The 72089-nt window shown below is 40.0% G+C and overlaps 1 protein-coding gene and 1 pseudogene across 2 annotated transcripts; one reads left to right on the plus strand and one right to left on the minus strand.

The window, feature by feature from the left end:
- Positions 1 to 8702: 8702 nt before the first annotated feature.
- Positions 8703 to 59757, minus strand: ZNF81 (zinc finger protein 81). Its single transcript, XM_081042517.1, has 5 exons — positions 59622 to 59757; positions 54254 to 54501; positions 24870 to 24996; positions 21147 to 21242; positions 8703 to 11569 (listed from the first exon to the last, which is right to left on the minus strand). The coding sequence occupies exons 2-5, from the start codon at positions 54326 to 54328 to the stop codon at positions 9873 to 9875; spliced, it is 1995 nt and encodes a 664-aa protein (XP_080898643.1). The 5' UTR covers positions 54329 to 54501; positions 59622 to 59757; the 3' UTR covers positions 8703 to 9872.
- LOC308494661 (polypyrimidine tract-binding protein 1-like) lies at positions 27464 to 29059 on the plus strand (annotated as a pseudogene). The gene has a single exon. The product of its transcript is annotated as a polypyrimidine tract-binding protein 1-like (transcript).
- Positions 59758 to 72089: the final 12332 nt, after the last annotated feature.

Raw genomic sequence — 72089 nt, forward strand, 5'->3', positions numbered from 1 at the left:
GGGATGTGGGGAGTGAAGGGCGCTCTGTGGTAATGGGGATCCATGGAGTTGGTCTGTAGGGTCTCAGAGGTGCAGAATCTCATGTTGGTGATGAGCTGGTGAGGACTAAGTGAGTGGAGGAGACGGGAGATGGCCACTGGGGTTTATGCACGAAGAGGAGCTGCCCCCAAGAACTCACAGTGACACAGGATGGGAACAGCCTACACTCGGGAGACAGCGTTTAATGTCCCTCTGTGTTCCATTTTCTTCTTGTTTATTTTTAAATTGTTTATTTCAGTCTTGATGTAGCTGATTTATATCCTTAGTTATGAAACTTCTGTTCACTAGGCTTCAGATGGTTCTTCAGGTTGATTGTTCCACAATTCAGTTGTAATTTTCAGGTAATCACTGGAGGAGGCAAGCCCAGTGTTTATCTACTCCACCATCTTGGATCCTCCTCCATTTTCTTGTTATTTATATACACTTGGAGAGGTCCCACCACAAGCGTATCCCTGATACCTCCCCCAAATAAGCTCTGTTTTGCCTATAGGCCTGCCCTGATTCCTGTCCACATTATTTATGCCAGTGATTTAATTTGTCTTATTGCTTTAATTAAAACCTCTAAAATGAGCTTCATTATGATCCGTCTTCAGCCTGTTCCCTAGGATCCTCAAGACTATCCTGGGATCCCTAACATCAGCCCTGTGACCCTTGACTGGCGCTATAACCACCCAGATCAGTACAAAGCCCCCAGTATTTTAAGATAATAGTATGAAATAATCAGTTATTGCTATAGGAAAACTCTCCAAACTATGAATTATGATCCTGTCTCACCTCTGGAACTTGTTAATATGAGAAATTCACTTGATACAGTGATGGACTCCAACATACTACAAGACAAGTTATCCCAGAGGTCTCAGAATACAAAGGCTTAGCAAAATAAAATGCTCAAGTCATATGGCTTATTAAGTCAATTTAAAAAGAAAATATATTTTTAAAATACATCAAGTAAGAGATGGGGTAATATAACACACTTAGGATAGGGTACAAACAGGGAGAAGGACCACATTTCGTGAATCCTTTGATATGTAATGTTCATACACCTCCCCCTCTTCCTTTCCCATCAGCCTCATTGGTTATGAGTACCAGAGTTGACATTTGAACAAGGTTCCCAATCAGATCGAAGGTGCCCAGGGCCAAAGACATATGCCATTCATCTCAGTTATAGCTCACCAGTTAGCCTCCTGCACAGTCATGGGTTTTGTCTGTGTTCAGTGGAACGATACTGAGTGTCACAAATTGGTGGCTGATTTAAGTCAAATGTAACTGTTGGCTCAGGTGGTAAGACATCTTATGACTTGGTCTTTGAATTCCTTCTATCTTTAAGTAACACTCTTATTTGTTCTATCATATATTCCACTTATTCTGTTTATCTTTAGTGCATTTAATACATCATACACATTCTGCCTATGTCTCAAAAGCTGCTTCCTTACCTTATTATCTATACTTTACATATGAGTTTGTTCATATCTCAAGCTCCTAGTTTACTTACTATCTATGCTTACTACTTCTTATGAGTTTCCTCCATCACATTTGTTTCCATGTCCTCTGGAGGACAAGCAATAGGGAACATCCAAGGAAGTTCTTTGAAAAGATTAACAAACACCAGAAACCCTAAACTGATCAAGAAACAGTTTAGGTAAAGGTAAACTGTTTAAAAGGTAAAGCCCAAATTTTCAAACCAGGAATGATGTAATGGACTTCACCACAGATTCTATAAACCTTAAAAGGACAATAAGGGAATTATGAAAAGAAACTTTATGCTGACATCAGAAAAATGATGATGTGAGGAGTTCCCCTTGAAGTATCAAGTTGAACAGCTATAATTCAACAAAGGATTCCCTGTGCAACAGACAAACACATCTGAGATATCCACACATCGAAACACCTGAAGGTGGGTGAATTGGGGCAAACGGAAGGAGGGAAGGGAGAAGTGCAGAGACGGGGGCCGTGGATGCAGGTCTGAACTCACTATGGCCCGGAAAAGGGGAGGAGTGAGATCGCAGATGAACTTTCTGTGTCACAAGCATTCCTGCCTGAGTGATCAGCATGTAATATGGCTGAACCCAGTGACTGGGGCAGAGACCTTGCGGGGAAACGCTGAATACAGAAGTGCGAGAGCTGTGGTCTAACAGCCCTCACTGGCAGGCAGAAAACAGAGGCAGGCCACCCACCCTCCCAGAGCTGGCCTCCCCTGAACCATCCCAGTGCTAACAGCAGGTCCCAGAAGAAACTGTAGCAGTGTCAGATTAAAGGGCAGAATATCTACAGCCCAGAGAACTGGAAAGAATTCCTGAGCAGCAGATGCATACTGTGGCTAATTCCAGGGGCAAGGGAGGAGCTATAGGGGCGAGGTAGCTGTGGTGTGGGAGTCGCCATTACTCAGAGGAGAACAAAGACACAAACACACCACAGCCTTTCCCAGCCCACCCCACCCCACCTCCACTTTTTGCAGCTGATCCCAGCGGGGATACCCAGGGCTGCTGAGGTGCAAAGCTCTGCATCTGGCTACAGGGGCAGCACTGGGATTTCAGTGGCTTGGAACCCCATGGCCCAGCACATCCTCCCATGGGGTGGTGCCCTGAGACCAAGGTGACCTGGACACAGAGGAGATGCCCATGTCCGCAGGAAATTCTCTACCATGAGAAGCCAGAACAGGGCAAGAATAATAAAATGTTCCAGTGCTAACTACCAGAAAACAAAAGAAAGACTTGTAACAACCTGCTGCAGAATGCATTCCTGTGCATGCCTAGGAAGAGAATTACCATGAATCACCATCAATTACCATGAATCACCAAGGCAACATGGCAGCTCAGAAAGGCAATGAAAAGTCTCCAGAAAATGAACTAAAAGACATGGAAATATGTGCCTTAATGACAGAGAATTCAAGACTGTAGTTCTGAAAAAAACTCAACAAACTGCAAGAAAACTCAGGCAGTTTAATGAATTCGGAAACAAAATCAATGAACAAAATGAATAATTTCACAAAGAGATTGAAATTTTAAAATAGGACCTAATAGAAATTCTGCAGCTTAAGAACTCAATAAACGAGATAAAGAATGAAATAGCAAGCTTAGGAAATTAAACTGACCAGATGGAGGAAAGAATTAGTCATAGTGAAAAGAGAAATCTGGAAATGACACAGATGGAAGAGAGAGACTTGAGAGTTAAAAGCAATGAAAGAACTCTACAACAACTATCTGACTCCATCAAAAAAATCAATATAGGAATAAAGGGTATACCAGAAGAAGACAAGGAGAAGGGCACAGAGAGCCTATCCAAACAAATAGTTGGTGAGAATGTCCCAAACTTATTGAAAGAACTGGATCCTCATCCAAGAAGCAAAAAGAACACCTACCCGCTGTGGGCCTTGTTTTTCCAGGGGAAGCAGACTATTGGGACTGAGGAGTATTTATGGGGTGAGCAACTGAGTTCTTAGTAGTTCACCAGGAGCTATTGAGCCCAAAGGATCTACCTTATTCCCTTACCAGAGAAGAACTGAGGTGATTGTGTGCTGGTCAGGAAACAGGTATGGGGGAAGAAAAGGTAGGCAGATTGCTCAAGTTTACTAGATTTATCAGTTTATCTGCTGAAGTTCCCATGGTTTGTATGATGGAGGGTTTGGCCAAGAATTGAGCCTAAAAAACTTCCAGGGGGGGCAGAAATGGATCAGGGGTTCACAGATTTAAGATTTCCTCATTTCAAAATCTCCAGAAGACAGAGAAACACCCCCCCAGGCTCCTCTCACCAGTCATTCAAGAGTTCTATGTAGAAAAGTTTATAGAATCTACAATAAAGGTACTAGAACTAATAAGTGAACCTAGCAAGGTAATGGGATACAAGATTAATATACAAAAGTCAATTATATTTCTATATATTAGCAAATAACTATTGGAAATTAAAATGTTTAAATAATACTATTTAAAATAATGTAGACGTGCAAAATATTTAGGGATAAGTTTGGCAAAATATGTGTACAATGTGTACACTAGAAGACCATAAAAAACACTTTTGAGATAAATTAAAGAAGATCTAAATACATGGAAAGAAGTACCCTGTTCATGGATCTGAAAACTCAATATTGTTAAAATGTCAATGCTTTCTAAATAGACCTACAGATTCAATTCAATCCCAATCAAAACACAAGCAGGCTTTTTACAGTAACCAACAAGCTAATTCTAAAATTCATATGGAAATTCAAAAGACCTAGAATAGACAAAACAGCTGTGGAAATTAGTTCAGTTGGAGGACTTACACTATCTGACTTCAAGACTTACGAAGTTACAGTAATCAGTAATAATGCAGAAGCTATAGCTTCTGGCTTTAAGGTACTGGCATTAAGATAGAAAAACAGAAAAGTAAAACTGAAGTACTTCCAGAAATAACTCAACCAACCGATTTTTTACAGAGATGACAAGGCAATTAAATGAAGAAAGTATAATCTTTTTCAACAAATGGTTCTGGAACAATTGGAAAGCCACATGCGAACCACAATGAACCTAAACCCTTTCCTAAGGCCATATACAAAATTAAATCAAAACGGATCACAGAAATAAATGTAAGAGCCAATATTATAAAACATCTAGAAGAAGGCATGGGATAAAATCTTAGTGACCTTGAGTTTTACAAAAATTTCTTAACCATGACTCAAAAAGCATGAACTATAGAAGAAAGTATAAATGAATTGGACTTATTAAAATTAAAAACTTTTGCTCCTCTGTTATTCAAATGAAAAGGCAAATCTGGGAGAAAATGTTTACAAACTATATATCCAACAAAGGACTTATATCTAGAATACATACAAAACTCTTACAACTCAAATATAAGACAAATAGGCCAGTTTAAAAATATTCAAAATATTTGAAAAGATACATCAACCAAGATGATATACAGATGACAGATAAGCACAAGATGCCCTACAGTATTAGTTATTAGAAAAGGGTAAATTAAAACCACAGTGGGATACCACTTCACTCCCGCTAAAATGGCTGAACTTAAAAGGGCAAAGATATGAAGCAACATTGATTACTGCTGGTGGGAATGTAAAATGGTATACTTTGGAAAACTGTCTGGCAGTTTCTTAAATAGTTAACTATACACTCACCATATGACCAAACCATTCATTCCTAGGTATTTATACAAGATTAATGAAAACTACATCCACACAAAGACTTGTATGCAAATGTTCATATCAGTTTTATTTGTAACAGCCAAAAAGTACAAACAACACAGATTTTTATCAACACATGAATAGATCAACAAATTTGTTATATCTATACAATGAAATACCACCTAGCAATAAAAAGGAATATAGATACATGTAACAACACAAATGAATCACAAAATGACTATGCTGAATGACAGACTCCAAACAAAACAAGAATACCTATGGTATGATTCCATTTATATAAAATTGTAGAAAATGCAAACTACACAAAACAGATCAGTGGTTTCCTGTAGATGGGAGGAAGGGTATGGGGACTGAGGGATGGATGACAAAGGGGCATAAGGAAACTTTTCAGTGTAACAGATAAATTTTTTTAAATGTTCATTATATTTTTGTAGTGGTGGTCTTAAAGGTGCACACTTATGTCAAAACTCATCAAATTGTACACTTTAAATAAGTTCCTTTGACTATCTGCTAATTATACCTCAATAAAGCTGTAAACTATATTTTGGGGAAGATGGAAGAAATTTGAAAATGGACTGGAGGAGGTAGGGAATGGGTGAAAAAGGTAAAAGGAAATATAATCAATAAAGAAAGGAAGAAAACGGACTGGATATGAGATATCATAGAATTAGTTTGATAATGATAATTCAGTCATGTGGGAGAATGTCCTTACTTTTAGGAGATGAATACTCAAGTATTTATGAGTGTAATGTTACAATGTCTATAACTTACCATGAATTTTTCAGGAAAAAAATTACATTGTTGAATCCAGATGAAAGTTATATATGTTCATTGTACTGTTCTTTCAATATTTCTACATGACTGAAAATTTACATAATTAAAATGTGGGGAAAATGCAATATGTTTTACATTGTTTTATTGCCCATCCCCTCTTCAGAGAAAGAGACATTATCTTTATTGTCTGAGAATGTAAGGAAATCTTCTCTGGGAATGTCTCCAGGGAAGGAGATATTTTCTATCTTTATTGTTCTGGAATGTAAATAAATCTGAGCACATTGGCTGTTAATGTCTAGACAATAAGAAACACGAGAGATTTGTGGAGAATTTTCTCTGAACAGGAGGCTAGAATCACACACAACCAAAAGGACTAATGATATGAAATAAATGTCACATGGTATGAAATGGATAGAGAAGATGACAAAGACACATTACATACGCATAATTTATGTCCCTGAAGAGGAAAATAAATGCATCAGAAAAAAATGTTAAGCAAAAGAAAACTTCCCTGAAATAAAAGGCTTGAATTATGATTGGAACAGCTTACTATAACTCAAGTAAAATAAATTCACTAAAATCAAGACCAAGGAATATACTTCTAAAGCTCCTAAACTTCAAGCATTAAAAAAAAAAAAGTCATGTGGCACAAAGGTACAAGAGAAAAAAGAAAGCAAGTTAGTCTAAGACTTCACTAATGGCATCACTCAGTTTTAGAAGATCATTGTTTACTAAGTTCTCGAGAAGGAAGTGGAACTTCAACAATCAGGGTTCAATCAGGGGAACGGATTCACTATGCACACTATGGAATAAGGAATTTTTAATATGAATTAGACCATGCACAATTGTGTGAGTAGCTGAGGAAGTAAAGGTATGGAAGTGGGAGTTGGGAGATTAGAGAAATCACTAAATCAGATCTTCTGAAATATTGTCATGGGTGGGTAAGTCACAGCTTGCAGAAAAATCTGAGAAGCCAGGCACATCCAGCTGCTGAAGTGAGATTGTGAATGGGGAGCTGATGGAGAAGTCTATGAAAAGCAGTTGTCTTTGTGGGCCTCCAGCCAAGCATCTGGTGCTGGGCCTGGGCTGTTGGTCATCAGGGCTGAGAGATGTGAAGAAAGGCTGACTATAGAATGGAAGAGAGTGACAAAGAATTAAAACCTTCTGGGTACCTCTGTGCCCGTTCTCCACTGAATCTAATCTCAAACTTTTAAAATAATGGTTGATCCTTCACTTTCACCTCCCAAATCTCATGCAATTCCTACTTTTGGCCAACTCTAACCTGGAGTCAAACAGGATTATTGAAAACGCATTTCTCAGTATAACCCAAACAACAATAGAGCAATACAGCCCAATGACATAATATTTTTTTCTATCGAAAAGTTTCATGGTGAAGTAACATTACCTGAGTTCAGAAATCCCTTCAGGTTTGCTCAGTTGTTTTCTTTAGTTAAGTTCATTTCTGAAATAACACTTGCCAAAGTCAACATGACCTCCTTGTCACAAAACTCAAGAACCAGGACATTAAGGTATCAGGTTCAGATGTGGCTGAGACTCCTTGGGTGCAGTTTCTCAGTTTCTTCATCCAGAGACCTGCGAGCTAAATGACAAGTTATATGACCCCACTTACCTACCAACACACACACACACACACACACTGGTGACATAGGGACAGGATAACAATAGATACTCCAATTGAAAAGGGGGAGAAAGAAGAGGCACATATCAGTTACCATTCCATAGTAATTCTGAAATCCCACAGAACAAATGTTGTCAGGTCTCCCTGCTCTAGGGGCAGATTATGTTTCTTGATTAGGTCATATTTCTACCTGGGAATGGCTCCCCAGTCCATTTTAATATTTTGTTCTTGGGTCTTCTCTCTGAGATGTTCTTCGTTTCCCATAAGAAATGGCCCATGTTTGCAGCTGAGTAATTTTCTCAGCTTGCTTCCTGTTCACAGTAGTTAGAGAGGGGAATCCAGAGGCCTCTTTTCATTCTGGACTGTTCACTAGTAAAACTCTATTAAAAACTTTATATGTTTTCTATTAATCTGGTTTGTATTTACTACATGCCTCAAATGCCACTTTGACAATTCTTAAGATAGGCCCCTCTCTACTTTGATCAGTGTGTCAGGCCATTAGGGACAATATCATGAAGTTTTTAGAAGCCATTTAGCTTATCTGAGAGGGTCTCCCAAATGCCAGCTTGAATATTTCAACATTTTAACAAAGGGTCCTTACAACCACACTCATGACTTGATCTCTACCCTGAGGCCATTTTTCACTTTGAGAATATTTTGATGGCTGAAGAGAATGGAGATGTGAAAGTTATTTTCTAACACAGCTAACTCTTGGCTCTTTTGTATTTCCTCTGAATTCTGCTTGGAAATGGAACAGTTATTCTCATAGGTCATATCTCTCTTTCTGTACCTTATCATATGCAGATAACAGAAGCAAACTGATACTTCCAACACTCTGTTGGAAATCTCCTTAGATAAATCCACAAGTTCATTTGGTACATTCTCCATCTTCCTACAGAGCGTGGTGATTGTTTTGCTAGTTTTTTCCTTACTAAATTAACATGGGGTGCCATCTTTTCCAGCCTTTCTTAAGTTTTCCACACTGGTTTTCCAGTCTCCACCACCTGCAGCCCAAGCCCAAAGCCAATGCCATGTCTTATGTTTTGTTACAATACCCGCTCCCATATACACATTTAGGTAATATGAGCATTTGCTGTGCAACAAAGTACCCCAAAACTTAGCATTTTAAAACAATAATTATTTTATTTATCTCACAATTCTCCAGGTTGCTTGGGATAACTGTTATGGCTCTTCTGGTATAAGCTGGCTTGGCTGGGGCTGGAGGTCAAGAAAGGCCTCACTCCCAGGTCTGGCAGTTGGCCTAAGGGGGCCTCAGCTGGGCTGGCTCATCTCTGCTCCATCTGGTTTCTCATCCCCCAGTAGAGTAATCTGACCTTCTTCACATGAAGATCTCAGCAGCAAGAGAGGATAAGCCTCAAGGTAGGCTTTTCACACTTCTCCAGCCTCTTCTTGAATCTTTGTTAATATACAGTGGCCAAAGTAAGTCACATGGCCAGGTTCAGAGTCAAGGAGTAGAGAGAGGGCTCTACCTCACAACAAGAGAAACAACAGAATAACATTACAAAGGAGCACACATAAAAGGACAAAAGAGGTCTATAGCTATTCTGCATTATACCACAATGAAAGAAGATAAAAATATGATGTCACGGAAATCAGTATGAATGATAGAATTATATTTATGTGTTCATGTAAAATTATATCTGAAGATGTGTGTACATATAAAACCATAATGACTTTAATACTGTGGGTTCATGTGAAAGAAATATTCAATAGAAAACATACTTGATAGACACAATTATATTAAATTCAATAAATGAACTTCAATTATTCCTCCTGTTGTACAAAGTGTTCTGCTACAAAAACCCTACAGAACTTAGGGGAGGTTTACACATTAAATATATTATTTTGTTGTCCGACCTTTCATCGTGTTGTCACTTTAAATTGTTTAATATAACACAGTAAACATGACTGTCATTACGTAATTTTGCATGCTCCATCTATAAAGAATTTGGTAACAATTTGCTTTATAATACTTTCTTTATAATAGGAAGGCTTTATTCTTAATGCATCAAACTGACAGCATTTTTCCTAGTATGAATTCTACTGTATTTTGTGAGGCCGTGCAAATATGGAAATTCTCCTTAATTCAATGCAGTCTTAGAGGGTCTCTTCTAAATAATTTTTCTCATCTCAGCTGAGAGATCCTGACAAACGCTTTTTATTATGCAATGTACTCAGATGGGATCTGGCTTGGATGAATTTTATAATCTACACTTAGACCTGACTTCTGTTACACGGCTTTCTCACTTTCAAGAAACAGGGTTACTTTCATGTATGAATATTGCGATGCATACTTAGAACTGATTTCTGAGTAAAGCCCTTTCCACAGTCACAGCATTTATAGGGTTTATCTCCAGTATGAATTGTCTGGTGTTTATTGAAATTTGACCTGTCAGTGAAGGCTTTCCCACATTCTGCACATATATACGGTTTCTCTCCTGTGTGAATTCGTTGATGTACTTTGAGATGTGGTTTCTTGGAGAAGGACTTCTCACAGTCAGGACATTTGTAAGGCTTCTCTGTAGTATGAATTCTCTGATGTGTAATTAACTCTGACTTCTGGATGAAGGCCCTCCCACAATCGGCACAAACATAGGGTTTCTCTCCAGTATGAATTGTCTGGTGCTTATTGAAATTGGACCTGTCGGTGAAGGCTTTTCCACATTCTGCACATATATAAGACTTCTCTCCAGTATGAGATTTCTGGTGAGTATTGAGATTTGACCTGTTGGTGAAGGCCTTCCCACATTCAGTGCATACATAGGGTTTTTCTCCTGTGTGAATTCGCTTATGCATCTGGAGTTGTGACTTAGAAGGGAATGATTTCCCACAGTCACTGCATTCATAAGGCTTCTCTCCAGTATGAATTCTTTGATGTGCTATCAAGTGTGCCTTCTGGATGAAGGCCTGCCCACATTCAGTACATATATAGGATCTCTCTCCTGTGTGGATTCTCTGATGCATCCTGAGTGTTGATTTTTGGGTAAAGGCTTTCCCACACTCATTGCATTTGTGGTGTCTCTCTCCAGTATGGATTTTCTGATGTACATTGAGGGCTGAGTTCAGGGAGAAGCCTTTCCCACATTCACTGCATTCATAGAGTTTTTCTCCAGTATGAGTTGTCTGATGCCTAAGTAGAGATGACACCTGGAGAAATGATTTTCCACATTCACTGCATCTATAGGGTTTTTCTCTAGTATGAGTTTTCTCATGCATAATTAAATCTGAATTCTGGATGAACACCTTCCCACATTCGGTACATATATATAGTTTTTCATCTCCATGAACTCTCAGATATATACTAAGGAGTGGCTTCTGTGTAGAAACCTTTACGCATTTGCTAGGTTCATGAGGTTTTTCCATAGTATGAATTCTTTGAGATGCAAAGAGGTGTGACTTCTGTGCGGAGATCTTCCCAAATTCAGTACACATATTTGCTTTCTCCCCAACAGGAAATTTCACATTGTGACTGAGGCTGAGGACTTTTCCACACTGATTACTTTCACAGAATTTCACTCCTATATGCGTATTTTCATGGTTAGTATAAGAACGTGGGGTGAAAACTTGACTGTGTCGAATAATTTTATCAAAGTTCTTTGTTGCATTGCTTTTACTATGAATATGTAAGTCTAAGTTATGCTTAAAATTCTTTCCAAAGGAGTCACACTTACGGGGTCTTTTCTGTGAAGGAATAATATAATTTGGGCTCGGCTGAACAAATTTTCCATTGTCTTTATAGTCATAATCCCACTCCATACTCAGTATTTTCTTATTGACGAATGCAGCATGACTGAGAGGTTTGTTCTGTTTTTCCTGATATCTTTTTATCTGTTCGGCATCTTGCCACAGTTCTTCTAAAATGGAATACAATGAATCATCTCTTGTATCTTCAACCTCTATTTCACTATGAAATGAAGCTTTCCCAGATATTCTTTTTTGTGAGATCTTAATCCCAAACTTCCCATCTAAAAAGAGAAAGAAAAAGTAAAATTGACACAAAGAAGACAGCAAAAGACCAAAAGGTACACATAAGCTAATCCAAATTGAACAGAGGGAAATCAGCAAATCTGATGATGATGATGATGATGATGATGATGGTGATAATGACGACGGTGACAGGAAATACATGTAAAACACTTATTATGTGCTAAGCTCTTACATAACACTTATGATGTTCCAGGCATGGTTCTAAGAAATATATACACATGAACTGATTTAATCCTTTCCATGGCCCAGTGAGGTATTTTCTAATATTATCCACCTATTGTAGATAAGGAAAGTAAAGCTCAGAGTGATTACATATATAATTTGCCCTAAGACATAGCCAGTAAGTGTTAGAGATTAGAGTTCAACATAAGCGATCTAGCTCAATTTTGGTAGGAGGCTTGAAAGCAAGTGGGATAGACTGAAGATTAAAAAGACAAAGGTTTTAAGGGGAAATACCCATGGAGAGCCTACGACTAGAGGAGGTGACTCACAATCTAAGTCCTCATTAGTTTTTCGATTCTAAATCCTCACTAATCTCAGTGCTTCTTATTAGCAACAATACCAAATTCATGTGATCAAATAAACAATTTAATTTGCTAAGAGAGTAGATCCTAAAAGTTCTTATCACAAGGGAAAATTTTTTTTTCTTTTTTATATCTATATGAGATGGACGTTAACAAAACTTATTGTGGTAATCATTTCACAATGTATGTAAGTCATTATGTGGTACACCTTAAACTTATACAGTGCTGTATGTCAATTCTATCTCAAAAAAAAACTGAAAAAAATTTATTCATGCCTGAGGGAAAAATATCGTGGTCATAGCCATCTTGACTTATACAAACAATAAATCGATGTCTATACTCCAACTCTCTGTCAGGTGTAATTGTTTTCTTGGACCTGAAATTGTTTTTATACATTAAATATACATATAATAAGAAGTATAAAATCAGAGAAAGGACAAGCCATCTGTGGTAAATTGAAAGCTGTCCACTGGAATCTATTTTACCATTTTTTTGCATTAACAGAATAGTAGCCTGACATATGGCTGCCCAGTCCTATAACACTTCTCAGCCTTCTTTGAAAACTGATGTGGCCATAAGACAATGTTCTCATCAACAGGATGTGGGAAATAATGATGGGTGCCACATTCAAATTAGAGCTTTGGGACAGTAGGTATGTTTTCTGTGCACCCTTTTCCACCTTCTTGCTTACTGAAATTTGGACTTGACAGCAACATAGATCATACATGCAGACGCCAAAAAAAAAACCCAAGAGATAGTGGAATTATGTATTGGAAGAATCCTGAATTCCTGAATAAACATGAGCAATGAGGTTTTCCAATGGCCTGTGATATTAGAAACTTTATACGAGAGAAATAAAATTCTTCATCATTTAAGTCACTGTATCTTATAATGTCTTTATTACTGAGAATTAGCTTTAACATAATACACTGTTCTTGCTCAGAATGGGAATCACAGATGTTTCCATCACAGCACAGTACACGAGACATATTAGATTCTTCATAATTTTAAAATGGGAAAATTATACATTATCTCGTCAGTAAGAGATTTTAGATACTGAGCATGCTGAGTCATCAAATCCAGTTTCCCCCTGCTATTTAGTTTAGTGTTATACTCCAGGCACATGTCCCATCTAAAAACCTCATCCTCCTATTCTTTTTGCTTTCATTATCATCAAACTAATAATTTGAGGGTTAGCTTCTTTGTATAGTACAACAGCATTCACAGATTTTTTTCACACATGGGAAATATCACATTGTTTTAGTACCATATAACTTAAGAGTTTTAACACTTTCAATTTGCCCTTTCGTGTGTTTTTTTTCTTACGGTTGAGGGTTTTTTGTTGTTTTTTTTGTCACTCCACCATTTAAAAAAATTCTTATCTTCCCATTTAGCAACCATCAGCTATTCTCCATATCTACAAGTGTATGTGTGTGTGTGTGTGTGTGTGTGTTGTTCTGAGTAATTCTTCAGCTTCATCTCACAAGTTCTGATGTGTCTATATTTTCATTATCATTCTGCTCAAAATATTTTCTAATTCCATTGTGGTTTCTTCTTTGATCTCTGGGCTATTTGGATGTGTGTTGCTTATTTTCCAAACATTTGGATATTTTCTAGTTGTATTTCAGTTCAGAGCTTTAATTTATTTCAACAGTAGAGAACTATAGTGTATAATTTCAATCCTTTTAAATTTCTTGCAATTAGCTTTATGTTCCAAACTAGGGTCTATTTTGGTCAGTGTTCCATATGCACTTGAGAAGAATATATATTCCACAGTTGTGGGATGCAGTGACCCACGTATGTCAATTAGGTCATATTGGTTTATCACGTTCAAATCTTCTACATCTTTACAGATTCTCTTGTCTGTAAACAGACAAAAGTCATTTACATGGGTATGTTACAATATCCAACTATGATTGTGCATTTTGTCTATCTCTCCTTTTAGTACTGTCAGTGCTTACTTTACATATATTTAAGACTGTTAAAAGTGCACACGAATTTAGATTTTTTTTTATATAGTCCTGTTGAACTGAAATTGTATCAATTTCAGAGAAAGAGGGCATCTCTCTGAAGAGACAACAGATATCAAAATAATACAGGAGTGTTACGAAACAACCGTATGCCCCGCCCCCAAAAATGAAAAATAAAATGCACAAACTCCTTGAAAGAATAAATTATCAAAACAAGAAGAAACAGAAAATATGACTATCCCTATATATATTAAATAAACTGAATTTGAAATTAAAGATAGTCCCACAAATAAAACTTCAGACCCAGATGAGTTCACTGATGAATTTTATCATATACAGTTAAGGAAAAAATTATAAAATTTAAAGCAATATTACACAAAATCACAAAACAGAGGAGTAAACATTGAAAAATCCTAGAAAATATAGCAATTTTATACAAATTCTTTCAGAAGACAGGACAGGCATGAAATTTCCCAACTCATTTTATAAGGGTAGCATTAACATTAATCCTAAAATCAAAGATGTTACAAACAAAAAGTATACCAAAAACTAAAGATTAATATCTTTTATAAACAGAGAGATAAAAATCCTTGCCATATATTAACAAAATGAATCAAGAACTACATAAAAAAAGATAATACATCATGATCAAGTAACGTTTATCCCAGGAATGCAAGGTCAGTTCAACATTCGAAAATCAGTGAAATTCACCATATTAGCAGAATAAAATGCTCATCTCAATAAATGTAGAAAAAGCATTCGGAAAATCCAACATCCATTCATGTTAAAGGCTCTCATCAAACTAGGAATACAAAGAAATTGCCATAAATTAATAAAGGGCATCTAAGGAAAACCATAACAAATATACTTAATGCTTAAAGATTGAAAACTTTTGTCCTCAGACTGGGAACAAGATAAAATAAAAAATAAAGGGCAGGCAGACTAAAAAGGAAATTATAAAGACATAATAATGGGTGCAGAAATTTTAAAGACATTTACAAAAAAAGTGAATTTAATAGGTGAAATTAGCAAGATCTCAGAATACAGGGCCAACGTACAAAATCAATTGTAACAGTTCTACTTCTAAGATGGAAAAGTAAACTCTTCAAACTCCTTCTGTAGACAGTAACTATAATCTCTAGAAAAACAAAACATACTGGTAGAGTGAATAAAACCAGGTAGATTTTGGAAAAGAGTCAGAAGTTAGAGGAAGTCTGAACAGATCTAAGTTGCTATCCACCTTGGGTGAGACAGCGTCTCTAGTTTCAATCTAACCTAGTTAACTGCCTATAATGACAAAACTACAGAACAATATAACAGAATACAGTGTTCCTATAACATAACACTGATAAGGTTCAGGATACAATCCAAAATTACTCAACACATGATGACCCAGAAAAACGTTTTTAGTCACTCTCCAGGGTCTTCAGTAGTTTTCCCAGAGTTAACAGTTTCTGTTAGATGGGTTGGTACAATAGAAACAATTCAGTCATACTAGAACTCAAGTTAATTTTTGTATACAGTGTGAGGTACAGGCCAAAGTTTGTTTGTTGCTGTTTTTTCCCCCTCCAATACTGATATCCATTTGTTCTAGTACAATGTGTTCAAAAAACACTTTCTTTTCCTCCAATGAATCATACTTGGACCTTTGTCAAAACTCAGTTATCTATATATATGTGGGTCTATTTTTGGACCCTTTCTCCTGTTCCATTTATGTATCTGTTCGTCCTTACATCAATACAACACTATCTGGATTATTGTAGCTTTATAGTAAATCTTACCATTATGTAGTGTAAATCTTTCATATATTTCTTTCTCAAGACTGTTGGTTATTTTAGATACTTTGCATATCCATAATTTTTAAAATCACCTTGTCAGTTTTTAACCCCCAAAATAACAAATAATTGATTGAACAAGAATACAATTCAGTAAAGCAATCGATTTCAACAACAGGTAACCAAATTGATTTACATATTAAAGAACACAACACCCATCAAGAGCCGAATCAGACATACATGGGACATTCTCCTAGATAGAACATTTGTTGAAATCATACAGAGTATATTCTTAGATAACAACAGAATTAGAGAACATAAAGGTAATAGACAAATTCCTTGAAAAATACAACTTATGTCTGACAAAAGATGAAACACAACATCTGAAGAGCCCTAAGTCTATTAAAGAAATTGAATTTGTTATTAAAACTTTCCCATCAAGAAAACTCCAGGCCCAGACAGTTTCCCTGGAGAAGTCTGTCAAACAGCATAAGAAGAAATAACAATCTTACACAAATTGTTTCAGAAAATAGATAAGGGAATTCATTCACAACTCATATTATGTAGCCAAACAGAACCCTAATACCAAAACATGATGGAAGGCAATGCAAAAAACAAAAAACAAAAACAAAACATAACTACATACCAATATCACTCATGAAAAATGCAAATATTTTTAAACAAAATATAAATATAGAGTCCAATAATATGTAATAAGGGTAATATGTCACAATTGCCTAGTATTTATCTCAGGCAAGATTAATTTAACATTTGAAAATCAATCAATTCACATATTAATAAAATACAAGCAATAACTCATATGATCTCTCTGATAAGATGAAGAACAAGCATTTGGCAAAATTCAACACTTAACTATGATTTTTTTAAAAAACACTCTTTAATAAGCTAAGATTGGAAAGGAACTTATATAACCTGATAAAGTGCAACTTCAAAAAACCTGCAGCTAACATCATACTTAATAATATGAAATTTTTGCCCCTAATTTTGGGAACAAGGAAAGCATGCCTACACTCACCACTTCTATTCAACATCAAACTGAAGGTCTTAGTGAAATAAGTTAAGGAAAAGAAATAAAAAGGATGAGATTGGAAGGGAAAAAGTAAGTATGCTTAACGTGATAATGACTAACATGAAAAAAACTCAAGGAACCTACAAGAAAACTAATAGGCGGATTTAGGAATGCCTCAGGATACAAAGTGAATTTACAAAAATTAATCACTAGCCATCTGTACTAGCTATTAACAATCTGAAAATAAAATAAAATAAAAACAATACCATTTATAATAGTATCAAAACACATTAAATATGTAGGGATAAATTTAATGAAGGATGCGTATGACTTCTACACTGAAACTATAAAATACTGGTGAAAGAAATCAAAGATCTAAATAAATGCAGAAATATCCATGTTCATGGAGTAGAAGGCTCAATATTGTTAAGATGTCAATTCCCCCGAAATTGATCTACAGAGTTAACTCGACTCCAAACAAAATCCCAGCAGGCTTTTTGGAAAAAAACTTACAAACTGATTATCAAGTTTATATGGAAATGAAAATAGCCTAGAAGAGCCAAAGTAATTTTAAAAAGCAAAGTTGGAGAACTTACCCTACCTGATTTCAAGACTCATTGTAAAAGCTACAGGAATAGAGAAAGTATGGCTTTGCCAAAAGGACTGGGTATTAACTATATTTTCTTATTTTCTGTATTCTTGATGCTCGTGCGTCTGATGCTTTGCTAATCCTGGAGAGACTGCCCCTCCCAGAGCTAGTTAATTCCTAGAGATAGCAAATGACTTCCCTGAGAGCACAACTTTCATACGCAAACCAACCAACAGAGAGCCCAAATCCACCAACTATCTCCTTTATCAAGCTCTCACAGGTTGAACCACCACTCTCTCCCTGCCCTAATCACCTCAGGACCAGGTACCAGACAACTAGGGACAGTCCCTACACCCGGGAGCCCCCGGTGAAATTACTCAAACTAGCCAATCCTAAACCTTTCCAGCTTGCTTATTCTGCCTCACCCAGTCTTTCCCATGAAAATCACAATAAAGCCTCTTGCCCATGCTTTCCCCTCACAGCTCCTCCTGACTGACTAACCCTAGTGCTTTCCCTTGTGACCTTGCATGGTATGGCATGCCCCCTCCACTGGGAACTGTGAGTTACACAGTGTCTTTTAAATGGCAGTCACCTCTGGATCTGTTGGCCTCACCATACCTGAACAATAAAAAAACCTACATTTTAAAACAGGAAGACACAGAGATCAATTGAACAGAACAAAGAGTCCAGAAACAGTTTCACATGTATTAGGTTGGTGCAAAATTAATTGCGGTTTAAAAGCTTAAAAACAATTGCAAAAACCGCAATTACTTTTGCACCAACCTAATATAAAGTCAATTGATTTTGATAAACATGCCTAGAAAATTCAGTAGGAAAAAGAAAGTCTCTTCAACAAATGGTTCTAGAACTGGATATTGTATTGAAAAAAAAATGAACATCAATCCTTACATCAAACTCACAAAATGGATCATAGATCTAAACTGAAAAAGCTAAAATGATAAAACTTATAGAACAAAATATGAGAAAATATTTGTGATCTTGTGATAGGCAAACATTTCTTAAACAGATCAAAAATAGTACTAATTTTTTTAAGATGATAAATTAGACTCCATTAAAATTTTTGGTCTTTGATAGGCCCAGTAAGAACATAAAATTGCAAGCCACAGATTGAAACTAAATATGGGCAATACATATATCTGGCAAAGGAGTTCTATCCAGCAAATATAAAACACTCTTACAACTCAATAATAAAAAGACAAACAGCCCAATGAAAAATGAGAAAGATATTTGAATAGACACTTCACAAAAAATGTACACATGGTCAATAAGCACATGAAAAGATACTTAACATCATCACTAATCAAAGGAATGCAACTTAAAATAGTAATGAGATACCATTATACATCCACTACAATAGCAAAAATTAAAGAGACTGATGATAGCAAGTGTTGGTGAGGATATGGAGCAACAGGAATTCTCATGTGTTGCTGCTGGGAATATGACAGGACACAGCCACTTTGGAAGACAGTTTAGCAATTTCTTATAAAGCTAAGCATAAACTTATTATATGACTCAGCAATTCCACTCCTAGGTATTTATCCAAAAGAAACATAAACATATGTTCACACAAAAACCAAAATGTTAGGGCCGGCCTGGTGGCTCAGGCGGTTGGAGCTCCATGCTCCTAACTCCAAAGGCTGTCAGTTCGATTCCCACATGGGCCAGTGGGCTCTCAACCACAAGGTTGCCAGTTCAATCCCTCGAGTTCCACAAGGGATTGAAAGGACAACTGGACTTGGAAAAAAAGTCCTGGAAGTACACACTGTTCCCCAATAAATTCCTGTTCCCCTTCCCCCAATAAAAATCTTTTAAAAAAAATATTCACTGCAGCTTTATTCATAATAACCAAATAATAACCACCTGTTATCAACAGGTGTATAGGTTTAAAAAATTACAATATATTCATACCATGGAATATTCAGCATCTAAAAAGAATAAACTAGTGATATACTCAACAACATGGATAAGTCATAGGATCATTATGTTGAATGAAAAGAGTACAGACAATATGATTCATTGATGTAAACCATTAATAACGACAAATCTAATCTATAGTGACAAAAAGCACGTCAATGGTTGTATGGGGTGCAAGTGACCATGGTGGGCACTGATTACAAGGGCATGAGAGAGCATTTTTGCATGAGGGAATACTATATATTATGATCAGAGTGGTGGTTGTACTAGTGTGTACTTTATCAAAATTCATCAAACTGTACAATTGAAACGTAGATATTTTATTGTATGTAAATTATACCTTAATAACATTGCTTTGAAAACAAAAAAATAAACTCAGAGATACAGAGAAAAAACTGATGGTTGCTAGATGGGAGGGGATTTGGGGGAAGGGTGAGAAGGTAAAGGGATTAGGAAGTACAATCTGGTAGTCACAAAATAGTCATAGCGATGTGAAATACAGTGTGGGGAATATAGTCAATAATGTAAAGACTATGTAGGGGGTCAGATGGGCACTGGACTTATGAGGGAGATGACTTCATCGATTATATAAATGCCTAACCACTGTGCTGTACAACTGAAACTAATATAAAATAATACTGAATGTCATATATATAATATACATATATATGCCAAAAATGTATACAAATGGACACTTTAGTCAACGTTGCTCAAGCAGTAGTTCGCCATAATCAGCAGTGTCTGGACACTGATGGTAACCACTTTGAGCACCTCTTGTAATTACAGAAGACAAATGTGACTTGTATTCATCTTTTGTTATGAGTATATATTGAGTATTACAATTTTAATACAGTTTTCCTTTCTTAAAATGTGTATATATTTTTTGGCACTCTGTGTGTGTGTGTACGTGTGTGTGTATTCACAAGATGTAAAGTACAGCATAGGGAATATAGTCAGTGGTATTGTAATAACTATGTGCAATGTCAGATGGGTAGTAGACTTGGAGGGGTTATCATGTTGTGAGGGGTGTAAATGTCTAATCATGTTATTCTGTACACCTGAGACTAACAATAAAATTTAATTTAATTTCAAAAAATAAAAAAGGAAAAATGCTATGTGGTAGTGATCACAAAGTTAGAAGATGGGAGAGAGACACGGAGATAGGGGAGGTGTAGAGGAATGAGGAATCTGAAGGTGGTAAGTACGAAGAGAGGAGGTGAGGCTGGTTGCAGGTGAGTTTATTGGTACCGTAAAGTGAAAAGATAAAAGTAAAGGGAAGAATAAAGTAAAAGAGTACTAAGAGAAACAGGAGTGGGGCAACCAACTTATTTTCAAAGAAGGCAAATCCATTCAAACCTAAATGTGTATGATAAGAATCTAAGACCATGGGGTTGGGATTTAAATAATGAAGCATAAAAATGTGACGGAAGGAGAGAATATCCAAGAAAGCAAGATCCATAGTAGGAAGGCTGGCATATGATCCAGGGTATAGGATCTGCAGCAATTCTCCTGGAGGAAACTCAAGCAAAGAAGACAGTTGATAACAGTAAGGAAAATACAGGGAGAGAGCAATTTGGTATCTGAGAGGACAATGTTATTTATTCACCAGCAGTTTCTGAAGTTTAAACCTTCAAGAAAAGTAGTAATAATAGCATTTTAAAGGCATTGGCCTCTCTTAGAGAAAAAAAAAAAAAGTACGTCCATGCCTCCCTTCTTTTCGGGTCACACTCACCCAAATAGCTTTGACGTGGGGTTTCTCCTTCCAATATCCACGGCTCCTCTCCTTGCTCCAACTTGAAGATGAACTCTGGTTTGGGAACTTTATACCCTGTTAAGAGGACATGATAGAGAAGTCAGTCCAGCTTTCCATTTATTCTTTGGGAAAGTAACCACATTTCACTGGGAAAAGAATAATGATCACAGAGGTGAAAGGGACTGAAGAATCCAGACAAATCAAGAATGATAGCATCACACACTTAAGATATCCCAGAGTACTCAGTAGCTGAGCATGGAAATACCCTCACTGAGGTTCTGTCTCAGTTTCCTAGGTCTGCTCTAACGAAGTGCCAATAACTGGGTGACTTAAAACCACAGAAATCTATTGCCTCCTATTTACAGAGGCTAGCAGGGTCATGCTCTCTCGGGAGCATACAGAATCCTTGCATCTTCTGGCTTCTGGTATTTGCCAGCAATCTTTGGCATTCCTTGGCTTGTAAATGCATCACTCCAGTCACATGACCATCTTCTCCTCATCACCTTCCCTTTATGCATGTCTATTTCTGTGCCCAGCTGGTAATGGAAGAAGGAATTCTGCCTCAGTATCACAACATAGAAATCTGGCCTCAGTTTGCAGTTAGCTGGCCTGCCCTCTAGATTTCAAACTCAAGATTGCAATCTACCCTTACCTGAATTTCCAGTCTGCTGGCCTGCCCTATAAGTTTCAGAATTACAGTCCCCACAATCAGGTGAGCCAATTCCTTACAATAAATCTCCACCCCACACATATGAAAGTGTGTGTGTGTGTGTGTGTGTGTGTGTGTGTATACTCTGTATATATGCACATGAGGTGTAATTAAAAAATACGGTGAATGTTTAAATTAAAAAACTTATTACAGTAAAAGACACATTGCCATTAGTCCCCCTCATTTCGAACACACGTATCCCATCATTCTTGCCACTTTCTGAAGCTGTTCTGGAAGTTCTCTTGCATGAGTATCTTTAGTTACGCTGTCGTGGCTGCCTCAATGTCCTGAATCAATTCAAAATGTTTAGTTTTCATTTTGACTTTAGGGAAGAGTCAGAAGTTTCATGGTGCCAGATCCAGTGAATAGGTGGATGAGGACACACTGTAATGTTTTTATTTGACAGAAATTGCCATACCAGAAGCGATGTGTGACACGGATGTTGTGATCACAAAATACGGTGAATGCTGCTGCTGAGTGTCGTCCAACGGAAAGGCAGGGATCTTCAATATGGGAAGTGGCACGTTGAACCTTAGTAACAGTGTGTGACAAATTTCAACTTGTTTGGTGCAGTCAGTCGGGTGTGAGCTACAGTTGAGAGAAGGGGTGTTTTAAAGTGGGCCATAAATCATCCTCCATCATGACAACGCTCCGTGTCACACATCGCTTCTGGTATATGGCAATTTCTATCAAATAAAAACATTACGGTGTGTCCTCATCCACCTTATTCACTGGATCTGGCACCGTATGACTTCTGGCTCTTCCCCAAGGTCAAAATGATTCAGGACATCGAGGCAGCCACAAAAGGGCAACTAAAGACAATCACAAAAGAGAACTTCCAGAACTGCTTCAAAAAGTGGCAAGAATGATGGGGTAAGTGTGTTCGAAGTGAGGGGGAGGTTTTTTGAGAATTCATGGCAATGTGTCTTTTACTGTAATACAGTATTTTATTTGAACATTCACGGTATTGTTTGATCACGCCTCATACATATATATACTGTTGGCTTCATTTCTTTGGAGAACCCTGATACAATGTTGGCACTGAGAGTAGTTGTAGAGGAACAGAATCTTGAATCTTAAGGATGCATCTTCTGAACTGGTTAAGGGGTTTCTGGAATTGGTTCCCTATTCTGATTAGATTTAAAGGCACTAATGATTCTACTTCCAATTGTAAAGAGGGCATTGATAGTCTATGGCATGACACAGCTCAGGTTTCCAGGCGGGAATTCATGCCCGTTCTCAGGAATTATTTTTCGCTTTCCCTTTCCTGAATCACAAGAAAAGTTGGTCGGGAAATTGGGAAAATTGGCTCCTTGAACCCAGGTGGTTAGTAGTATCGGCCGTCACTCTGTGGAAATGATTCATTGTGGAGAACAGAAAACAGTTTATATCTCGGAATTCGGGAACAGGAAAGCAAAAAAAAATTCCTGAGAATGGGCGGGAATTCCCGCCTAAAAACCCTATATACAGCAATAAGAATATGCAAGATACCACCATTGGATACTCTTACTCAATTGCTTGTAAGAGGCAAGGTTCTGGGTGATCATATATTTGATACCCTAGAAGTTTTTATGAAACTTACAAATATAATAAGATTGGCTGGTTGCTCCTAATTGCACTGGACAAAGTGGGGAAAGAAAAGCATGAGCTCAGCGATTTGATTTCCCAGCTCAAGCACCACATAAATGACCTGAAAATTTCTATGTCTGTCCTGAAAGAAAACTTTAGCTCCTACAGCTGAGATTGCTGAAAACCAAACCCAGAGTCTCATTCTGTGAATAGCTAAATTACAACCCAAATTGAATTCCCAACTTTGGAGGATGTCTGCTGTTACATTGAAGCCACTGATTAGGAAGGAATGGGATCCTAAAAATTGGAATGGGTACATATGAGGACACTGAACCTCTAAATTCTCATGAGCCTTCATTGCCAGTAGAAGCAGACCTTCTACCCCCAACTGAGAAGATTACCCACCCCTACTTTGCCTGAGGAGCCTGCAATGACTTCCCTTGAGGTACTTGCCTGGCAAGACACTGATGGTTCCCTTCAGGACCCACTCCACCACACTTCTTTGTTCTAGACCTATAACTAGACTCAAGTACCATCAAGGCCCCAAAGGGTGAGGTGCAGAGTGTGACCCATGAGAAGATGCACTACACACCAAAAGAACTGCATGATTTGTCCAATTTATACAGACAGAAATCTGGGAAATATGTGTAGAAATGGATATTAAGAGTATGGGATAAGATGGGAGGGGGTTGGGGGCTGGGTTTAAAAGGTGTAAGGATTAAGAAGTATACATTGTCAATTACAAAACAGTCATGGGGATATAAATAAAGTATAGCATACGGAATAAAATCATAATACTGTAACAACTATGTATAGTGCTAAGTGGGTACTAATCAGGGAGATGACTTCGTAAATTATATAAATGTCTAACCACAATGCTGTACACCTGAAAGTAACATAATATTGAATATCAACTGTAATAGGAAAAAAAAAATTTTTTTTTTAATTTTTAAAGAGTGTGGGATAGTGGTGGCTCCAATATCAGCTGCTGTACCAGATGTGTTTTCATTGCTTGAGCAAATTAACACATCCCCTGCTACTCAGTATGCAGCTATTGATCTGGCAAATTCTTTTTTGGCAATACCTGTTAGTAAAGACCACTAGAAGCAGTTTGCCCTTTACCAAGTTGACTTGGTAAAGGTAAATAGGTATATATAAACAGGTAAATATAATAGGTAAATATAAACAGGTAAATATAAGGCCAGTTCAGCTATATTCCTTCACGTCCTACCTCAGAGGTATCTCAAATCTCCAGTGCTAGGTCATAATTTGGTTTGCAGGGATCTTGGTCACCTTTACCTTCCGTATCACACTGGTCCATTATATTAGGTACCGGGGGTTAGGACTTCAACACATTTTTATTGGGGGGACACAATTTTACCCATGACAGGCTCCTTGCAGATTCATAGAGTGTCTGTGCTTACCCACAGAGAGCAGGTGGCTGTAGTTCTCCAGCGTCACCTCCTGGTACAGGCGTCTCTGATTAGAGTCCAGTTGCTGCCACTCCTCCCTGCTGAAGTTTACAGTCACATCCTCGAATGACACTGAGACCTGTAACAACACAATCCTGTTCAAGGTGACATGGTCAGCACTGGGGGATGGGGAGAAGACAGCCAGGAAGTTGTTTGTAATGATTTTTTTCACCATAGTATGCCATACGATATGCCTATTAAATACCTAGTTATACATAATGTTGTATAGACAACAAATATCAAATCATGAATTTTTGCTATTGCGTACAATATTTACTTTTTCATTTAAAAAAAAACAATTTTGTACAGGATTTGACCTTGATACTATTTTGTTGTTCTTTTTAAGGGGAAATTTGGGTTCTATATTTTTTAGAAGGAAGCATACGTATTTTTTGCAAAGCTTCACATAGCTCCCTCTACTGTTGCTTTCATTTACTTTAAAAAATATGGCCATTTTCTTTTGATGTCTTTTTATTGCTCATTCTAATTTAATTCCATAGTGGTCAGAAAATATAATATATTCTGTATGATTCAACATATGGTCTATCTAGGAGAATGTTTCACATGTCCCTGGAAAAGAATGTGTATTCAGCTGTTGATGGGTGTCGTGTTGTATGACATATAAATCAAGGTGGTTGAGTATTACTGAAATTTTCAAACACTCTACTTCTTTATCGTCTATTTGTCCAAACAATTATTTGTTAACTTTCTGGTAAAAAAAACTGACAAGGAGATTGTAAAGTCTGTATGGCTGTGCAAAGGACCTAGAATAGACAAAGCAAGTTATAGTATGTTGGATTTATACTATGAAATGTTAAGACTTACTATAAAGCTACAATAATTCAGACAGTGTGACGCTGACGTAAGTACAGGTAGACGGTATATCAGTGGAACAGAACCGAGTCCAGAAACAGGTACACACATATATGGACAATCATTTTTTGACAAAGGTGCCAATGTGATTTCATGGGAGAAAGGAAAGTCTTTTCAAAAAATTTTGCTGGAGGGGCCGGCCCGGTGGCTCAGGCGGTTGGAGCTCTGTGCTCCTAACTCCGAAGGCTGTCGGTTGAATTCCCACATGGGCCAGTGGGCTCTCAACCACAAGGTTGCCGGTTCGACTCCTCGAGTCCCGCAAGGGATGGTGGGCTCCGCCCCCTGCAACTAAGACTGAACACGGCACCTTGAGCTGAGCTGCCGCTGAGCTCCCGGATGGCTCAGTTGGTTGGAATGTGTCCTCTCAAGCACAAGGTTTCCGGTTCGACTCCCGCAAGGGATGGTGGGCTGTGGCCCCTGCAACTAGCAATGGCAACTGGACCTGGAGCTGAGCTGCGCCCTCCACAACTAAGACTGAAAGGACAACAACTTGATTTGGAAAAAAAAAAGTCCTGGAAGTACACACTGTTCCCCAAAAAAGTCCTGTTCCCCTCCCCAATTAAAAAAATCTTTAGGGGGTCGGCCAGGTGGCTCAGGCGGTTAGAGCTCCATGCTCCTAACTCCGAAGGCTGCCGGTTCGATTCCCACATGGGCCAGTGGGCTCTCAACCACAAGGCCTGGAAGTACACACTGTTCCCCAATAAAGTCCTGTTCCCCTATCCCAATAAAATCTTTAAAAAAAATCTTTAAAAAAATTTTTTGCTGGAACAAACAGATATCAGTATTGGAGGAAAAACAAAACCTTGATCCACATCTCATACCCTACAAAAAAAAAAACAACTCCTAAATTAACAAAAATTAAGTTCTAGTATGACTGAATTGCTTTTATCAGACCAACTCTCATACAAATAACAACTATAAACTCTGAACAAAATGTAAAAAACTATTATCTGAAGATACTGAGGGGCAACCCAAATCAGGCATGTACTACAAGAGAATTGATGCTTAGAAAGGATAGCTCTGGATGTGTTTACCTTTTTTTAAGCTTTTAGCTTGCGAATAGGTCCAGTCGGTGCAATATATGACTTACAACAACCAAAATATAATCCAAAACAACTCAACATAGAAAGAGACAGAAAGGTGTCAAGAGAAAGATAAGAGGTTTAGGAGTAAATGCAGCGATTGACTCTGAGATGATCCAAATGCTGAAATTAGCAGAAAAGGACTTTCAATAAGTTATATGTAAGTATGCTCAAGAACATAAAGAAAAATATGTTCATAACGAATGAATAGTAGGATAGCTCCACTGAGAAATAGAAACTATAAAAAACAACCAATTGAAAAGTCTAGAACTGAAAAATACAATCTGCAACTAAAAAAATTCACTGGATGGGCTTAACAGCAGAATGGAAATAACAGAAGAAAGAGTTAATGAATGTAAAGACAAACCAATAGAAATTATCCAATCTGAAAAGTAGAGATAAAATTTTTTTAAAAAACAAAACAATAGAGACTCAGGGATGGGTAAGACAAAATCAAAAGATCTAACATACATGTGACTTCAGGCCCAGAAGGTTAAGGAGGAAAGGGGCAGAAAATATGTTTTAAAAAATAATGGGAAAGTAAAAAAAAATAATAATAATGGGCATTCTGGTGCCTCCATTCTGTGTGCAATGGATGGCATTGTCCCAGACCTGGCAGTTGGCAACAGCGGGGATCGGATGAGCTCTTCTCTGCCTGAGTCACTAATGGATCCTTTATCAAGAGCAGCAAGTCGGCCTCTGCAGCAAATGGAAATGATAGCAAGAAGTTCAAAGGCGACAACAGAAGTGCAGGTGTGCCTTCCAGAGGGATCCATATCCACAAGCTCCCCAGTGACATCACAGAGGGCGAGGTCATGTCCTTGGGGTTGCCCTTTGGGAAGGTCACCAACCTCCTGATGCTGAAAGGGAAGAACCAGGCCTTCATGGAGATGAACACGGAGGAAACTGCCAATACCACGGTCAACTAACTACTGCACGTCGATGATGCCGGTGCTGCCCAGCCAGCCCATCTACATCCGGTTCTCCAACCACAAGCAGCTGAAGACAGACAGCTTGTTCAACCAGGCACGGGCCCAGGCTCCCTGCAGGCCGTGAACTCCATCTAGTTGGGGAACCTGGCTCTGGCCGCCTTGGCCGCTGAAGTGGATGCTGGGATGGCGATCCAAAGCCCGGTGCTCAGGATCATCATGAAGAACCTCTTCTACCCGATCACCTTGGATGTGCTCCACCAGGTCTTCTCCAGGTTCAGCACAGTCCTGATGATCACCTTCACCAAGAACAACCAGTTCCAGGCACTGAGCCTGTGAGCACCGAGCACGCCAAGCTGTCCCTGGACAGGCAGAATATCTACAACACCTGCTGCACATTCTCTATTGACTTCTCCAAGCTCACCAGTTTCAACGTCAAGTACAACGCCAACAGCCGAGACTACAGCTGCCCCGACCAGCCCTCTGGTGACAGCCAGTCCTCGCCGGACCAGACCATGGCTACAGGAGCTGGTTTCCCTCCCACCTTTGCCATTCCTCAGGCTCCAAGCCTCTCTGTCCCCAACATGGGGCCCTGGCCCCTCTGAACACCCCATCAGCAGTGGCGGGTCCAGCTGCGGGGGGCCAGATCACCATCACTGGCCTGGCGGGCACCGGCAATTCCATCCTGCTGGTCAGCAACCTCAATCCTGAGAGTCACACCCCAAAGCATCTTTATTATTTTCAACATGTACGGCGATGGGCAGCGAGTGAAGATTTTGTTCAATAAGGAGAACGCCCCAGTGCAGATGGCAGGCGGGAGCCAGGCCTAACTGGCCATGTGCTATTTGGACGGGCACAAGCTGCACGGAAAGCAGGTGCACATCATGCTGTCCAAGCACCAGAACGTGCAGCTGGCCCACAAGGGCCAGGAGGACCAGGCCCTGACCAAAGACTCCGGGAACTCACCCCTGCACTGCTTCAAGAAGCTGGGTTCCAAGAACTTCCAGAACATCTTCCTGCCCTCGGCCACCCTGCACCTGTCCAATATCCCTCCCTCTATATCCAAGGATGACCTCAAGATGCTCTTATCCAGCAACGGTGGCATCATCAAAGGGTTGAAGTTCTTCCAGAAGGACCACAAGATGGCACTGATGGAGATGGGCTCCGTGGAAGAGGCCATCCACATGCTCACTGAGCTGCACGCCATGACCTGGGCAAGCATCACCACCTGCGGGTGTCCTCCAAGTCCACCATCTAGGCCCCACCCCCAGCACTGGCCGACCAGGTGGCCGGTGACAACTTCCATCATTCCACAAAGAGCCACTTTAAAAGCAGCTGAAGTGACCTTAAAAGACCAGCGATGTTATATTTTTAAAGAGAAATCAGTTTACCTGATTTTTTAAAAATTAAATCTAATTCACCTTGCTCACCTTGGGGAGATGGGGTGCTGGCTGCCGACTCTTGGTGGCTGTGGACAGTGCCCGCTCCCCAGGCCCTTTGCCTGTGCCTTCTGCAGCCTGAAGGCGGGCGCTCCCAAACCTCCACTCAGCGTTCTTGTGCCTTAAACCTACTGCTCCCACAGTGCCTTCTTGCAGTAGCAAACAGGTAGGGGTTTGGGGGCTGAGGGCACAGCCTCCTGCAGGGATTATGTGCCTAGTGTGGTGGGAGGCCACCGTGCAGGGGCTGCCCACACCCCAACCCTCATCTAATCAAGCGTGCGATCCTCCCCACCCCGGCGCTTCGGCTTGGAGCTCGTCATGCTCTGTTGTGCTTTGATGCAGTGCACACACCTATGCCTAGCAACGTCTCCAGTTGACCAAATATCCTAATCTTTCTTCCTTTATATGCAAGAGAAATAGTTTTAAGTAACTGTTTATATAGCAAGACAAAAATGGTATGAGTGTAATCTAAATTTCTTCTTTGTATGACTGTATACTGTACTTTTTAACTTATTCCTTGTAAGTCGCAGGGCAGAACCTGGTTTCCAGGGCACATGCCACGGTACAGGGAAGTGCTGGGGAGCCCAGGTCCTTTTAGAACCTCCAGGCCTCCATCTGAGTCCTCCAGATGCCTTACACCTAACCTGCCCTCTGTTTCGGAGGACAAGCGCTCTTAAGCTTTCAGGGTTTATTTTTCCTGCAAATTTTGGACCAAAGTTTTGTTTCTGTTCTTTTGTCTCTACTGCTGGGAACCCAGACGGTGGGACAATGGCCCCCAAGTCTTAACTGCCTCCTTTTCCTCACACTGCCCTACACTCCCTGCTCCAAGGGGCTCCCCTGTGCACAGACCCCATGATGGCCAGCCCCTCCCTCAGCTTGGATCCCTGAGATTCGATGTTGGGTGGGCCAAGGGTGTAACTATTTATATATATTTTTTTACTTGTTGTAAGACATGAGGGGCAGCAAACGCCGTTTTCTATGGTGACACAGATGTATATTTTCATACGAGTAATTACAAGCTCAGTATTGTAATGAGCAAGGCACATTCCATTGCCCACCCCATGGCTTGTAATGACTTGTAATGCAGAGAACAGAATTAAAACCATTTTGCAACAATGGCCTTTGCCACAGACATTCTTCTGTTCATGACGTAGAAAGCAGTGGCCAGTCTGGATGGACTTTGAATAAACTCCGTCCCACACTCCGAAATACATAAATAAATACAGGGCAGGAACGTCCCCAATTTGGTACCCGACATAAATGTATAAATTCAAGAAATCTGGCAAACCCCAAGCAGAATAAATCCACAGAAAACCATACCTAGGCACACGGTGGGCAAACGACTGAAAATCAAAGAAGAAAAGGTTTTTGAAACTAGCCAGGAAAAAGAAACCAAAATGACATATCACATATACAGAGAAAGTGAGTTAAATGACCACTAATAAGCTCAACAGAAGAAATGGAGGTCAAAATACAGTTGAATGATACTTCTAAACCACTGCAGGAAATGTGTTATCTAGCTGGGCAAAGTTAGGAGTTCCATGATTAGGTCTCAAGGCCTCAGAATAATTCAAGGCTTTTGGCTGCACCTTCTGGTTTCTCGGTCCCACCTTCTAAGTCATCTTTTTTCATGAAAGGTGGCAGAACAGGTTTCTCAGCCTCCTTCCTGCCAGTAAAATTTGGGGGCCCAAGGTCTTCTTTTCATTTTGTATAATCTCTATTCCTTTCAGTCTAAGGTGGTAGCGTTTCTGCTAATTTAGTTTGCTCTAAAATTTTATGGGTCATCTATGGCTCTCATTGGATTCACTCCACTAGACAAAAGCTGCACCCACAGATCTCTTTGAGATAAGCCATTCTCTACCTTGGACTCCTGTTGAGAGGAATAAGGGAGAACACTCTAGCTTCCTAGAAGCCCTCTTTTTTCCTGAGAAGATCTATGAGGTACCCTTCAACGAGTTCTGTGTGGCTGAATACTCTAATCCTCTGATCTTTCTGAGGTCCTAACAAAAGGCTGTACAGCACATCTTTTGCTTTACTTCTAGACCACATTTTCCCGACAGTGCTTCAAAGCCACTTCTTAACTTCAGTATTATTGAGTATTATAAATTAAAATAAATAAATTCAGTATTATTCAGTATTATATTATTCAATATAAGCACTTCTTAATTTCAGTGCTTATTGACAAGATTCAGCTTCTTGTGAGCTGTTGCATTAAGTAACTCAGTTCCTCACTGGCTGTTGGCCAGAGGCTGCCTTCAGTTCCTTGCCATGTAGACCTCAACATAGGGCAATTCACAGCGTGGCAGTTGGCTTCATCAGAGCAAGCAACAAGAACCGGAAAGTGCCAGTCTTTTATAACCTAATCTTGTAAGTGACATCGCGTCACTATTTATTAGAACCAAGTCACCAGGTCCAGCCCACACACAGACGACAGTGGATTACACAAGGGTATGAATATCAAGAAGTAGGGATCACTGAGAGCCACCTTAGAAGGCTGCTTGCTATAACAACATATCGAAATTTATGCAAAACAGATAGACAAATTTAGAAGGAAATTTATACCTTTAAATGACCTAATATTTAACCTCTAGAAGCTAGAAAATGAAACACCACGTAAACCCAAAGAAAATAAAAGAAAAAAAATTAGCAAAGACCAAATATTAATGAAATAGAAAAGAAACAATACAAAAAGTCAACAAAAAAATTAATTCGAGCTGGATTATAGACCTAAACATAAAAACTGAAACTAAAAATGCCCTAGAAGAAAACATAAGAGAACATCTTTGCAACGTTGGGTAAGCAAGGATTTCTTGACATGGTACAAAAAGCACCAACTATAAAAGAAAAGTTTGATAAATAGGACTTTATCAAAATCAAAACTTCTGCTCACCAAAAGATGCCATTAAGAAAACGAAAAGTTGGGCCGGCCCAGTGGCTCAGGTGGTTAGAGCTCCATGCTCCTAACTCTGAAGGCTGCCAATTCGATTCCCACATGGGCCAGTGGGCTCTCAACAACAAGGTTGCTTGTTCAACTCAAGTCTCGCAAAGGATGGTGGGCTCCGTCCCCTGCAACTAAGATTGAACACTGCACCTTCAGTTGAGCTGCCGCTGAGCTCCCGGATGGCTCAGTTGGTTGGAGCCTGTTCTCTCAACCACATGGTTGTCGGTTCGACTCTGGGCCCAAGGGATGGTGGGCTGTGCCCCCCTGCAGCTAACAACGGCAACTGGACCTGGATCTGAGCTGCGCCCTCCACAACTAAGATTGAAAGGTACTTGACTTGGAAAAAATCCTGGAAGTATACACTGTTCCCCCAATAAAGACCCGTTCCCCTTCCCAAATAAAATATTTTTTTTTAAAAAAAGGAAAGAAAATGAAAAGTCAAGCCACAGGCTGGGAAAAAATATCTACAATACATATACAAAACACGCATATTCAGAATGTAGAAAGAACTCCTATAAAGTAATAAGAAAAAGACACATAACCCAAACTTTTAAAATAGACATAATACTTGAACACACAAAAAAAGATGCAATACACTAGAAAAGCTAAAATTAAAAAAAAATACCTCAAAAAATTGCTAGTAGGAATGTAAAACTGAACCATCACTTTGGAAATCTGTTTGGAACTTTCTAATAAAGTTCAACATAACCTCACCCTATAATGTACCAATTCCATTCCTTGGTAGTAGGAAGGAAGGAAGGAAGGAAAAAAGGAGAGAAGTAGGAAGGACAGAGAGAGAGAGAGAGAGAGAGAGAGAGAAAGGGGCAGGGAGGGAGGGAGGGAGGGAGGGAGGGAGGGAGGGAGGGAGGGAAAGAAAGAAAGAAAGAAAGAAAGAAAGAAAGAAAGAAAGAAAGAAAGAAAGAAAGAAAGAAAGAAAGAAAGAAAGAAGAAGGAAGAGGAGAGAGGGAGGAAGGAAAGGAGGGAGAGAGAGAGAGAGAAAGGGAGGGAAGGAAGGAAACATATAGCCTCAGAAAACTTGTACAATAATTATAGCAGGCTTTATTCATGATAACCAAAGACTAGAAACATTCCAAATGTTCATCAGCAGGTGAATGCATAAATAAATTGTGGTACATAATACAGTGGAATGTTCAGCAATAAAAAGAAACAGCTACTTAAGTGAAATAAGTCAGATTGAGAAAGACAAATAGCATATGATTTAACTTATATGTGGAATCTAAAGAACAGAATAAACAAGCAAACAAAACAGTAATAGACTCATAGATAGAGAAGAAAAATCTGATGGTTGCTAGATGGGAGGGGGCTTGAAGGATAGGTAAGAAGGTGAAGAGATTAGGAAGTACAAATTGGTAGTTATAAAATAGTCATTGGGATGTGAAACACAGTGTGGGGAATATAGTCAATAATGTTGTGAAGACTATGTAGGGGGTCAGATGGGTACTGGACTTATCGGGGTATCACTTCATAGATTATATAAATGCCTAACCACTATGCTGTACACCTGAAACTAATATAAAATGCTGAATGTCAACTATAATTAAACATATACAGAGGGTGCCAAAAATGTATACACATTTTAAGAAAGGAAAACTGTATTAAAATTCTAATACTCCATATATACCAATAACAAAAGATGAATACAAGTCACGTTTGGCTTCTGCAATTACAAGAGGTGCTCAAAGTGGTTACCATCAGCATCCAGACACTTCTGATTACAGCAAACTACTTGAGCAATGTTAACCAAAGTGTCCACTTATATACATTTTTCTGGCATCCCCAGTATATACAATAACAGGATGTAAAGTACAGCATAGGGAATAGTCAATGGACTTGTAACAGCTATGTACGGTGTCAGAGGGGTAGTGGACTGGGGGCAGATGTCAGCTTGTGAGGGGTGTGAATGTCTAATCCTTATGTTGGTTTGTACAGCTACCGATAGACACAATGACCTGGATAACTCTCAAAAATATTTTGTTACTTTACAAAAAGCCAAACACAGATGTATGATTCTATTTATATAACAATGAAGAACAAGGCAGGGCTAATCTAGAGGGATTAAAAATCGTAAAAATGGTTGCCTCAGGGGGAGGATATTGACTGATCAAGAGTGTATTTTCAAGGGTGATAGACATGGACATGTACTATATTTTTATTTTAATTTGAGTGATAATTACATATTTGTCAAAACTCATCCAACTATTCACTTAAGATCTGGGCAATTCAATGTATTTCAAATATAGCTCAGTTTCAAAGAAACACAAAAAAACAAAAGCGTGTGTTAGAAATACATCAAGGGTGCACTGTAGGCCCCAAATAGAAAACAGACAATTCTACTGGAAGTGTAGGTTTAGGTTCCATGGGTTGGTACAGTGTAAATTGAATCTTGGGAAAAAATAAGTGTGATGGAGATAAGTGGGGAAAACATTCTCCAGAAAAGACAAAGAGAATGGTGTAGGAATAGGAAAATACGTGGTAATTAAGGAATGAGCAAATAAGTCTGTAAAAAAGAGAGAAGACTTATTTCGCTTAGCATTATAATCTCAAGATCTATCCATGTTGTCACAACTGGTCCTATTTCATCTTTTCTTACCGCCGAATAATATTCCATTGTGTATATATACCACAACTTCTTTATCCATTCGGTGATGGAAAGAGAACTGACTCTGGGTGGTGAACACACAATGGGATTTATAGATGATGTAATACAGAATTGTACACCTGAAACCTATGTAACTTTACTAACAATTGTCAGCCCAATCAACTTTAAAGAAAAAAAGAAAGAGAAAAGACTATGTAATACCTCTGGGAGGTGATTATGAGAAAAAAAATCTAAGGAAGTATGGCAGAGTCTGGTCATGGAAATAGCATGAATTCTTTTAGTAACAGATCACCTTGAGGTATTTTACATATCAGGAAAGATATGTAAAACTACTTGAGTTTTATACCAAAATGATTATCCTTCCTCTAAGTACTGCATTTCAGGATAAACAAATAGTTGATTATGGAAATGTATTATTTGCAGAAGTATTTCAGCTAATAAATGCTAATAAAAGCAAGAATCACCAATGGCTTCCAAAACCATGATGTGAAAGACTGAAGGGATTTTATAATCTATGGATCAGGTTGACAACCCCTGAACATATTGAGTGATAACCAGGCATTATGTGCCTCCTGGAGGGATGAACTGGCAAGCATTCAACACCACTATGAAGTATTCTTGCCAAAAAAGAAAATGAATCTGAATTGATCAAGCCTCTACATTTATCAGTTCACATTCAAATGGAAATGTAGTAACTTTTAAGTAACACCACAAGAATACAATTAGCAAACTCCAAAATGTGGGACATAAATGTGGGACATAATTCAGGGCAAATGGGTCAGTTTCTTCAACAAATAAATAGTAAAAGGAAGAACAAGAGAAAAGAAAATCTGTTGGCTCTCTTACAGATGAAAATGGACTGACAGACTATTGGGAGACAATTCTCCACGGGTCTGTCACATTACTACACATCTTGCAAGGAGACTCACTGACAGCTGACTCACTGACTCACTGACTTTTCCAAACTATCTTTTCAAGGATGTTTATATAGCAAACAGCCTTAAAAGATAGAATCCAGAGCAAAGGGCAGGCTATACTAGAAATTAATTCAAGATAATTTCTCCCTCCAGGTAAATATCAGGCAGGTTTACTACCTATTATGAAAGATTCGTGGCCCACAAACTTGGGCTCCTCTCCTATAATGGGACCCACTGCATGTGTAGGTATAATCCGACCCTTTTTATATCACCCTTAAAAAATGAAGCTTAGAGACGTGGCACAAATGTTCACACTCTGGCTACCACTATTTCCAGGAGTCTCATGTCTTCTGCCAGCATCTATGAAACTGTGGCAGGCTAACATGTTAGCTTGCAAGTAGGGTAAAATCTCAGACTGTTCCCAGTTCTTGGAAGTTTCGGTGATTAGGATGAGCTGCACACAGATGTGTTTTTCTGGAAAAGGAAGAATGAGGGCCCCGTAGACCTCTGAAAGGCAGAATAATGTCCCCTCCCCCGCCAAAGATGTCCACATCCTAAACCCTGGAATTTGTGATTATGTTATATTACATGAATTAAGGTTGCAGATGGAATTAAGGTTGCTCTTTGACTGAGCCTAAAGTACACTGGATTATCCAGGTGGGGGGCCAATGTAATCCCAAGGGTCCTCAAAAAGTTTAAGAGTGAGGTAGAAGAAGTTAGAGTGATACATTGTGAGAAGAACCAATCTGCTGCTTCTGGATTTAATGATGGAAGAAGAGGGTCCATGAGCCAAAGAATATAGGTGACCTGTAGAAGCTGCAAAGGGCAAAGAAGTGGATTCTTCCCTAGAACCTTCAAAAAGAAAAGCAGCCCTATCAGCATCTTGGTTTTAGTCTAGTGAGAGCTATTTTAGACATCTGAAATACAGAACCATAAGATAATAAATTTCTGTTGTAAGCCACTAAGTTTGTGGCAATTTGTTACAGCAATGATAGAAAACTAACACATGGGCCAATTAAAGGGATTTAAGGGAAGTCCATGGGACTCAGTAGTGAATATGTTAACCAAATCACGTAGTTAACTGTAATCAATGGTCCTCCACTTTACTGCCTGTCAACGGGAAGGAACTGGGTAAGTTATTGTACGCCAAGTACCAGGAAGCAGGCTTAAAGACAGCTGTCTCAAGAGCGTCCTCATTGGTCCTAACTCTCATCCACGTGGGGGATTTCCTTACCAGTCTGGTGATCAGCCTCAAGTCCACCCCACTGTAACAACTAGCACTAAGATATGGTGGGCGGCAGGGGTGGTTCCCAACCCTTTTGAGACGATAGTTACAGAGATGAGCATCTATACTCAGGGAGAAAAGAGAGAAATTCATGACTGGTATGGGCAGAAACCAGGCAAACGGTTAGAAGTTTGGCTGGTTGGTTGAATGACGAGCTGGAGGTCATGTATAGCTTGTTAAGGAAGAATGGCAACAGCTGGACTGTCTTATGGCTTGGCCCTTCCTACAGTCTACCACTCCAACCTTATATCCATTCAGAAACAACAGCAAAAGGTCACAGAGGTTTTCTGCAGTAGAACCTGCCTGCTATGATTTAGCCTTCTCAGTGAGATTCACCTGAGCAAACTCCTGTGAGAAACCACAGATGAGGCATTGACTCTCATCTGGGCTCTAACTGCCCCATATTGGAGCTATAATGCTGGTGAAGAAGACCTACTGGGAAATGAGACACTGACCCCAAAAATTCTAGATAAATTTTTGAAGTCAGCCCACTGCCCTGAGAAATTTCCCTAGCCTTTACCTTAAAACTAAGCAAAAACTTAAGATATGCTATTATAGATGGAGTTCAGGACACGCTACCCCAAAATATGGCACCTTGTCACATTGAATATTTTAAGCTAAAGGAGTTTGAGAAAACAGCAGAAGCAGGAAGGTCACTCTGATCTTCCTCCCGCCCTTCTCCCCTTTTAAGACCCTCATGTGAGAAGTGCCGTCCCTATTACTGGAGGAAAGGAGCTTCCTTACCTCCAAAGAAAAGGGGACTATGAGAAGAATCCTAAATCCTTGCTAAGTGCCCCCCAGTGAACTACACTTACCTCACACTCTGACCTATTATATTCCTCCACGACTGTCCACTCTTCATCAAACCTAGCATAAAACTACTCAGGTCTGTTTCTTCAGATCTTCATTTCCTTATGAAGGCTCCTTTGTCACACAAAACTTAATATTAAATTTGTATGCTTTTCTCCTGTTAACCTTTTTGTCAGCTTATTTTGGGACCCAGCCAGGGATTCTAAGATGGTCCAGGAAAACTTTTTCCTCCCCTATACTATCATGAAAATGGGCAGCAAATGCCCCAGATTAAAGCAGACATCCTAAAGAGAAAAAGTTGCTATGCGCTGTACAGCCTGTGTTATTTAGCCAATGGGCACGACTGGGGAGCAATGTGGCTGTGGCTGCAGAATTGGGGCACACTTCAAGGTGAAATAGATGGCATCCGTCATGAGGACTCTGCCGCCTGATACAGAGCTCTGGGCATACTGAGAACACGTGACGTTCATCAGCCTGAGTAGCTGGCTGCATTGTTCAAAACCAAGAATCAATGGAAAGACTTGTCTGCTGGCATGGAGCCACCCTGGCCCGCCGTGTCTCATACCTCCCTCCCCTTCTACCCTGAAATCAGCTGCTTTGAAGAAATGATTAGGGGTGGGACAGAGGGCTCCCTGATCCCAAGAGGGACTAAAAGGCCATACACACCTCCTCTGAGTATGCTGGAGAACTTCAGGGAAGGGAGCAACTCAGACTTTTAAGGCTTTGTTGGATACAGGCACTCGAGGGACCATCCTATCTGATATCGAGATGGTGAGGGAACACCCAAATTCAACTGGTGGGGTTTCGGCATAGATTAGTGAGGAAAGGAAGCTAAAATGACCTTGTGGGTGAGTGGGGGGGCGGCCTTTTGGGCCAATCCAATGTCCGGTCATTGTAGCTTCCACAGCTGAACGTGTCACTGGTATGGTGTTTTACATCCTTGTTGTATGAATTCTCATAAAATCCAAAAGTGGTTCTCCTCTTCTTGGACTGACATATGTAGAGACATGATAGTGGGACATGCAAATCACCCCCAACCCATCTCCCTGTCCTCTCCCAGGTGGTCCAACGGGAACAAAAGAGAATCCCTGGAGGACAAAGGGAAGTCACAACCTTGATTAAGATTAAAAGGCAGCAGGCATAATACCATGTTTCCCCGAAAATAAGACCTAGCCAGACCATCAGCTCTACTGCATCTTTTGGAGCAACAATTAATATAAGACCCGGTCTTACATTACATTACATTACATTATATAAAACCCACTCTTACATTATATTATATTATATATATTTACTATTTATATTATATTTGTTATTTATATTACATTATTATTATATTACAGACCCAGTCTTTTATTATAGTAAAATAAGACCGGGTCTTATATTAATTTTTGCTCCAAAAGACACGTTAGAGTTGATTGCCCAGCTAGGGCTTAGTTTCGGGGAAACACGGTAAGATATGTAACATGTCAGTAGAACAGCCCCGTATGGCCAGTGAAACAGACTAGCAGAAACTGCAGGCTCCCTGGGGATTGCTGCCAACGGAATTCCGCTGTCACTCCCATGGCCCTGGCTGTTCCAGACATCGTAACTGTATATGAATACACTGCATACACCGATGGCACTTGGGATGCTGGGTGGCACACTGCCTGGATTTTCTTTTCTAATCCAGTGGAGTTGGAAGATGCTTCCATGGGTCTCTTTTGCTCCTACACATGTTGCTGGGTATGACCAAAAAACAAGGCCTTGAATACCCTTTCCCTGGCATTTCTCAGGTTTGTGCTGGCAGCAAGCAACTTTGAGGCTGGCTTCCAGGCTGTTACTAAGCAGCAGGTTCCCCAGGCTCAGTGTTCATTTCCCATAATGCAACTAACAGCAAGAGCAGGCAGCTGTCATGGATGATCTGAGCCTCCCCTGTGGGAACTGGGGCTTAGGGAAACCACAGCCAATAAGGTTTAAAGGGGGGGTGGGAATTTTCCCTGTAGCCAAAGGAAAATAGACCTCTTTCCATCTTCCCTTTTCTTAGAGCATTTCCTTGAGAAAACTTGTATTTGTAAATCGGTCCTCTGCCCTTTTGATATATATGTAAATGTTTTTGAAAAGCTAAAAAAATACTTTTGTCAGCATTACAACCCAGAATGTTTTTCCTAAGGGCCTGGGAGCCATCTCTCTGAAATACAAACAAACATCAAGGAAGACAGAGCCCCTATCTACCTGTCACCCTGGGAGCTTAGTCTAGGCCCCTGGCTCTAAGCCGTAACCACCTGGTTGTCACAGATAGAAGGAGATCTTTGATTTTGCCTTTGGATAAAGGCAATGAAGTAGTACAGATGGCCACTCCAATTACCAGGTGAACTCAGGATGAACCATGAAAGAATGCAGGGAAAACGGTGCTGTGAAGTCCTCCCACATGAGGACAAGTTACCATTTATCCTGAGAACATGTATGTGATGGGCTGTGTCTGCTCAGCTACATAGAAGGGTGAGATTTCTTTCCATCTTTGCAATCTCGTTAGCTAATTGCTTGTGATGCACACTACAGTCTGGTTTAATGCTTATTCAATAATAAAATGGTTTTCTTTCTAGTCTACCTTTATGGAGAGGACTTCCTGGGTTGTCAGGAGAATTTATGTTTAATTTTTTCCCCTAACATGCAACCAAGCTAAGTGGCTACTGCTTTTTCTGTAATAAAGTCATCACTGACTTAGGAGTCTCATGACTTCTGCCAACATACTTGGAACTGTGGCAAGCTCACTTGTTAGCGTAAAAGTAGGCTAAAATCTCAGACCCTTCAGAGTTCTTGACACCAAGGACAGACCCCAATCTGCATTCACGTGGCAAGACCTTTGATACATGTTCACAGTGCTCTCGCAAGGGTGAGTGGGTCAGGCTTAAGGGTAACAGCCTGTCCCCTCTGCTTTCCAAACTTTTCACTATATAGATGAAGTCCTCCTCATCAGCCGCTCAGAACCTGCAGTCTCAATGGTTCTACCTGCTGTATTATCACGACTTTGCCATCAGAGGTGGCTGGTGATTAGGGGCCTGCTCACCAAGTAAAGTGCCTGGGATATCTGAATGGACTCACAACATTCTATCCTTTTTGCAGTCAAGAAAAAAACTTCGACCTCTTTGAAGCCACACCAAAAAGGAAGCCCAGCATTATACTGACCTCTCTGGCTATAAGGGACAGTGTGAGCATCACCCGGACATTGTACTTGATCCTTATATTGGCTAAACTGCAAACCAATGTCCTTCGAGTGAAGCCCAAACCAACAGACAGTGTAGGATGCTCTCGGGCAAGCTGTGGCACATTCTTGGCTCCCCACCTTCAGGGTACCAAAAGCCTCAACGACCCTGTTGAGCTACCAGTCTGTGTAACTGATTATTTTGCCTATTGGGGTCCTAGCAAAGAGAGGCAGTCTCCACTCAGAAAAGCCCCTTGGGGTTTTGGCCTTGTCATCTTCCTTACACAGCTATCAGCTATACCCTTATAAAAAGCAGCAATAGCTGGCTACTGGGCCCCCGTCAAAATGGAACACCTGACCCATAACAGCCTTGCACCTCACTAGCCTAAGGTACCATTCTGGGGCAGGTCAATTCAGATTCAATGACTAACAAGGTGGGAAGGGCCCAATAAGCCTCACTTGTCAAAAACAAAGAGTATATTCAAGACCACAGCTGGCCTGGTCCCAGCAGCATCTTGGCTTTACATGAAAATGGGACAGCTATCTCTTGGGGAGAAAAATTATTTAGCAAGGCTGCTGGGCTAAACGGAGCCCTTGATTCACAGAGGCTCCCTCAATTCCTGGACCTGAGCCACAAATGGTTTGGCTAAGCTGGAATCTAATGGTTTCCACTGGGCTGTGTGACTGTTCCACCTCAGCAGAACAGAATGGATGTATCCAATTCACTCAACAGATAGAACTCAAGACCATTCTCCTAACTCTGGCCAATATTCCCTTTGATATTTATTTATTCTTAAGCGATTGCCAATGTCCAGCTGTTCAGTCCCCCACTTGGAAGGCTGTAGACTGAGAGGTTGGACAGCCCTCTTTGGTATCACGGACTGTGGAAACAAACTGTAGCTACTCATTGAATGGTCTGCGTCAACGGCCATGTCCAATCTGTCGATGCTGACGGTGAGGGTCCAATCTCTGACGATACTGACTGGAATCAAGCTGCAGAGGGAGCCCTCACTGCCCAGATGACTGCCATGGCTCCGTGGATGCGTCATCACATTGGATATGGCAATGCATCCATCTTCACAGACTGGGCACACATGACAAGACTACCTTTTTGATCCAGAAGCTACCAGTGCATGTCAAACTTGTGACTCCTTCCAAAAGGTGACCGGTGTTGATGAGGAAGGGCACATCACATGAAGTGTGGCCAGCTGGCTGCTGGCCAAATGATTGCATCACACCTCAAGTCCCCCTCAGAGCTTTCTCTGTCGTTACACCATGGCTGACTTTTTTTTTTCCATATTAAAGTGTTGCTGTTTCAGTCTGCTCAGCTCACTCCAACCAGACAATTGTGACTCTTAGAATTCACCTGTATCAGGTTTTCATCTTTCTGGACTATTTGAAGCCTGAAAATGGTACACCTTTTATCGCAAAAGCCATGTGACAATAGGCCATTACTCATGGTATTCGATGGACTTTGACACACCCTACCATCCACGGGCACCTGCTATTGTTGAGCATTGGAATGGTCTCCTCAAAAACAGACCGGAAAGGATGCCACACTCTACCTCCCTCATCTCCTTCGGCTCCATACAGTCTTACTAGTAAGGCAGTTTAGTCAATGAATATGGCTGTCCCTAGGAAAGAATCATCTTTTCTCAGCCACTCCCTGGGGAACGATCAGAACAAAAGGTGTTAGGGGTTGTATGGACATATTTTGACAATTTGGGATCCTGTCTTGAACATTCTGGGGTTGACGCCTCTTCCTTCCATGTAATAGCAGCCCCAGGCTAGCCTGGTTGCTAACCTTCTGCGTGGCAGCCCAGCCAAAAGGGAGGAAGTCAAACAGATTTAACTTTAATTCTGGTTCAATCACCTGGATTCTCTGCTTGGATTGACAGTGTCCGAGATCATAAGGACAATTACCACTTGGTTCGTTCAGTACACTGCTTACTATGTCTCCCTACAATGACCCACCTGGGCCAAAAGTGCAGAACATAACAGATCTCTATAAATCTATAAAAATGTCCTTGACCCTCTTACACCTGACTCATTGAGATGAAGAGTCTGGGAACTAGTAGGAGATGATTGGGGGTGGGGAGTGAATTTATAACTACTAGAATGAACTGCAATGATCTTGTGTCAGTAAAGGGTAAGCAACACCACAGAAACTGGAAAGGAAATAGCTTAGATCCCAGGAGGTACAGGAAAAGGAGAGTGATTAACGATCTTCGACTTTCAGAACCACTCCTGGAGCCTTCCTCACAAAGGAAAATGCCCTGGTGCATCTCCCTCAAACTGCTGCAAGGGCCTTAAACTTACCTGTCAGGTCTGCCAATACCTGCCTGCAACCTTGATGTGATCACCATTCCCCTTAAGCTTGCTGAGAAGTCTATCAGAAACAGCAGGGAGGGCCCCAGGTCCTGTGTCTCATCCATAAAACACCTGTCAACACCTGCAAATGTCTTAGATAAGATTTGCTCTCTCCTCTTTCTCATGACCCCCATAAGACTTCCAGTGTTTCCCTGTGACAAGGGCAAACACAGACCTTTCTCCTCTTGTTGAAGCTGCTGAAAGGCCAGACACAGACCCTCTAACTCCCCACTGTCTCACAAAGGATTAACTGAGATTAGATGTTTGTCCTCCTGAAACTAGCTAGACGCAGAGACAAACGTTTCCTTTTCAGCTGACTGAGATGTCCCCTGAATGCAGAAACACTCCCAACTATAAATCTCCCCCCCCCCCACAAGAACTTATCTATTCCTCTCTGTGAAAGTAAAAGGCAAAACCACCCTGCTGAGATACTCCAATGTTCACATCTGGGTTGCTCTCCTGATTGCAAATAAAAGCCTGAATAAAAGCAATTTTCTTTCTTGGGTTTTGTCTTTAACTGTTAGAGACTAGCAGCAGGCAGACAGGCCACATTGGAGGCACTCTCAACTACGTCCCCTGAATGCTGGAGTTCCTACTCAGAGCGCCCCACCAATTGTAAACAATACTTTTTTTCTGGGTGTGGGGTACGCTGGGATTGTACTTCTTGTGCAGAAGAAAAGCATTAACTGGCCTCCCACCCTAAAACATTGTGATCTGTACCTTAGGGGTGGTGATAAGTTAACTGCATGTGGCGACAGAGCCAGGAGTGCAGTTTGCAGGCTCTCGGCCTCACGTGGAAAGGTGCTGGCTCAGGTAGGAAATGGCCATCAACTGTGATTGGCTGGCCATGAGCTGTGTAGTTGGCCGTCAGCTGTAACCAGTGAGCCATTGGCCACTAGTATAACTGCTGCTAGCAGAAAATGGGGGCTGGCAAGAAGATGGTGGCTGAGCTAGCAAGAGGCGGATTGCAGCAAGCAAATGGGGAGTCAGTCGGTTGGCAGAAAAGTGGACAGCAGATCACACGTCGTGTGAATCCAGCGTCCAGTGAGACCCTGCACGACACTGCAAGTATTTAAGGTGGTGACCAGTGGTTCAGGTAACCCTTAAATGACTCTGAGGACCTCTGCAAAAGGAGGCTACTGTGGGGACAAAGCCCCAAAAAACAGTTTCCAGGCTCTCGGCCTCACAATAGAAAAGTGCTGGCTCGGGTAGTAAATGGCCATCAACTGTGATCAGATGGCCATCAGCTGTGGCTAGTTGGCCGTCAGCTGTAACCCGTAAGCCATTGGCCACTAATATAACGGCTGTGGCTACGCTAGCAGAATGGAGTGGAATGGGGGCTAGCAAGAAGATGGTGGCTGGCAAGCGCGGACTGCTGTTAGGCAGATTATGTAGATCCTGCTTCCTGTGTCTCCAGCCCAGCCGCCAGCGAGAATATATTGGTTTGACTCCCCTACTTATGGCTCCGTGGGTGTTCCTTTTTGGCCTTACCGTGTCCTGCGTTCTTGGGCGGGGAGTGGGAGCTGAGACCCTGCACAACAAATGGCGCAGTGAGCAGGGTCCCCCGCACGACTTGGTTGCTGGAAGGAGCTTCCTACAAGGGTAAATGACTTGGTATTTACAGGCACCCTGAGGGCAGTTTTTCCTATGATAGGAAGCATCCAATTAGAAAAAGTAGTACAACATTTGTCCCTGACTTTACCTGAGGTTATCAACATACTATCTTGGTCGTGGAAGGCATTCTGGGTCAGGCTCAGCTTACTGTCCAGAGTTGTTATGGATGATAAAATTGACCTCTTGTGCCAAAGCTGAATCTGTGCAATTTCTAATATATCCTGCTGTACCTGGATTAGTGTCGCACGCCAAGTGCAATATAGAAATTGAAGGAGAAATGCACCTGTCTTTGTAAGGTAAACCTTGATGGCTTATGGGATTTGTTTAACTGATTGAGTCTGGAGCCCTAGAGGTCATGGTTGAGCAAAATATTGCAGATTGATCTCATTTTGCTGCCTGGAGGCCTGTTGATAATAATCTTAATTAAGTGTTGCATGAGACAAATTGAACAGATTTGGCCCTCATCTCTGTCAGTCAGATTAATCAGAGTAGCTGACAGAGTTATGTACTCCTGGGAAATTTTACAAAAGGCAAGACATTGCAGAAATGACGGGTGCATATTGTCGGGAGACAATTCTCCACGGGTCTCTTATGTTTCCACACATCTTGTAAGCATGGACACTGACTGCCCTTTGTTCCAGGCTATCTTTTCAAGGATGTCTGCATAGCAAACAGCCTTAGAATGTATTGTGCTTCCCTCCAGTGCAAAAGACAAGTTTTCTTAGTGCTCATGATAAAAGCCAAGTAATCTAAGCAACACACTGAGTGTGCAGGCATCACCTGGCCCTCTTTACATCACCCTGTAGGAACTGGGATTCAGGGAACTGGAACAAATGCTAAGACTCTCGCTACTACCGCCTTTTTCTTTTTTCCCCCTTTCCTCCACCTCCCCCCACACACTCCGGTGCAAGCTGTTGTTTCTCAGTCTAGTTGTGTAGGACACAGCTCCCTGGCCCATGGTGGTGTTAGGAGCCTTGCACTCCCCCCGGTTGAGGCAGTGGGTCACCAGTCATTGGTCAGCCACTCACAGCAGCTCACCGCAGCTCTCACTGGCGGCCGGCCGCTCAAACTGGCTGCTGGCCACTCACGCCAACCTCTGGCCGCTCACATCAGCCCACAGCAGCCCACAGCAGCCCAGCTACAGGGAGAGCCGTTGTTCACAATCTTAGCTGTAGAGGGCGCAGCTCACTGGCCCATGTGGGAATCGAACCAGCGACCTGGGCGTTAGGAGCATGGTGCTCCAACTACCTGAGCCACTGGCTCAGCCCTAAAGCCCTTTTTCTAGCCCAGGAGTCTATGTTCTGCCAGCATCTAGGACACTGGCAGGTTCACCTGTTAGCTTGCAAGGAAGATAAAATATCAGACCCTTCCCAGTTCTTGACAGAGACATAAAAGCAATCTGCAATGTGTGGACCACATTTGAATTCTGATTTGAAGTAACCAGCTTTGAAAATATACTTGCTTGAGCTATCTTTAAGACAATAGTTTAGTGGTTACCAGAGGGCAAGGGGGTGGGGGGTGGAAGATGAGGGTAAGGGGGATCAAATATATGGTGATGGAAGGAGAACTGACTCTGGGTAGTGAACACACAATGGGATTTATAGATGATGTAATACAGAATTGTACACCTGAAATCTATGTAATTTTACTAACAATTGTCACCCCAATAAATTAAAAAAAAATTTAATGTGTTGGCAGACCTCGATAAAAGTGAACAGACAATACAGAAATAAAGGTCTTTAACAGTTCCTGCCAAAATAGCAGGGGACAGAGAGATGATTATGAGTAGTAAACAAAGAGAAGTGGAAATGAACAAAGACTTTAAAATATAAGAGCAAAAATTACAGAAACATGGAAGAGAGGAAATTCAATATACATATAATTTGTGTTCCTAAAAAACTGACCCAAACATACTGAAATACAGGCCTGTATTAAAATTACACTGATGGTAACCACTTTGAGCACCTCTTGTAATTGCAGAAGTCAAACGTGACTTGTATTCATCTTTTGTTATCAGTATATATTAATACAGTGTTTTCCTTTCTTAAAATGTGTATACATTTTTTTGGCACCCTCTGTATATACCTATATCTCCTTCTCCTAAACAAGAATGAAAGAATAAGATTTTTTGCTTTTCCTTTCAGTCACTCTCCCTCTACTACCTCTTGCATGAGTACAATTATAATTATAGCTCCAATTAGTAATGTTATACACTAATATATATTTGCAAATTTTTTCATTTAAAGAATAGAAACAAAAACTGATGTCAAAAATATATTTGAAGAAAACATTAACACACTAATGGAAAATGCAAAGATTACTTGAAAAATGCAGGCACACCCTATTCTTTAGTAGGAATCTGAAATATCATAGACAAATGACTTCACCTCAAAACAGAAATTTAATGCAAGCACATTGACAACAGCAAGAGGATTATTTTTAAATTTGGTAAGCGGATGGTAAGTTGTATACAGAAAATAAAACAATCAAGAAAACAGCAAACTTTTGAAAAAGAAGGGTAACCAGAGACTTAGCCTTACCATCTATTAGAATAAGTTATAAATACAGAGGAATTAGAATCATAAAGAATATGACAATTAGATCAATGGACAAGAATTAGGTCTATAAACACACCCAGAATTATACATTGGAATGCACATATATGCTAATGTACTATTGCATGTTAGTGGGGAAAATAGAGGTTATTCAATAAATGGTGTTAGGACAGATGTGTAGGCATGTTGAAGAAAATGAAGATCCCTAACTAAGGCTTTACAACAACAACCAAAAATCCAGACAGTAGCAGAGCTAAAAGTAAAAACCAAAAAGAGGAAAGTACTAAAAAGAAAATACAGGAGATTCTTTTTTTTTCAAATATAGCTGAGCAATGGGGAAAGCCTTTCTAGTTATGACACAAATCTTGGAGGACATAAAAGACTGACAAACACAATTATGTGAAATGCATGGAGAAAAGCCAAATTTTTCATTTAAAAGATAAATGAGAGGTGGCAGGAAAATATTTGACACTAATATAAAAGATAAAGAGCTATGGCCCTTAGTATATAAATAGCAACAACCTAATAGAAAAATGGGCAAAGGAAATTTAAAAACAACTCAGGAAAAATAATACAAGGGGCTCTTTAAACACAATCACATATATTCAACCTCAGCCATAAGAGAAATGCAAATTAAATCTGTATGAAGATACCATATTTTAACCTATCAGATAGGACAAAAAGAAAAACAAATATGACAAGACACTGCCTTAGGTACGGTAAAAACAGTCACTCTTATACAATTGATACAACCGACAAGGAAGTCCATTTTGCTGTACCTATCAAAAATGAAAATGCATATAGTTTGTCCTGAGAATTCCATTTGCAGAAATTTCTCTTTGAACATACTCCTTGTGCTAACTAAAATATGAATAAAGATTTTCATTGCAGCATTGCTTGTAATGGCTAAAGATTAGAAATATCTTAAATGTCTACGAACAAGACTGGTTATATTTTGACATATCCAAATACTAGAATAAGATTCATTCTTTTAAAAGAATAAGGTAACTCATTACACCTACTAACACTGAGTGATCACCAAGATTTAATGCAAAATCAGAAAACCAAGTGTTGGAAGTTTAAAAATGGCTATAGGACTGTGAGTGTCGGTGTGTGGGTGTGTGTGTGCATGCGTAAGTGTGTGTGTTTATGGCCACCCTGGGAAAGGGTATATGGGAGACTGCAGTCAAAATTGGAGGGTACATATATTTTTCCTTTTCAAAACATTTTTATTATGGAATTTAACATTCATGCAAAAATACATGAAACATAAATATTTGGCTTAACTATTTAGGGCAAATACCTACCTAATTCCCACCCCTGTTTGGAAACAGAACGTCACCACCTCTCTCCCCATCAGCTTTCCTCATGCCTCTTTCCTTTGTCCCCTCAATCAAGGAAACCACTATCCTGCCTCTGATGGAAACCAACACTCTTGTACAATACAGTTTTGTTCTGCCTGTCTTAAAATATTATATAAATTGAAATAATACAAATTTCTTTTGTCTGGCTTCTTTCATTCAATATTATGTTCAATTTATTCATCTATTCTACTATTGATGGACATTTAAGTTACGTCTAGTGTCTGACTGTTATAAGTAATCCTATAGTGAGTATTTGTGCACGTGTCCTGGTACAACAGCCAAGGACTTCTGTTGGTATTTTCCTAAGAGAATTGTTTCCTCATATGGTCTACATATGCTTTGATGAGGATTAAAATGTTTTCCAAAGAGAGTGTGCCAATTTACATTCCCACCAGCAACATATGAACTGCTGAGAGCTAATATATCAGCAGCTATGGTATGTGCTGATACAAGCCTAGGAGCTGCTGATATGGCTCCTGATCCTCCCTACCATTTGTCATTGTCAGTCTTCGTAATTTTAGTCATTCTGGTGGGAGTGTAGTAGTGTTACATTGTGGTTTACATTCTGCATTTTCCTGAAAATTATTGAGATTGGGCACCGTCTCAGGTTTTTGTTAGTCATTTGAATATCTTCTTTTGTTACACGTCCTCTGGCTATAGTGTAGTCTGCTTTATCTTACTGTTTTGTTGTTCTCGATATATTCTGTCTAAGTCCTCTGTTGTCTATCTCTTTTCCCACTCTGTAGCTTGTAATTTTCTTCTTAATGGAAGTGATTATCATAAAAGGATAGTAACTATCTTTGGGAGTATGGAGATTCTGAAATGCTGACTATGGACACATTCTAGACCTACACAGTGAAAAGTCACTGAGCTGTAAATGCCTGCCTGTAAGTTATATTTCACAATAAAAAACGCTTTTAAAAAGATAGGCTTAACCTACGATCCATTAACTCCATCCCTATGTATATGCTTAAGAGAGGGGTATGCACATGAGAAGAAATGAACAAAAATGTTCATGGCAATATACAGATTTAATGCGATCCCCATCAAAATCCCAACGGCATTTTTTAAAGAAATAGAACAAAAAATCATCAGATTTGTTTGCAACCACAAAAGACCCCGAATAGCCAAAGCAATCTTTAGAAAAAAGAACAATGCTGGAGGCATCACACTGCCTGACTTTAGCTTGTACTACAGGGCTACAATAATCAAAACAGCATGGTACTGGCAGAAAAACAGACACATAGACTAATGGAATAGAATTGAGAACCCCGAAATAAAACCACATAAATATGGACAGATAATTTTTGACAAAGAAGCTAAAAACATACAATGGACGAAAGACAGCCTCTTCAATAAATGGTGCTGGCAGAATTGGATAGCCACGTGCAAGAGAATGAAACTGGACTGCTATCTGTCACCATGTACCAAAATTAATTCAAAATGGATCAAAGACTTAAGCATAAGACCTGACACAATAAACTGCATAGAAGAAAACATAGGTACTAAACTTATGGACCTTGGGTTCAAAGAGCATTTTATGAATTTGACTCCAAAGGCAATGGAAGTAAAAGCTAAAATAAATGAATGGGACAATATGAAACTTAAAAGCTTCTGCACAGCAAAAGAAACCATCGAGAAAATAAAGAGGCAACCAACTGAATGGGAGAAGATTTTTGCAAACAGTGCCTCTGAGAAGGGGCTAATATCCAAAATATACAAGGAACCCATGAAACTCAACAACAAAAAAACAAACAACCCAATTGAAAAATGGCAGAGGACCTGATGAGAGATTTCTCCAAAGAGGACATAAAAATGGCAAATAGACATATGAAAAAATGCTCAACATCACCAATCATCAGAGAAATGCACATAAAAACCACAATGAGATATCACCTCACCCCAGTCAGAATGGCTATCATCAACAAGACAAATAGTAACAAGTGTTGGAGAGGCTGTGGAGAAAAAGGAACCCTCATACACTGTTGGTGGGTATGCAGACTGCTGCAGCTGTTATGGCAGTGTGGAGGTTCCTCAAAAAAATTACAAATAGAAGTACCATATGACCCAGCAATCCCTCTCCTGGGTATCTACCCAAAAACTCTGAAAACATTTATACATAAAGACACGTGTGCTCCAATGTTCATTGCAGCTTTGTTTACGGTGGCCAAGACATGGAAACAACCAAAATGTCCTTCGATAGATGAATGGATAAAGAAGTTGTGGTACATATACACAATGGAATACTATTCGGTGATAAGAAAAGATGATATAGGAACATTTGTGACAACATGGATGGATTTTTAGAGTATAATGCTAAGCAAAGTAAGTCAGACAGAAAAAGCAGAGAACCCTATGATTTCACTGATATGTGGTATATAAACCAAAAACAACAAAAGAACAAGACAAACAAATGAGAAACAAAAACTCATAGACACAGATAATAATTTAGGGGTTACCAGAGGGTAAGGGGGTGGGGGGTGGGTGATGAGGGTAAAGGGGATCAAATATATGGTGATGGAAGGAGAACTGACTCTGGGTGGTGAACACACAATGGGATTTATAGATGATGTAATACAGAATTGTGCACCTGAAATCTATGTAATTTCACTAACAATTGTCACCCCAATAATTTTTTTTTAAAAAAATGAGAAAAGAAGAGGGCGGCTGGGTGTCTCAGTTGGTCGAACAGCAGGGTTGTCAGTACGATTCCCACATGGGCCAGTGAGTTGCCCCCTCCTCAATTAGATTGAAGACAAGATGCTGCTGAGCTGCCAGAGGGGCGGCCGGATGCTCAGTTGGTTAGAGCTCGAGCCCTCAACAAGGATTCCTGTTCAATTCCCACATGGGATGGTCGGCTGCGCCCCCTGCAACTAAGATTGAACACGGTGACTGGACTTGGAGCTGAGCTGCGCCCTCCACAACTACACTGAAGGACAACTACTTGGAGCTGATGTGCCCTGGAGAAAACACACTGTCCCCCAACATTTCCCAATAAAATTGATTTAAAAAAAAAAGAGAGAAAATAAGAATGTCTTCTCAGCTGCTTTTATTTTCATGAAGAAACCCTAATTATGCATAGAAAACTAACTAACCTGGTTATATGTATTAGAGACAGGTAAGCAGATAAAAGAAAGATGGGTTAGAGAATTTTGGTTATGTAGCTTTTCGTATTTTTAAATTTTATATATTTTTATTTTTGAACCATGTGTCTATATTATTATTTAAAAATTAAATTAAAAAACAATTACTAATATCCTTAAGGTGATAAGATGTTGTATCCCTCAAACAAAAATAGCATGCTATTAAAAGGGTATATTCTGCAAATAAAAAGAGCTATTTAAAATAAAAATATATAACAGCATTAATGAGAGACACAAAAAAAGATCTGGAAGATAAAGTTTTCAAAAAAAACCGCTAGAAAGGAGAGAAAAAGGAGAAAGAAATAGAACTCAATAGAACAAAGAATTTTTTTAAAAGGAGGCTCAACAACTAAATGAGTTTTTTGAAAAGCAGAGAAAAACGTATGTGTGAGTAGAAAAGGACTAGATTGACATCAGGCTTTTAAAATTCTGCACAAAAATGATTTCCAACCTAGAATTCTGTATCTAGCCAAAAAGATAAATTTAGTGTCAGGAACAAATAAATGCAATTTCATGACATTTATTACTTTTTATTTCTATAAATATATTTCTACAATTATATATATATTAAAAAACATATTTTGGGGGCCGGCCTGGTGGCTCAGACAGTTAGAGTTCCATGCTCCTAACTCCGAAGGCTGCCGGTTCGATTCCCACATGGGCCAGTGGGTTCTCAACCACAAGGTTGCCAGTTCAATTCCTCAAGTCCCGCAAGGGATGGTGGGCTGCGCCCCCTGAAACTAGCAAAGGCAACTGGACCTGGAGCTGAGCTGCGCCCTCCACAACTAAGATTGAAAGGACAACAACTTGACTCGGATAAAAAAGACCTGGAAGTACATACTGTTCCCCCAATAAAGTCCTGTTCCTCTTCCCCAATAAAAAAATCTAAAATATATATATATATATTTGCATGACATTTTCTGACATGTAAGTTTTCATAAAATCCACCTGTTATGCATCTATTCTCAAGAATAGACTAGAGGATGTGTGCCCACAAATGTGGGGGTAAACCAAGAAAGAGGAAAACATAGAATCCAGAAAACAGGAAGGAAGACATAGGATCCCCAGGAAAGGGTATCTGACACAAGGCAGGTGAAAAGGATTTCCTGGGGGATGGCGAAGGGAAGACAGCGAGACAGTAGCTGTGTGTGAAGCTCAGAGAGCAACCAGACCAGGCTTCAGCAAGTCAAGAAGCTTCAGGAGAGACTTCTTCAGAGAAAAGTCATTGATGCCCAGAGTTCTGACCAGCCCCGCCTATTACTAGCTGTGTGAACTTGGGCCAAATAGTTTTGCTTTATGTCCCAGTTTTCCCCTCTATAAAATGGGAATAACAATGGCACCTACTTCTCAAGGTTGTTATGAAGATAAGTTAGTATATGATGTGTGTATATAACAGTGCTGGGCATATAGTAAACATTATATAAATGTTTAAAATAATTGTCACTCTGATTTTTACCTAATATGTTTGAATATACAGAAAGGAGATTTAAACAACTGGGAAGAATTGAGTTGAATTATTGATATGTATATAGTAAACCAAAGAAATGACTAAACCAGAAAATTGTTAATTGCAGGGGAAAGAAAAAGTTGTGCAGGAATGGTAATCACGGCATCAATAGCACATGACTGCACTATAAACAGTCACAGTAATAAACACGGACAGTGGATCTGATCAAAACAATGATATTCACAGGCAAATGTGTATGTAAGTGGGGGTATATGGAAAAGCTAAATCTTTGCCTTCTATAGTGGAAAGGCAATAGATAATGTCCAAAAGCAAAAATTACAAACAATAAAATCTGCTAAAAAGATGAAGAGTGCTTCCCTCTAGAAAGCTGGAATCTGGGAGAGACAAAGCACAGAAGAGCCTTTTTTTTTTTAAGACTTGGAGAACTATTTGACACCTTTTACCACTTATAAATGAAACTAAAAACTAATTTTAAATTACAAAGTAGCAAAAAAATTCATGAAAATAAATAAAGCATTATTAGCCTTAATGTTTCAAAAACTTTAAAAATCCATAAGCTAAGATAAATAAATCAGCAATGAACAAGAGACGGAAAGTCACAGAAGGCAAATGAATGACCAATAAAAATCCCCTGACTATGCTGCCTGGTAAATAAAAAAATTTTTAAAAAGTCACACAAATTAACATAATGAGATGCTATCTTTCGTTCTGGATGAATTCCTGCCCTCTTCCTCCTCCTCACCTCACAGGAGTTGTCAGGTCTTCCTCCTGCAGCCAGTGCCAGAGACCACCGGGGAGAGCTCTGGTTGGCTGGCATGTTCCCGCTGGGCCTGAGCTCTCGGGCTCTCTTGCTCACAACTCTGCTCTTCCCAGGAGCCTAAGGCCAGGTGAGGTCCATAGACTCAACCAGAGCTGCTGGGGTGGGAAGGAATATCCTGCACCCTTCACTGTGGAGTCTGGTCCCAGGGCTCCACAGAGACTCCAAGAAACCTGGAAAGACAGTGTCCACAAGGTCAGTCATTTAGCATTGACCCAACAAACACTTCTTGGGGGCACCAAAGTACAGTTCACAGCACTGGATAGTGTGGGGTGGACAAAGTCCAGTCAATACCTATTCTAGTTATTCATCAAAACGGAATATGAGTGAGACCATAGATTTAGACTAAAATTAATATAAAAGCTTAAACTCTAGTTCTGTCAACTCTTAGCTATGAGAATATGAAAATGTTTCTTCAGTGTTTTTTTCAAAATGCATCAAAACTATTTATCTCAAGGGACTATGAAAATTAAATGAGATGATGTTTGTAAGGCATTTAGAACCAGATTGGCCAAGGTTAACTTTTTTTTTTTAAATCTGATTATTTTATTATGAAAATAAATACATTTGAATAAAAATTTTATTATTTTTTTAAAAGTTTTATTTTATTTTATTTTTACATCCCTCACACCGTGAACTCCCCTCCCCCCATCCACCACCACCCCGACCTCACACCGAGCCATCACATTATACACATAAAATTATAGTTGGCATTCATTAATGTCCAGTCTCTGGTGTACAATGCCATGACCAGGCATCCACAGCATCCCTGAGGTGGTCTCCCAAACAGGACACATGTCCATCGGACACCCAACAAAATCCCCAAACACTATTGAATACGTTCCCCAAAGTAATTCTCAAAAAACCCTGAGGCCATCCTGTGGTCACCAGCCGCCCCCCAATCCCTTCACCCTTCCCCCCATCCCCAACCCCCTCCCCCCCGCCCATCTAACAACTCTCGGTTTTTTGTGTCCCCAAAACTGTTTCTGATTAGTTCATACACATATTCCAAGGTTAACTTTTAATTCATATTAGCAAGTATTGTTATTATAAGGAATCATGTAATGTGCAGAAGCAGGTATCTCATTTAATTTGCACAACAATCCTGTCATCTATGGGTTGCTGTAATTATTATTTCATTTTATGCATAAAGAAACAGAGATTTAGTGATGTTATGCCAAACCTAGTCTATCTGACTTCAACGTTCACAATCTCAACACTGTACCACACGGGTACCTTTTATGTGGTAGGCTCAAAACAAATGTGGTTCTGTTTCATACATGTTGAAAATGTGACTGTGATTTGGAATTTAAAAAGTTAAGTAAAGTTTCTTGAAACAGAAGAGACATGTCATTAAGAAAATACTAAAAGCCTGGAACTAAAATTTTTTTATCTCAAAAATATCAAGAGGTAAAATTGTTTCTCCTGTGTTCGCTTCAGCAGCACATATACTAAAAAAATTGTTTCTCCTGTTGAGGGAAGTAGGGAGAATTGTTCAAGTTGAGGTACAATTTTATTCTGATTGACTAACAGAGGTACTATAGATTTAGTCATTCTTTTGGGGAAAGGGAAAATATCTGTGTAATATGAAGAGGAAGTTATTTACGACAACAAAATAAGCATTGGGATGAAAAGAAATCAAGAAAGTAAAATAAATAAGGAGTAAAATAAAAAGCATGAACAAGTTAAATTTTAAACATAGAGATGATGTACCAAAAAAAAGGGAGAATATGTTTTCTTTTCTTATGCCCATGGAACTTTTACAAAATTCCTTCACATAACTTGTCCAGAAAGAAAATCGGGTAGATGTTTTAATGTTGGTAATTAACAGGCTACATTCTCTGATCATAGTACAAGATATTCAACATTATTAGTCATTAAGGAAATGCAAATCAAAATCAAAATTTTCCATTCATTAAGACAGCTAAAATAAGAAAAAATACAATAACAAGTGTTGGTAAGATGTGAATAAATTGGAGCTCTCATGCATTGCTGGTAGAATTATAAAATGATGCAGCCACTCTGAAAAATAGTTTGGCAGTTCCTCAAAATGTTACCTATAGAGTCACCATAAGATCCAGCAATTCCATTCCTTGGGTATTTACCCAAGAAAAATGAAAACACATGTCTACTCCAAAAACTTGTACACAAATATTCACAGAAGTATTATTCACAGTAGCCATAAAGTAAAAACCACCTAAATATCCAGCAACTGATGGATAAACAAAATTTGGTATATCTATACAATGGAATATTATTTGGCAATAAAAAAGAAGTGCTGATATAAGTTACAAGTTACAACATTAATGAACCTTGAAATCATTATCTCACGTGAAAGATGCCAGGCACAGAAGACCACATATTTTATGATTCCATTTATATGAGATGTCCAGAACAGACAAATACATAGAGACAGAAAATTGATTAGTAGTTTCCTGGGGCTGAGGGTGTGGAGGTGGCATGAATGGTGAAAGTCTGCTAACGTGTACGAGGTTTCTTTTTAAAGTATTGAAAATGTTCTAAAATTAGACTGTGGTGATGATTGCACAATTCTGTGAATGTACTAAAAATAACTGAATTGTATACTTTAAATGGGTAAATGTTATGATCTTGGAATATATCTAAACAAATCTGTTTTATATATTTAAGTCTGTTTTTAAAAGAAAAGAAACACTTTCCTAAATAATCTAGGACCAAAGTAGGACATCAATACAGAACACAATTTTCACCAGAAGTCATGGAACACACTAAAGTTATATATAGAGTAAAATTTACAACTTTAAATAGCTTTATTTTTAATTAAAAATAACTAAAAGAGCTATGTACGCAACCTAAAACATTAGGAGTAGAAAAAACAAAATTAACCCCCCAAAAGAAAGTAGTTAATAAAAACAAAATCTTAAATAAATCAAATAAATACAACAACAGAGAGTTTAAAGAAAACAAAGAGCGGGATCTTTGAGTTGACCAATGTTATAGATAACCCAAATCAGGGAGTGTGATACCTCCAGCATTATTCTCTTTTCTTAGGATTGCTTTGGCAATTTGGGGTCTTTTGTGGTTCCATACAAATCTGATGATTTTTTTGTTCTATTTCTTTAAAAAATGCCATTGGGATTTTGATGGGAATTGCATTAAATCTGTATATTGCTTTGAGTAATATGACCATTTTAACTATGTTGATTCTTCCAATCCATGAGCACGGAATGTCTTTCCATTTCTTTGTGCCTTCAATTTCTTTTAAAAATGCGTTACTGTTTTCAGTGTATAGGTTTTTCACATCCTTGGTAGCAGATGAGGGTAAAAGGGAACAAATACATGGTGATAGAAGGAGAAATGACTCTGGGTGGTGAACACACAATATAATATATAGATGATGTATTACAGAATTGTACACCTGAAACTTATGTGACTTTATAACAATTGTCACCCCCAATAAACTTTAATTAAAAAAAGAAATTTGTGTGGCATAAAGCAGTGATAAAAGGGAAATTTCTATTACTAAATGGTTATATTAGACAAGAATTAATGTCTTAAGTCAATAATTTAAGCTCGCACCTCAAGAAACTAGAAAAAGAAGAGTAAAGTAAACCCACAACAAGCAGAAAGAAGGAAGTAATACACATAAGAGCAGAAATCAATGAAATCGAAAACAGAAAAATAGAGAAAATCAATGAACCCAAAAGTGGGTTCTTTGAAAACACTGATAAAATTGATAATCCTGTAGCAAGACTGACAAAAAGAGAAGACACAAATTACCAATATCAGAAATGAAACAGGAGCTATAACTAGAGAACTTGCAGTCATTAAAAGGAAAAATAAGGGAATACCACACACAACTTTATGCACATAAATTCAACAACGTGGATGAAATTGTCCAATTCCTCACAAAACACAAACCCCCACAAGTCACCCACTATTAAATAGATACTCTGAAAAGTCATTAACTAGATTATCTAAATAGTCATATAACTACTACGGAAATTGAAGACATAATCAAAAAGCTTCCAAAAAGAAATTTCCAGGCCCAGATGGTGTCACTGGAGAATTCTACCAAACAGTTAAAGAAAAATTGGCAAAATTCTACACAATCTCTCCCAGAAAATAGAAGAGAACACTTCCCAACTCATTCTATGATGCCAGTATTACCCTAATACTACAACCAGGCAAAGACAGAACAAAAAGGTAAAACTGTAGACCAACATCTCTCATGAACCTAGGCACAAAATCCTCAAAAAAAAGTATTAGCTAATCAATTCCTGCAATATATAAAAAGAATTATATACCACAACCAAGTGAGGTTTACTTCAGGAATATAAGGCTGGTTCAAAATTCAAAAATCACTTAGTGCATTCCCCCATATTAACAAGCTAAAGAAGAAAAATCACAAGATCATATAAATTTATACAGTATTGACAAAATTCAACACCCATTCATGATTAAAAGACACACAGATCAATGGAACAAAATAGAGAACCCAGATATAGCCCCACAAAGTATGGCCAATTTTTAAAAATTTATTTTTTTTGCAGTTGCAGTTGACATTCAATATTATTTTATATTAGTTTCAGGTGTACAGTGCATTGGTTAGGCATGTATATAATCCATGCAGAGATTCCCCCCAATTAGTCTAGTACCCACATGGCACTATATACAGTTGTCCTAATGGCCAATTTATTTTTGACAAAGGTGCAAAACGAATCAACAGGAAAAGGATAGTCTTTTCAACAAATGGTGCTTGAGTAATTGGACATTTAAATAAATGAACCTCAATCTAAGTCTCACAATTCACGAAACTTAACTGAAATGGATCATGGACAGCAGGAAGAAGAAATGAAAAAATAAGCATCACAGTAGAAAATTTCTCTCTCATCTCTGAGGAATAGCAGAAGCAGACAAAAAAAAAAGAGTACAAATCTTGTACGACACAACTGACAACTAAATAGTTAAGTATTATTGTCGAGTTATATATGGAACATTTATAAAAATTCACATACTAGGCCATGAATCCCTTTATATTCAAGGAATGAGCTTCATATAGACATTCTTCGGACCACAGAAAACTAAGGTTAGAAATCCATTAAAAAGATAAACTTTTGGAAACTCAAAACGCACTTCTAAATAAGTCATAGGCAAAAGAAAAATTATCAACTCTTAGAAAACACTCAGAACATAATGCACCAAACCTTGCGGGTCTTAGTGTGAATTTCAAGACATTGATATGAGAAAAGAGAAAAGCCTGCAAAATAATGAGTGAATCATCCAATGACAGTTAATCGAGTCCATCACTTACCACACAGAATTCCCCAACTCTCACCCTCTCTGAGGCTGCTTCACCTCGACCTGCCTAAAGCACACCACTGAAATCCTTCCTAACAACTGTTATTAAACCGCGGTTCAGAACCTCAGCCGCTTCCGGTCAACACCCCTAGCACCGCCCATTCTCAGGGTTTGGGGTTTTGCACGAAGGGGGCGTGGTTTAGAACATGCGCAAAACCACATTTGAAGCCGGTGACCACCAAGAGTCAACATGGACTTGTACGGAGTCGGTTCTTTGTGGTATTCCGTGCCCCTCAGCAGCGTGGTCAGGCGGGAAACATGGCCGCGCCCATGTCGTGCTTCCGTATGAGGTGCGCCATGTTGGAGGAGTGTCCTTTCTGTACTGAAGATGAGGAAGCCTTTAAAGTGACAGAGCCCAGCAGAGGAGCTGTCTCACACGTGGCAGGGAGCAAGGCTGAGGACGTTTCTCTGAGAGGGCTTTCTGGAGGACGAGTCTTTCAATCTGTACTCTGTGAATCTGTGTAATAATGTTCACAGAAGCTGAGTGGGCCTCTGGAAAGACGCAGAGGTGCCAGTGACTGTCATCTCCTGGCAGATATCACAGGATGAAAAGGGAGACATCAGCTTGGTTATGGGCCTCTCCTGGAACATACTACAAAGGAAGAAGGGGAAGAAATAAACGATGTGCAAGCACGCCTGGGATATGGCACTGGAGAAAAAAGGGGAGAAATCAATGTTAGCTTCCCCACGGCTGTGCTTGTGGAGATTGGCCATGGGGTTTGAATGCTCTCATAGTCTACGTTATTTCCCCCAACAGCTACCAGATCTAAAATAAAAGTACCAATAATAACTTTTTTTTTTCTTAACCTAATGCAATATGTCAATAAAAATGCTCTCAGTCCAAGCATATCCCCTCTGGGCCTCAGTTTAACAATCTGAAATGTGAGAATGTCCTGCTGAAGGAGGAGTATATCTCTGTGAGCCCCAAAATGATGTAGGGGACTTTGGATTGAGTGAATGTCCGGATTCTGTCTCTTGAGACCCAAGAATGGAAACATGGACCCAGGAGAGGCAAAGAGTTTTTAAAAAGAGGAGACTTTATTGAAAGCAAAGAGTCAGAGCTCCCAAGCGGGAGGGTGTCTTGAATGGGGGTGCCCTGTGACTGAGGCAAAAGCTCTTACTTTTATACCTTCCCTTGCCTTCTTGGTGAAGGGGAGCTGTTTGAAGAAGGGAACTGTTTGAAGAAGGGAACTGGCGCCTTCTAATGAAATTCCTCTACCAGGTTTTTTCTGCTTGCCCATCCTGAAGGAATTGATACAGGTTAGCTAGCATGTCCCTCGGTAGACAGGGAGGTCCCTGGTGGAATAAAAAAAGACAGCCATATCCTGAAACTCCAGGTTTTGAAATCACTCCTTTGCTCCAGTACAAAAATGTAACAAGTCCTTGAGGTTAATCATAAAATTTCTTTTGGCCTGACAAACAGAGCTGACCTGATACATAAGAGTGGTTTACTTTGCTAATGCCTTTAGGATGGGCAAGCAGAACAAACCTGGTAGACGAATTTCATTAGAAGGTGCCAGTTCCCTTCTTCAAACAGCTCCCCTTCCCCAAGCAGGCAAGGGAAGGTATGAAAGTAAGAGCTTTTGCCTGAGTCATGGGGCACCCCCATTCGGGACCCCCTCCCACTCGGGAACTGCAACCTCTTCTCCTGCCTCTAATAACCTATTCTCTTTTTAAAACTTTTTGCCTCTCCTGGTCCGTGTTTCCATTCTTTGGCTTCACAAGACACGATCCCAGCCCACACCCAGAAACTGCTAGCAAATCCAACATCACCTACATCAGAATTAGCAAAATAACCCACTCTTATCTATCAGATGTGTTCTATTTGTCAGGCCAAAAGGAATTTTATGATTAACCTCAAGGCCTTGTTACATTATGTCCTGGAGCAAAGGAGTGATTTGAAACCCTGGAGTTTCAGGATATGGCTGTCTTTGTTTATTCCAGCAGGGACCTCCCTATCTACCAAGGGACATGCTAGCTAACCTGTCTCAACCCCCCTCTGAAGACGAAACCCTAGCTGCTGTTAGGAGATAGGGGCGATGACGCTTCTGGCTACTTCAGGATGAGGAGGGGAGTAGAGAGAGACTGGCAGCTAGGGCTTGTCCAGAGGCCTATCTAAGGGTCCCCGGTAGATGAACAAGTGCAGGTGAGGATGTTGTCTTGTAGGCCATTCTAGCCAACCAGTGGGTAGTCTGTAAACTGAGACGCATTGTAGGCAAGAGCATGAGGTAATACCTATAGAAATGGATAAAAGAAAAATGAGAAAAGTTTTTTTAAGTCCTGCTAAACTGGGAAGATAGGAAGTAAGGCAGGAAAAAATCTAGTATTTGGGTGAGAGCTATTAGCTCAGCTAGTTGTGTGTTGACTCCAGAGGGAAGGTTTGTATTTTTTTAAGATACTATGTAGAATAACTACAGCATATCCAGCCTTTTGTATGTCCTTTTCTATAAAAAGAGCTTTTTCATCAGTGAGGAGCGTTCAGTCTGGGTTGTCTAGGGGTGTTTTTTGTACATATGTACTGGCAGCGTAGGTTTGTATTAAAACTTATTGGCAGTTAATTTTTCCTGTCTCTGGGAGGAAGATGGCAGGATTAAGGGTGGAGCAAGTCCTTATTTGGATTACAGGACCTTTCAATAAGAGGGCCTGAGGCCGCAAGAGGCGGCTTATCAGTGAGCCTGTGACTCTTATTAGCATTTAAAAGTCCTTGAATGTGGCGTGGGGCCGAAAACGGTTAAGTCTTGCCCCACGGTGAGCTTGGTGGCTTTGGGAACTAGGAGGGCAGCTGTAGCTATAGCCTGGAGGCAAGCTGGTCAGCCGCGTGCAATGAAGTCTAGTTCCTTACTTAAATAGTTCTAGAGTCCTTTTTAAGTTTATTTTAAGGTATAAACCAATGATAAGCAACGTGCTGAGTAAAATGAGCCCAAATCTGGGGGCTGTCTTTATCTTTACAACCAAGCAGTTTTCAGAGGAAAAAGGTCCAGAGTGAGCAGTTGAGACAGAATAAATGGCTTTTATATTAACTAGAAAATTAATAGTGATGGAGGAATATTTTTCCTGTGAGTCCCCAAATGATGTAGATGATGTTGGATCTACCGGCAGTTTCTGGGTGTGGGCTGGGATCACGTCTCGTGAGACCGAAGAATGGAAACAGGGACCCAGGAGAGGCAAAGAGTTTTTAAAAGAGGATAGTTCATTGAAAGCAATGAGTCAGAGCTCCCGAGCAGGAGGGGGGGCGCCAAATGAAGGTGGCCCCGTGATTGAGGCCAAAGCTCTTACTTTTATACCTTCCCTTGCCTGTTTGGGGAAGCGGAGCTGTTTGAAGAAGGGAACTGGCGCCTTCTAATGAAATTCGTCTACCAGGTTTGTTCTGCTTGCCCATCCTAAAGGAATTAGCAAAGTGACTGTCAAGCAGGGGACCCTGCTCGCTGCGCTATTTGTCATGCGGGGCATCTGGCTGGGTGTAAGGTGGGATCTCTTCTCCCGCTCCCCACATAAGAATGCAGGACATGGTGAGGCCAAAAAGGAACACCCACGGAGCCATAGGTAGGGGAGTCAAACCAATATATTCTCGCTGGCGGCTGGGCTGGAGACAGAGGAAGCAGGATCTACATAATCTGCAACCCGCCGTCCTAACAGCAGTCCACACTTGCCAGCCACCATCTTCTTGCTAGCCCCCATTTCTTTCTGCTAGCATAGCCACAGCCGTTATATTAGTCGCTAATGGCTTACGGGTTACAGCTGATGGCCATCTGATTACAGTTGATGGCCATTTACTACCTGACCCAGCACCTTTCTATGTGAGGGCGAGAGCCTGGAAAATGCTTTTTGGGGCTTTGTCCCCACAGTGACCCACTCTTATCTATCAGATCTGCTCCGTTTGTCAGGCCAAAAGGAATTTTATGATTAATCTCAAGGCCTCGTTACATTATGCCCTGGAGCGAAGGACTGATTTCAAAACCTGGAGTTTTAGGATATGGCTGTCTTTTGTTTATTCCACCAGGGACCTCCCTGTCTACCTAGGGACCCGCTAACTATCCTGTAGCAATAGGCTTACCTGTCACGTCCCGGTCACCCGCAATTTTACCCCCTGTGATGAGAATAGCTTGGGAGCCACTGGGAACTTCAGGCCCAACAGTGATGACGCCCATTTGGGGGGAGGGAGTTGGTCCTTGCTCCCTTCAGAACAAGGGGTACTCTCTCCTGTTGTGCCCTTTGGTCTGTGTAGGGGTCACGGCTGTTTTGGAGGATTAGGAATCCAGTGATCTGGGCTCCTATATCCAGAGTAGGCACCTTTTATCTGGTGCTTTTTCTCTGGGGCTTTTGGAGTGCCCTGAGGTGGCTTCAGCCTTGGGTTGTCTATAACTGTGGCCAAAAGTCTGGCCTGTCTCTGGTCTCACCCTTTGGTCTCATTGTTCCTTTATTCCTCATTTTTCTGTATTGTCTGTTAAAGACATTTAAACAAATTCCTGGCCTTCTCTAGGATCTGAGCCTCTTGATCAGGGATGTAACAGTGGGCCGGAACCCTTAGAATTCCCTGCCAGTTAGGAGGAAATATTAGGCTGAGTTTCCTTATATTGGCCTGTAGCTGATACCGAGGAAGGCTCATCAACTCTAGCAGTTCTACAATATAAAAGTTTACTTAACCATTAGCAAAACTTAGTTTTTAGATTTAATTTTTGAGTAATCAAGGACCTGATTGAGTAAATATAAAACATAGAAAATTATTTTGGTGACATATGTAATCTTTGTTTTTTTAGGTAGAAAAGTTTTTTGTAATCTCAGTAGCAGACCAATAGTCTAACAAACTTTATCTTAGCAGAGAGAGAAAACTTAACTTTTATTTTGTACCAGCTTACTTTTGAGATTTAAATTTACTTAGTTAATTGTATTTAGCTTAACCATGTATAAAACTCTCAAAACTTCTCACAAACCTTCTACAACTTTCCCAGTCCCTCTTAGTTTGTCTCTTTTCACTCATTCAAAACTAACCATCTTTAGAACAAACTTTTTTTCAGTACCTTCAAAAATGTATATCCATACCTTATATCTTCCTTGAAAACACACATCATTTTTTCCATGTTAGAATCCATAACCTTCAGAACCTTAATTTTTACTGACAACCAAAAGCAAGCAACTAGCACTTCCACTGGTAAATTCAGGAATATATTTGGCAACCTTTAAAAGCATAGACTTTTGTAATAAAATATGATATATTTATTAACAGATCTTAATTTCTCTCAACATTCTGGTGACAAGAAGCTAGAAATAGATGAACTTAGACCTACCTAATAATTAACACCTCAGCATTTTGTTAGTTTGAAATACCTAGATATTTAATCTAAACTATTTTCTTGATAAATTCTGTAACAGAGATAACATGACTTCAGTACTCTAGGACTCCAATCTAAAGGCGATTTCCCTTATAATAAATCCCACTGTGAATGGTCCCTGCAGGACTTAGAGTTAGAGCAGCTATGTAAGGGGTCTGGCTTGAGAATTAGCTGTTTGGTTTTTTAAATTGCCACTTTTTCCCTTCAGTTACCTCAGCTTCAGGCATTCCTGTTTATAGGTGGATTAGGAGATGGGTGTTTGTTGAATGGACCTCCTCAGGAGAGGGGGATCCCCCTGGAGGTTCTTTTGGAGGAGTCTCTTTAGGAGGGGTCTTCTTAGGGAGAATCTCTTTAAAAGGAGCCCTCTTAGAAGGAGTCCCCTTAAAAAGGGACTCATTAGGGGAAGGGAGGCAAGAGATCACAGCCAAAAGAGCTGGGCCAACTCTATATTTCTTATAGAGATCTGGATTGTCCCTCAGGGCAAAAAAGCCTGAACATATGGAACTTCTGACCATTTACCCTCCTATCTGTAACACAGGTCTAGCCGCATGATAGTATTGTAATTACTTCTTTCAGAAGGCCAAGTCTCCCCATCTTTTAATGTGTATTTAGGCCAAACTCTGAACAACAGAAAACCAGGCACCGCTTCTTTAAAGTCTGAGGGTCAAATTTGTCCCAATGTTTCAGATGTCATTCAGGTGGTGTAGGTGCGTGAGGGCTGATTGCCCATCTGAAAGGGAGGAAGAAGAGAAAGGTGTCCCTTTGCAATCCATCTCCCACAGCTTGGCTCTAGAGCATCCCCTAGACACGTGGGCCACGGACACCACGCAGACCGGTTCCGAGGAGAGTGGGGAGAGATGGCTTGCCAGGATCAGTCTTGATTACCTGGGTGGCCTGGCCTGTGCCTCCGGGTGGGCGCCTACCTTGTCCCACCTGAATGTTTGGAGCTGGCCCACAGGCCGATAAAGGCTATGGCCAATAACGAGATACCTTAAGGTAGATGGGTATATACCCCGACTCTGGGCATCATAAAAAAATTGATGGCACAACGAATATAATAGTGGCTTTTAAATAAAGATGTTTAAAGAGGGAGTATATACTTAAAGCTCGTAGGGAAGACATACGGCCTAGGCAAGAGGGAGTAGAAGAAGGTCCTGAAGCCCAATATGTGAGGGAGGACAAAAGGAGACATCTGAAGCCCCAAAAGGCTTTGGACAAGGCTGTTTCCTTAAGGTAAAGTGAGTCTGGAATATGTTGGTCCTCCTTAAAAACTTTGCCTGGTGGTGGCTGAGGTGGCCTGGTGGGTGCTGCTCCGGAGGAGCTGCTCTCTTGTGGCCCTTCCCCCTCTCGGTATTGCTGCAGCCCTGCTGAGCTGGGGGCGGAGAGATGCTGCATGCGGTCCCCAGAGTACAGTGAGATCGTGGAAGAACAGAGGGGATGATTTGAGAGGGAATGTTAAATGCTGGTAAACCTTATCCTGAGTGACAAAAGATGTCCTATAAAGGCAGAGGTTCATGTTTTTACCTTAAGATGTCTTGAAGTCGGCAGGGAGTGTTGAGGAGGTCTTGCAGGGAAGAGACCTCAGACCAGCATCTCAAAGGATGAGGAGAGACAGTGACAGGATGAAAGAACATCAAAGACAAAGGAGTCATCTTGCTTGTACGCTTACCTGGCAGAGTGGCTACGGCCAGAATTCCCTCAGTTGTCCGCAAAGGCCCACAGTCCTGGCCACGCACCAGTATTTAATCTCCTCGTGGAAAGAGAAATGAGAAAGTAATAGGGAGAGGGAGGGAGCCTCCCCCTCACAAGTGAAGACAATCGGACTGGGGACAACATTCCCCTGGCTCAACGCTGGAGGGGATTGATCTCAGCCCTTCCACAAAGCCTTACCTCTGAGGCTTAAGAGTGGCAGCCAAGCTATTCGCATTTAAGTGGCCGACGGAGGCCCACTATTTGTGCGACAGAAGAAAGAGACAAAAATTATGAAGGCTCATAGGGTGGGCAAGTAGAAAAGCACAGATAATATTTACCTCTCCTTCAATCCCGGACGAGCCCCCAAATGATGGAGGAATATTTTTCCTGTGAGTCCCCAAATGATGTAGATGATGTTGGATCTGCCGGCAGTTTCTGGTGGTAGGCCGGGATCGTGTCTCATGAGACTGAAAAATGGAAACAGGGACCCAGGAGAGGCAAAGAGTTTTTAAAAAGAAGATAGTTTATTGAAAGCAAAGGGTCAGAGCTCCCAAGTGGGAGGGGGTCCTGAATGGGGGTGCCCTGTGACTGAGGCAAAAGCTCTTACTTTTATACCTTCCCTTGCCTTCTTGGTGAAGGGGAGCTGTTTGAAGAAGGGAACTGTTTGAAGAAGGGAACTGGCGCCTTCTAATGAAATTCCTCTACCAGATTTGTTCTGCTTGCCCATCCTGAAGGAATTAGCAAAATAACCCACTCTTATCTACCAGATCTGCTTCATTTGTCAGGCCAAAAGGAATTTTATGATTAACCTCAAGGCCTTGTTATATTTTGTCCTGGAGTGAAGGAGTGATTTGAAAACCTGGAGTTTTAGGATATGGCTGTCTTTGTTTATTCCACCAGGGACCTCCGTATCTACCTAGAGACATGCTAGCTAACCTGTCTAACTGCTCCAATCAGCCTAAGACCATCTGGGATTAATTTGTAGTTTGACAGATCCATCAGTCGATAGGGGCGACCACACACCAGAGGAACATGGGGTGGCTCAGTAAACAAAGGAAAAGATAGAGTTATACGATTCTGAGGAATGGTGAAGCTCAGATGAAATGTAAATAAAGCAGTGTTTTGATAAGCTCAAAGCAAACCAGGCTATATGTGTACTGCAAAGTGAACCCAGAGTCCTGCTTCCTTGGAAACAATAAAGTTAAGATAGATGTAGAGTGTTGTATCTAGATACCCCTTATGTCTGCACCAGTGTTGGAAATCATGGCTGCTTCTTTTTGACTAAGTGACTTAGAATCTCCAGCAACAGTGGGATGCCTCATTAGTACATGTCAGACAGCAGTTTCTGATAGTAGTCTGTGATTGTAGAGAACCAAGTTTCTCAGTAACTAAGAGCAGTAGTCACTCATAGTAGAAGTTCTTTATGGCATTACAGTTGCAGCATGTCCTTGGGAAAAATAATGTTTCCTGTTAATTTTGCATCTGGCTTTATATCTGTTCTCCCAGCCTGATGAATGGCAGGGCAGGTTTTTACAGTCCAAGCTAATTTTTGCTTTCTTAGAGTGTTGGTCTGTAATTATCCCAGATTCTCTTTCTAACCCTATAGCCCTGCTCTGGGTGTTTGTTGAATAAACAAACGAAAGAAGAAATGGAATCAGTGGAAGCACACTTGGCATGCATATACTTCTAACAGAGTGCCAGGAATCATTGTTACTGTTGTTGAGTGTCATAAAACTACTAGGTTATGTTTTTTAAAAAAAAAGATAGGTCTATCTTTTAGACCATTTCAGAAAAGAAGGAAAGGCAGAGCCGATAAATATATGAAGAGATGTTCAAAGCCATTAGTGATCCCAGAAATGCAAATCAAGACATGTTGTTACATTTTACACCCATTCAATTTGCAAACATTTAAGTCTGACAATACCAAGTATTGGAGAGGGTGTGCACCCACGGGATCTTTCTGCCCTGTTTAAGGAATGTAAATCAGTGAAACCACTTTAGAAAATATTTGGCATTACCTCGTACAGTGAATATTTATATACCTTACAATCTGGCCAGTCCACTCTTAGGAATATATCCAAGAGGAACACTTGCACATGAAACCTAGTGTATGCATGGCATCCTGTTCACAACAGCAAAACCTGCAAACAAAAATCTATGCTCATCAACAGGAGTTAAAATGAATGAACTAGAACAATATGGATGAATATTAAGGGGGAAAATCCTGTAATTCCTGAAAGATTATATAAAGCATAGCACACTTCTATAAAATTAAACGCTATTAATAAAAAGAACATGCACTACTTAGTATTTTGTGTAGATGCAATAAAATTACATAAAAAGGAAATTTAAAAATTAATGAACTTGGGATGCAGGATGATGTTTACCTCAGTTGAGGGGAGGCAGGGCAATGAATTGGGGGACCACACGAATAGATGGAGGCTATTGTCAAGGCCTTTTCTTTGGGTGATAGGTGCATACGTGCTAATTATATTATTAAAACTAATAAATATTTCAATTAATTGCGAAAATTCAACCGTTTGTCACGTAAATACCTTAATATAAGAAGAGAAAGTCTGTTCTGAGAAGAGTGTTGTCCCTTCCTTGAATGGGGCAAGAAAATCTTTAGTCCCAGACCAGAGATGCCACCTAGTGGTAGGATTAGCAGGGAGGCAAAAGCTTTATGGCTTTGACAGTTACCGAGGCCCCTGCCATATACAAGGTGTGATCAAACAATACGGTGAATGCTGCTGCCAAGTGCCATCCAACAGAAAGGCAGCAATCTTCAACGGGAAGTGGCGCGTCAAACCTTAGTAACAGTGTGTGACAAGTTTCAACTTGTTCTGTGCAGTCAGTGGGGTATGAGCTACGGTTGAGAGATGTGTTTTAAAGTGTGCCGTAAATCAGGGATCATGAACAACGCATGAAATTTTGTTTCAAACTGCAAAAAAAGTGCTAAAGAAACACACAAAATGTTAAAATTAGTTTATGGTTATGTTGCACTGACCATGATCTGGCTCTTCCCCAAAGTCAAAATGACCATGAAAGGTAAACGTTTTTGAATCAATTCAGAGTATCAAGGCAGCCACGGCAGCACAACTAAAGACACTCATGAAAGACTTCCAGAACTGCTTCAGAAAGTGGCAAGAATGATGGGATAAGTGTGTTGGAGTGAGAGGGAATATTTTGAGGGGGATTAATTGCAATGTGTGTCTTACTGTAATAAATTTTATTTAAACATTCACCATAGATTTTTATCACACCTCATATGTTCTGGCTCCATGGCTCACTCCATCATGCCACTCACATATCTGTTCAAATGTCTTTTCTTCACGTCTTTCTTCCCCACTACTGTAGCGCCTTGCCATGCCTTACTTTTCTTCATAGCCTTCCTTTTTATCAGAAATTATCTTATTTACTTACTGTTTACTTATTTGCTTGTTTGTGCTGATAATACAGTGATTTCTGCTTCTCACATATGTGGAGTAATCAACTGCTTTGTTTTTGGTATCTTTACCACACTTATAGAGAGCATCAACACACACACACACACACACACACACACACACACATTGGATTCATTTTCCTAAAAGATTAGTAATTCCCTCCAAAAGACTCGGCAGGCATCCATCTCTGGATGACACAACTAATTATAAAATTGATTTGGCATCAGTAATTCAGGAAACACTAAATAGATGGAGAACTTATAAGTATATAAGACTCTATTTGTTCCTTCATCAAATATTTATTGATCACCAGTCAATGCCCTTGGTACTTAATGTTTAGCAAAACAAAAGAGCCCCCAAACCCTTAACTTGTGGACCCGGCATCCTAGTGGAGAAGAGAGCTAATAAACATTGTTTATTAAAAGGTGATAACTGCTGAAGGAGGATGGATAGGGCAGTGACATAAATTGGAAATTCTGGGGGACTGCCACTTTAAATGGGAAGATCAGTGTCTCCGGTTATCCATTTACACTCTACCACTGATTGTCCTGCATCCTGGACAAGCTTCATATCATTTCACTCATATACTTAGGTATAAATCTCTAACATGTGAAGGTGCTTTTCTTCCCTTTTCTTTTTCTTTCTCTCCTCCTCCTCCTTCTTTTAATATAACCACAGTACCATCATCACCCAACAAAATTAACGATAATGCTGGAAATGTTTTTAGACATGAATGTGTGCTAGCAAGCTTCCACAGATTCAATTTCTTCTTTTATTCACTCAACAAAAAATTATCCAATCCAAGGCTGTGGACTATTCGGTAATCAGAATCCAGCCCTCTACTGTCCAAAATGTTGAACTGAGGCCCAAAAGCATGTGATTGGTCTAAGGGCACAAAGATAGAGGACACCAGAACTGAGGACCAGGTCCTTTCAAGAATCTTTCATCACCTGCAGGGTCAGAGGGGCCTTCAGCTGGCATGGACTCTCCTACCAGTCAAGGAGGGCTTCACATTGGAGGTGTGTGGGCTGGGTTTTAAGAATGTGTGGCAGTTCATCCATTGAAGGGATACACTGGATTCTTCTCACCTCTGCCCTGTGACATCTTCCAGAGGGGCAATGGCATCTCCATAATTTCCATATTTGAGGTGCTAAGGAGCAGCAAACTCGTTGTGGGGCAGAGTTGGAAATTTGTCCTAATGCAGCATTTGCATAGTTATTACTTAGATTTTATTTTACAAGGAACTATAAATAATAAAGTATCCTAGAAGATGCTTTTATTGACACATTACATTAGAGAGAACAACCATTGGCCCTATCAATTTAAAATGTATTTTTATTTTTTTAATTTATTTTTTAATTACATATATTGGTTGACAATGGTTAGTAAAATTACATAGGTTTCAAGTATACAATTCTATAATACGTCATCTATATATCACATTGTGAGCTCACCACCGAGTCAGTTCTCCTTCTATCACCATATAGTTGACCTCCTTTACTCCCTTCTACCACCCCTCCTCCCCCCTTATTTTTATTGATACCTGTTATCACTTTAGTACTGTGGGGGCTGATTGAGATTATGGGTCCTCATTCCCCTGCCTCAGCTCAGTGGGACTGGACGCTACCACTCCTGCTTCTGTGCCCTCTCTCCTCATGGTATCTCCCAGGACCCGGACCTTACCGCTCCTACAGCATCCCTTTAAGAACACTCCATAGTATCGCCCAAGTGGGGGGGGAGGTTCCATCGTGACATTTCTCCCCTCTCCTCCAGTGGTATCTCCCAGACTCTACTCTTCCTCTTTTCATAGTAACGGCTCCCCCTCAACCCTGTGCCTTGTTATTAGGTACAGGTATGCATATTTTTTTGGAATTATGCTCTAGAAGTTGAGTTCCAGAGCCTAGCTCCAAAAATGTCTGTCCACCAGGAAATTTACCCAAAGAAGGGCAGGCC

Source organism: Rhinolophus hipposideros (assembly GCF_964194185.1).
Source record: "Rhinolophus hipposideros genome assembly, chromosome: X".
In the NCBI taxonomy this organism is placed as follows: domain Eukaryota; kingdom Metazoa; phylum Chordata; class Mammalia; order Chiroptera; family Rhinolophidae; genus Rhinolophus; species Rhinolophus hipposideros.

What these genes read in the sequence shown, in the direction of transcription:
- ZNF81 (XM_081042517.1), bottom strand. Translation starts at nt 54,328, where the DNA reads ATGCCAGCCAACCAGAGCTCTCCCCGGTGGTCTCTGGCACTGGCTGCA. An exon ending in GACCTGACAACTCCTGTGAG is followed by an intron (nt 24,997 to 54,253) that starts GTGAGGAGGAGG and finishes GTGTTGTTACAG; the next exon opens with GTCTCAGTGTCATTCGAGGA. An exon ending in CCCACGTCAAAGCTATTTGG is followed by an intron (nt 11,570 to 21,146) that starts GTGAGTGTGACC and finishes TTCTCTTTTTAG; the next exon opens with ATGGGAAGTTTGGGATTAAG.